The sequence below is a fragment of the Henckelia pumila genome, chromosome 3 (assembly GCF_033568475.1).
Source record: "Henckelia pumila isolate YLH828 chromosome 3, ASM3356847v2, whole genome shotgun sequence".
Taxonomy (NCBI): Eukaryota; Viridiplantae; Streptophyta; class Magnoliopsida; order Lamiales; family Gesneriaceae; genus Henckelia; species Henckelia pumila.
Genome location: NC_133122.1, coordinates 127,483,502 through 127,555,590, shown reverse-complemented (window position 1 = coordinate 127,555,590; position 72,089 = coordinate 127,483,502). Strand labels below are relative to the sequence as shown.

The 72,089-nt window shown below is 39.1% G+C and overlaps 4 protein-coding genes and 1 long non-coding RNA gene across 10 annotated transcripts; 1 reads left to right on the top strand and 4 right to left on the bottom strand.

Annotated features, from left to right (window-relative positions):
• Nucleotides 1-39,934: 39,934 nt before the first annotated feature.
• Nucleotides 39,935-43,056, bottom strand: LOC140892767 (membrane-anchored ubiquitin-fold protein 3-like). 5 transcript variants are annotated; one of them, XM_073301755.1, is made up of 6 exons: nt 42,836-43,056; nt 42,041-42,398; nt 41,617-41,842; nt 41,053-41,306; nt 40,582-40,749; nt 39,935-40,059 (listed from the first exon to the last, which is right to left on the bottom strand). In XM_073301755.1, the coding sequence occupies exons 4-6, from the start codon at nt 41,222-41,224 to the stop codon at nt 40,031-40,033; spliced, it is 369 nt and encodes a 122-aa protein (XP_073157856.1). In that variant the 5' UTR covers nt 41,225-41,306; nt 41,617-41,842; nt 42,041-42,398; nt 42,836-43,056; the 3' UTR covers nt 39,935-40,030. The 5 variants fall into 5 exon arrangements, with proteins under 5 accessions (XP_073157856.1, XP_073157857.1, XP_073157859.1 ...); XM_073301756.1 differs by having other exon boundaries at nt 41,617-41,731; XM_073301758.1 differs by having other exon boundaries at nt 41,617-41,702.
• On the bottom strand, nt 42,389-45,984 carry LOC140889470 (uncharacterized). The gene is made up of 2 exons (XM_073297190.1): nt 45,171-45,984; nt 42,389-42,486 (listed from the first exon to the last, which is right to left on the bottom strand). Exons 1-2 carry the CDS (start codon nt 45,982-45,984, stop codon nt 42,389-42,391), a joined length of 912 nt encoding a protein of 303 aa, XP_073153291.1.
• A 105-nt stretch (nt 45,985-46,089) lies between these two features.
• Nucleotides 46,090-46,636, bottom strand: LOC140889469 (uncharacterized). Its single transcript, XM_073297189.1, has 2 exons — nt 46,507-46,636; nt 46,090-46,394 (listed from the first exon to the last, which is right to left on the bottom strand). Exons 1-2 carry the CDS (start codon nt 46,634-46,636, stop codon nt 46,090-46,092), a joined length of 435 nt encoding a protein of 144 aa, XP_073153290.1.
• Nucleotides 46,637-46,645: 9 nt separating this feature from the next.
• LOC140889468 (uncharacterized) lies at nt 46,646-47,653 on the bottom strand. Its single transcript, XM_073297188.1, has 2 exons — nt 47,087-47,653; nt 46,646-47,026 (listed from the first exon to the last, which is right to left on the bottom strand). Exons 1-2 carry the CDS (start codon nt 47,651-47,653, stop codon nt 46,646-46,648), a joined length of 948 nt encoding a protein of 315 aa, XP_073153289.1.
• Nucleotides 47,654-56,830: 9,177 nt separating this feature from the next.
• LOC140893316 (uncharacterized) lies at nt 56,831-58,584 on the top strand. 2 transcript variants are annotated; one of them, XR_012153098.1, is made up of 3 exons: nt 56,831-57,022; nt 57,215-57,258; nt 58,234-58,584. It is a non-coding gene; the product is annotated as an uncharacterized lncRNA (long non-coding RNA). The 2 variants fall into 2 exon arrangements; XR_012153099.1 differs by having other exon boundaries at nt 57,151-57,258.
• Nucleotides 58,585-72,089: the final 13,505 nt, after the last annotated feature.

The window sequence follows — 72,089 nt, the reverse complement described above, 5'->3', positions numbered from 1 at the left end:
GGTGAAGGCCTAGAAGAGGATCCAAGAGGGAAGATCATGTGAAGAATTCCTTTTTGTAACAAGGCTGTCCGGAATCTGGTTCTAAAACAGGGGTTAAACTTGGGTTTTGGTCAAGGGCTCGGGTTGGGAATTAGGCCAGGGTGTTAGGAGTATTTCAGTGAAAGCGGAAATCAATTCGGTCAAGTCTTGGTCGAGTTCTAGATTTTTTGAAGATTAAGGTGCAGAATTTCCAGGCTTTTAAGCCTGCTGTCCGGAAATGGAATTTTTATAAAATTGTTTTTTAGGAAATAAATTACGAGGATTATTTCTCTACTTAGTTCTAAGTGTCATGAAGTTGTGGTTTCAAACGGAATCCTTTTTGATTAAAAATCGAGCATGTTACTAATTTTACGGGCAAACCGCTCAAATTGTCTTAAGCGCTACACTTTGGTTTAAATTTACATCCTCTGGTTTGTCTCCTAAATCCACATCCTGGTCATCCATGTGTGAGTCATTTGCATGATTGTCGATCAAAAATTTACATGTACGTCAAATTTATATATGCATGCTAAGTCTCATATTCAATAAAGAAAAGAAGTATATTTTGAACGAAGTGAGATGGTTGTGACTACATAATTATATTTTCGTGTGGGGCTGAAAGACGTTTTGGCCTCCCTTATCAAATCATTATGGGTTACCTTACCTTAGCATGTGTTCGTGTGGGGCCGGAGCTATTCTGGTCTCCCTTTCCAATATAGGGCAAGATTGGGTTGGGTTTCATCTTGACCTCCTTGCGGCATTGTGCACTATATCCATGATCATGATCGAAATCACAGAGTTATAATTCAAGGATCTGAGTTCAAATATTTATGACTATGTTTCAGTTCAGCTATTCAGTTATTTATGTTCGACTTAGCCATGCATATGTTTCATTCATGTTCACTTCATTATTTAAGAAATCTTTTTTTTAAGTTATGGGGCACAAAACAAAGTATTTTATTATCAAGCTATTTTTAATTTGTGTGTGCTTGTATTTACGTAGTACTCGTTATCTCTCTCTTCCCCCATATTCTTGCTGAGTCTTTTCGACTCACTACACTTATGGTTTTCAGGTGAGGAGTATTTCATTTAGATCGAGGGGCAAGACTATCTAGTGGACTGCGATGCGGGCACGGCACATTCCTCTAACCAATGCTCGTCTTCCGCATATTTACTAGAATTCTTATGATTAAGAAGCATTTATTTTGTTTATTTGTCAGATGTATATGTAATGTTTTGATAGCATTGTTTTTGGACACGTAAACATTAGATTTCTAATCTTGTGGACATTTGATATGCCGAACCTCTCTCTTGGGCCTCGTTCTTGTCTCGGTCTAGTTCTTGTGTCGTCGGTCGTCTATTTCTTTTATTTTACTTTGATTGTTGTCTGAGACAGGTTGGTTGTAATTTAAACAGAGAGGTCATGCCAAAATTTTTATAAAACTTTTTGAAAACCCGTATTTTTATTTAGTTTAATTTAAATTAGAGTCAGGTACATTTCAGTTGGTATCAGAGCATGGTTTTGGTTTGGGTTGTTCCTACTGCCGGTTGCAAGAAACTCGAAAAATCTCACATCAAAGTCTGTAAGTTTTAAAGAATTTTATATGGTAGTCGTAATTGATTTATTACTTTAAATGTTTTGATGTCACCTTCTTTTTAAAAAAATATTTTCAAAACTAGATGATTAATTTGCTTAAGTGTTTGTAGTTTAGAGTTTATGTCTGTTTAAAACTTTTTTTATAATTTAAAGTGTATTATTTGACTGTTTATTTTTATAGCATGCGGTTTCATGTTAAACGGAATAGATGTACCAATATTCCTTCCTGTTTTGGGCAGTACGTGGATGTTAATTGAGTTATTAGGTAGTGTTAACAATTTTGATGAGATTGTAGGAGTTTGATGGGAAATATTAAACTTATGTATTAGGAGATATTAATTGTGAGTTAGTATTGTAAGTTATTTTCTTATATTGGACTTTAGTCGGATTCAACTAAGTGCAAAGTAGTTTAGAAAATTTATAAGACATATGTTTTGGTCTGTTAAGTTAATGAATCGAAGTCATGCGAATACTTGGGATATGTACTCTGTTTATATTATTATGGACAGTTTGAGTTTTTCTTTTGTTATTTGGGCAAATATGATTTTTGGAATTAGTAAGTCGGTTACTATGAGCCTTTCGATTTTATGAACTATTATTCCGATCAGTATTTTCTTTTTCTTTTTTTGTGCTCAAATCCGTTGCAATATATACTTTTGAGTATCCGAAATTTCTTTGCACTTCCTTTGAGCATTTATGGATTCGTATGACATTAATCAGCGTAATTTATATCATAAGTACAAAATATTTAGTTCGAAAATAATACTAAATCTTATAATATTAAGATTCATTAAAGGCGCACAAATATTATTATAGGATCATATTATATGTACAATATGTACATTATGATATCATTTATGTATCATATTATATGTCATGTATGTAAATGACATATTTATATGTTATTACATGTACAGTATGTCATGATATATCATCTTAATAAAAAATGTCATGATATATCTATATCTTTATGTATCATGTTATACGTCATATATGTAAATCACATATTTATATGTTATTATATGTATAATATGTAAATATAAAATATTTATGATAGATCTATGTATGTTATGATATATGGATTTATGATACATCTTAATTTATTGTAATGTATATCATATTTACAAAATATTTAGTTTGAAAAAAATAATGAAATTTATAACATTAAAATTCATTAAATTCAAAAAAAATATTATTATATATACGATATGTTATAATATCATATTCGATGTACAATATGTTATGATATCATTTATGTATCACATTATATGTCATGTATGTGAATGACATATTTATATGTTATTACATGTACATTATGTCATAATATGTCATAGTACAATAAAATATGTGCAAATTGCTCAAAAATTCCTAATGCAAACATCTTTTGCTCTGCACTCTCTAGCCACTTTTTTGTACCACATTTTTTGTTAATTTGTACCACATCTTGTATTATTTTGTACCACATTTTATGACTAGAGACTACAAAGCAAAACATGTTTGCATTTGGGGATTTTTGAGAAAATTGCCCAAAAAATATATCATGATATATATCTATATATATATATCTATATAATGTTATATGTCATGTATGTAAATGACATATTTATATATTATTATATGTAAAATATGTAAATATCAAATATATACGATATATATATATATATATATATATATATATGTATGTTATGATATATTGATTTATGTACATCTTAATTTATCGTAATGCATATCATATGGACAAAAGACTTAGTTTGAAAAAAATAGTAAAATTTATAATATTAAGATTCATTAAATTCAGAAAAATTTATTATATGTACGATATTTTATAATATCATATTAGATGCAATATGTTATAATATTATTTATGTAACATATTATATGTCATGTATGTAAATGACATATTTATATGTTATTACATGTACAATATAACATATAAATATGTCATGATATGTCGTAGTACAATAAAATATGTCATGATATATTTACATCTCTATGTATCATGTTATTGTTGGAACACGTTCTCGGATCAGTCAGATGTGATACCCTTAGCAGCGGAAGTTTAAAATTTTTATTTTTTGACCTGGAACGATTGCAGATCATGGGTATAAAATCCTAACGATTAAAACAAACAAGTAAAATAAAACAGAATTAAATTTTACATCTCAAGTCTCAACTTGAGGTTATGGACTCCAACAGAAAATTCTGCTCTTCTTGTATATCCCAGGAACTGATGACTCGATCGATCAACTCTTGAATCAGGTCCACGAACAGAATTCTTAATCCCTCTGATAGACTGCACTAGAAAGGCTATCAGAAGTTTCTACGAAGAGAATTTAACAGATCTGATCTGTTAAACCAGACTGCAATTTTCAAAAATTGCAGACTGGATTTTCGAACACGTAACAGGAAGGGGGCGGCCGAACCCTAGGGAGATAAAGCTCTCTAGTTTTCGAAAATTATGAGCTGTTATGTCTAATTTTTGTACTGCAATAACTTATTTATAATGTGGGCTGCTAACAGCTTAGGGCCCATTAGTCATAAGTTCAAGCCTGACAAGTAAAGCCCGCATGTTTAAAAATTAATATAAAATTTATCGTGACTCAAATTGATAAACCAATTTCACTAATGTGTACAGAAACCTTTTCTGCATATTTTAAAGTCAAAATAAATTTTCTGAATCCGAATTCAGTGATTTTCAAAAATGGCATCCCTATGTCATTTTAGGAAATCTCACTCCCTCTACTCTTTAATAAGAAGTCCTACTTCTCATTTGCTAAATTTAACTCATTAAATTTAATTATCTCAACGGGGATTAGAAATCTATTACTTGTGTAACCCTCAATGGTTCAGGGATACAGCTAGCCGTGGGCCCACAACTTCTTGTGACTTGGAACAACAATTTCCGACTTACCCATCGAATCATCGTAAGAGCGCCTAGCAACATCGCCCCATGATTCCCTAGGTATCACTGATAGTGCCTACAAGAACCAGTAGGTTTTGGTTAGCGTACAGTACGGTTTCTTCATCCATATATTCCGATCGAATCAACAACCATTGGTATATTGAGAGTCGTTCGATATTCGATAACTATGCAATACATCTTGAAGATCAAATAGTGACATCGCATGTGCAACTAGGAAACCAAGTAACCTAAAACACATCATGTACTCTGGCCAGAGATTTGTCATACTAATATCTCCTCAGATCGCATAGGATATCCACACTCGCAAGCGTGTGGTGAATCCTTGACAACAAAGCATCGACTCCTATATGTGTCGTAACTGTACCCAATCTCGACACCTGTTGACCCTCATAGAGTCGGTAAATGAGTCAAAGTACAGTACTAGAATATATAGTCTCCATGATGTTTCAAGTAGTAAGGACTAATGGTGTACAACCAAAACCGTGGACTTATCCACTCAATTAGTGAAAACCACTTGGAAAGTCCTAATAGGGTAGTTCGATCATCCATCAAATGAATATCCATTTGCATACTTCGAACATCTCTATGTTCCATACCAATGAAACGTGGTACTCGACATCGCTAATGCTAGTCTCAATCTCGAGCGATCCTTATCCTTATTTGCTGACGGCTCAATTGACTAGGAACTCGTTTAGAACATACAATGCTTACATGATGTGTTTCATGATAGTCATCCAAATCTACTATCACATCTTATATGCACTCTAGTACATTCAAGGTCTTTATCTAAACATCGTATAGTACGTCAAAACATAATAATATGATAAAAGATAAAGTAAATGCCAATATAAAAGTGTAAATTATATTAAACAAATATTGTTTACACATAGATTCATAAAGGCCCTTAGCCACAAGTTGGCTAACAGGACACCCACTCTTTCAATCTCCCACTTGCACTAAAGCCAACTAGTCATACTACGTAGTCCCATTGTTTCGCGATGTTTGTCAAATAATGGTCCTGGCAAGGGATTAGTAAGTGGATCAGCGATATTGTCTGCATAGGCCACTCTTTCGGCAGTGATGTCTCCTCTTTCCACGATCTCCCGGATGTGTTATTTCCTTAGTATGTGTTTGGATATTTGATGAGACCTTGGTTCCTTTGCCTGAGCAACGGCATCAGTGTTGTCACGGTACACCGGGACTGGACCAACAGCTTCAAGAATGACCCCCAACTCTTGGACGAAATTCCTCATCCAAACGGCCTCTTTAGCAGCAGCTGATGCTGCAATTTATTCTGCCTCAGTGGTGGAATCCGCTGTGGTGTCCTGCTTGGAACTCTTCCAAGAGACAGCACCGCCATTGAGCATGAATACAAATCCAGAGGTTGATTTCGAGTCATCCACGTCGCTTTGGAAGCTAGAGTCGGTATAGCCTTCCAATTTCAATTCTCTTCCCCCATAAACCATGAATACATTCTTAGTTCTTCTTAAGTACTTAAGAATATCCTTCACAGCTTTTCAATGCATTTGACTAGGATTCGCTTGATATCTGCTCGTGACACTCAGAGCAAAGGCTACATCTGGTCTGGTAGATATCATCCCATACATGATACTCCCTATGGCTGAAGCATATGGTACGTGTGTCATTTTTTCTATTTCTTCGTCAGTCTTTGGAGACATTGACTTGGATAGAGAAACTCCATGTTACCTACTCATCCATAGAAAACCTTTTCAATATGGTGTCGATGTAGGTTGCTTGAGTGAGTCCTATCATTCTCTTAGATCTATCTCTATAGATCTGTATTCCTAGAATATAGGACGCCTCACCCAAGTCCTTCATCAAGAATATACCTGACAACCATATCTTTGTTGACTGCAACATCCCTACATCATTTCCAATGAGTAGGATGTCATCAACATAAAGCACTAAGAATGTCACAGCATCCTTAACCACTTTCTTGTACACGTACGGTTCCTCCGGGTTCTTGATGAAACCAAATTCCTTTATTGTTTCATCAAATTTCTGGTTACAACTTCTTGATGCCTGTTTGAGACCATAAATTGATCGCTGAAGCTTGCATACCTTATGCTCGCTTTCCATGGATGTGAATCCCTGGGGCTGCATCATATAGATCTCTTCCTTAATGTTCCCTTTAAGAAATGCAGTCTTCACATCCATTTGCCATATCTCATAGTCATACCAAGCTGCTATGGCAATTAAGATTCTTATGGACTTGAACATTGCGACTGGTGAAAAGGTTTCATCATAGTCAACACCTTGTCTTTGTGTATAACCTTTTGCGACCAATCGAGCCTTGTAGGTCAGCACCTTACCATCGGGCCCAAGTTTTCTCTTGTAGATCCATTTACACCCTATAGGAACAATTCCATCGGGAGGATCTACTAAAGACCAAACTTGATTTTCATGCATGGAGTCTATTTCAGACTGCATGGCTTCAAGCCATAAATTTGAATCGGCATCAGAAATTGCCTCCTTGAAGTTTCTTGGATCACATCCAATGATGGGGTCACTTTGATCCCCTTCAAGTAGGAGATTAAGTCGATCAGGAGTTCTAGAAGTCCTTTCGGATCTTTTAAGAGGTGGCGTGTCATTTATTGGCTCCTGAGGTATGGGGTTGCCATTTTGTATCCCGGGTGAAAGAGTGGGTGCCCGGTTAGCCAACTTGTGGCTAAGGGCTTTTATGACTCTATGTAAAACAATCTTTTGTTTAATATAATTTACACTTTTATAATGGAATTGACTTTATCTTTCTTCATAATGTTATATTATGATATACTATTGTTGTTTTGATAAAGACCTTGAATATACTATAGTGTATGTAAGATGTGGTAGCACATGGGGATGGCTATCATGAAACACATCTTATAGTCACTGTATATTCTAAACTGTTCCTAGTCAATTGAGCCGTCCGCAAATAAGGATAAGGATCGCTCGAGATTGAGACTAGCATTTGCGATGCCGAGTACCACGTTTCATTGGTATGGAACATAGAGATGTTCAAAGCATGCAAATGGATATTCATATGATGAATGATCGAACTACCCTATTCGGACATTCCAAGTGGTTATCACTTATCGAGTGGATAAAGTCCGCGGTTTTGGTTGTACACCATTAGTCCTTATTACTTGAAACATCATTGAGACTCTATATGCTAGTACTATACTTTGACTCATTTACCGACTCTATTGGGGTCATCAGGTGTTGGGATTGGGTACAGTTACGACACATATAGGAGTCGATGCTTTGTTGTCAAGGATTCACCACATACTCGCGAGTGTGGATATCCTATGCGATCTGAGGAGATATTAGTGTGACGAATCTCTGGCCAGAGTACATGATGTGTTTTAGGTTACTTGGTGTTCCTAGTAACACATGCGATCGGGATATTTGGTTGAAGGGACCGTATTGTACGCTAACCAAAATCTACTGGTTCTTGCAGGCACTATCAGTAATACCTAGGGAATCATGGGGCAATGTTGCTAGGCGCTCTTACCATGATTCGATGGGTAAGTCGGAAATTGTTGTTCTGAGTCACAAGGAGTTGTGAGCCCACGGCTAGCTGTATTCCTGAACCATTGAGGGTTACACAAGTAATGGATTACTAAAACCCCGTAGAGATAGTTAAATTTAAAGAGTTAAATTTAATGAAAGAGAAGTTGGACTTCTTAACTAAATGGAGTGGGATTTCCTAAAATGACATAGGGATGGGCATTTTTCGGAAATCACTGAATTCGGATTCAGAAAAATTATCTTGACTCTAAAAGATGCAGAAATGGTTTCTGTGCACATTGGTAAAATCAGTTTATCAATCGGAGTCACGATGAATTTTATATTAATTTCTATAACAACAGGCTTGGCTTGTTGGGCTTAAGTTATGGATTGTGGGCTTTAAGGAGTTAGAGTCCTGATACAATTATAACTAGAAATTATCTATAAATAGAGGTGTTGGGTTCGAAAATTACACACATTGAATACTACAATTTTCGAAATTCACTCTATACTATTCAAGAGGATTTTTCGAAAATTCCTCTGTCCCTTGGGAGAAATTTCGGCTTGTGATTTTTGTGAAAAATTACAAATCGAATTAACAGATCATATCTGTTTATTCTCTACGTAAAACTTCTGATTGATTTCTAGTGCAGTCAATCAGAGGGTTTCTGTTTTTCATTCGTGGACCTAATTCCGGAGTTAGATCGTGACTATCATCGGTTCCCGGGATTTACAAGAAGTGCAGATTAAATTCTGTTGGAGTCCACGATCAAGCCTTTGATTGACGAGGTAAAAATTTAACTGTGTTTTATTTTTACTTGAACAAATTTAATCGTAAAAGTTTTGATACCCATATATGGAATCGTTCCATATAATAAAATAAAATTTTAAACTTCCGCTGCACCGGGTATCAATTCTTAATTGATCTGAACACCGTTTTCCAAAAGTGGTATCAGAGACAGGTTGCTCAGATCAAACGATTAAATTAATCGATTGTACAAAATTTTTAAGCCTCGATTTTTGAAACAAAACGAAAATTTAAAATTTAATTTTAATGGGAAAATCGGGCAGCGAGTCCATCGCTGCCCAGGGCAGCGCACGGCGCTGCCCAGCCCGGGCCCCTTTTTGGGGCGCGGGCTGCCCGGGATTGTCCCGGGCAGCCCGAAAAAATTATTTTTTAATTTTTAATTAAAATTTTAATTTTTGAAATTCTAGTTTTTGATCCGATCGAAAATTGTTTTTGATTGGTTCACGAGGCATCGGATCGAATTGTTCGAGTCCGAAAATTTTAAAATTGATTTTTGGATAAATTTGAATTTTTGGAAAATTTATAAATTTTATCCGTTAAATTAAATTTTATAAAATTAATTATTTTGGTACAATTGATGATAAGATGTGATCTTATGGATGGATAAGATAAAATATGATTTTATATTTTAAATTATGATGCCTTTGCATGTTTATCCAATTATTTAATTATTGAATTAATTAATGGATAAAGGATGATCGATTGCCATGACCAATGTTTTAGGTGTATGTTAGGTGATTTACATTTGTCTTATTGTTGTTGGTGTTTATTAATGGGCTTGGTTTATAGCCCAATATGATTGTCATATGTAATAAAAGTGGGTCTGGTTTATGGCCCGTTCCTACCCCTAAAAATGTATCTCATATTTGTCATCGAAATTTATTGTAAATTTATTAGACTTAGTGAGAGACAAAGATTTGAAGAAATGGTGGGCCCAGCAGACAATGAAGACCGAAGAAATGTAAATTGAAACTCAATGTAATAGGATTGCATTGCATACTTGCATATTACCTAGGATTGGACTTAGACTTGTGATTGGCAACCACGGGTCGATTAGTTAATGGGATCGATCATCCTTAAATAATATATGATATTATTGATGTATGCATGTTTAGACTAAATTGTATGAATCCCGCAAACATACATAAATTGCATGATGAGACAAATTTTCAAAATTAAAAATCCCTCATTTTAAATATGATTTAAAATTGATATCAAGATTAATAAAAAGGAAATTTAAATATTGTTTAAATGTTCCTACCTTCCATCAACGATCAATGTATGAGATGCTACCCGCGGATACGGTCCGGCTCATATTATTGGGGGGGCCCGTTCGTCGGAAAACTGTACATTGGATCGACACATGTTGTAAGTTGGGTGGAACTCCCATGGGATTGGCTCATATTATTGGGGATCCACATGGCGACCGTCCATCACAACTTAATATTGATGGGTTATCTTGACATGTCACAATAAACGGCGTCATATTATTGGGCCCTTATTGGACATGAGGTAAAAACATGGGGGTTACTTTTGAAGTAATTGGGCTCTACCTTTTGAAAATTATGGTTGGCTGATATTATTCGGGATCATGATTTGTCAATTGGACTCCATGTTCTCACTAAGGAAAACAGTTTCCCGTTTTCACTAGAGGGTAGTGAAATCGTTAAAATAGTGGGAGTGTAATTCATAAAATTAAAATTCGCCATATTTTATGTCTTAGTAAATTAATTAAACAATCATTGATTATTGTCTGTTTCCTTTTCAGTATACTATTACAATGACTTCTCGCAATCCACTGTTTTCAATTTTCGAACAAAACAAATTGACTGGCGCAAACTATACGGAATGGTTCCGTAAGTTGAAAATTATTCTTACTTCGGAAAAAGATTTCTACGTGTTAGAGAAGCCGCCTCCGAAGGAAGCCCCGGCTAATACAAGTCCGGAAAAGTTGGACAAACTTGATTTATGGTGGGACCATGATATCAAGGCCAAATGCTACATGCAGGCTTCGATGTCTGATGAGCTTCAAAGGAGATTCGAGGATACCGTGAATGCTGCTGACATTCACAAGAACCTCAAGGAACTCTTTGGAGCTCAGTCAAGATCGGAGAGGTATTCCACCGTCAGAGAGATCATGACGAGCCGCATGCGAGATGGGACTTCGTTCCGTGAGCATGGGGTGCGCATGATTGGGCTCATTGAAAAGTTGGTAACACTCGACTTGACTTTGGAGCATGAACTTAGCGCGGACTTGTTGCTACTATAACTTCCTTCATCGTTTGATGGTTTTGTGATGAACTTCAATATGAACAAGATAGAGGCCACCCTTGAAGAGATGGTCAATATGCTTGTCACATATGAAGCCACACTAAAGAAGGATAAACCGGTACTCTTGGTTGGCTCCTCTTCTAACTCTAAGAAAGGACCAAGTGGAAAGGGTAAGAAACATTCTGCCCCGCCCAAGAAGATTGTACCAAATAAGAAGGGAAAGGTCAAGGCTTCAATTGGGATAAAAGATGAAAACATTTGCCATTACTGCAAGAAACCCGGTCATTGGAAACGTAACTGCAAGGAATACCTCGAACAGTTGCGAACTGCAAAGGGTATGTTTTACATTCAAATAAATGTTTCGCTTAATACTTCTTCTTGGGTATTGGATACCGGATGTGGATCTCACATTTGCAATGATTTGCAAGTGATGACAAGAAGTCGTAAGCTAAGGATGGGTGAGACCCAGCTAAGGCTCGGGAATGGTTCTAGAGTCGAAGCCAAAGCTATAGGAGACAATTATTTAGTTTTGCAAAACAATTTTAAGTTATTTTGAGAGATGTTTTATATGTTCCAGATTTGGTCAAAAACATTATATCTATTTCTATGCTTGATAGAGATGGTTTTTCTTGCAATTTTGTGAATGGGATTTGCAATATTTACAAGAATTAATGTTTGATTGGAAATGGACAACTTGAAAACGATCTATATAGCTTAAAATTAAAAGACGTTCCAATTAATTATGTTGATAAACCGGTAACAACAATTAAAAGGAAAAACGATAGTCAAAACCCGGCAAACCTTTGGCATGCTAGGCTAGGTCATATTTCCTCAAGGAGGATGAACAAGCTAGTGGGAGAGGGCATGTTTGATATGTCTGATATTAACTCTCTACCTACTTGTGAGTCCTGCCTAAAGGGAAAAATGACTAAATCTCCTTTCAAAGGGAAACCTGAGCGTAGTCAAAATCTGTTGGATTTGATCCATACAGATGTTTGCGGTTCATTTAGGATTGGTACTAAATGTGGCAACACCTACTTCATTACCTTTACCGATGATCATTCTAGGTATGGGTATTTATATTTAATGAAATATAAGTCTGAAGCATTTGAAAGGTTCAAAGAATTCAAGGCTGAAGTAGAAAACAAACTAGGTAAAAGTATTAAGGCACTTCGATCGGATCGAGGTGGAGAATACTTAAGTACCGAGTTTTTGGACTATCTAAAAGAGAATGAGATTCTCTCTCAGTGGACTCCTCCGATGACACCTCAGATGAATGGTGTTTCGGAGCATCGCAATCGAACTTTGTTGGACATGGTTTGATCTATGCTGAGCTTCACTGAGCTCCCACCTTCGTTTTGGGGCTACGCGCTTGAAACGGCGGTATTGTTGTTAAACAACGTCCACACTAAAGCAGTAGATAAAACACCATACGAGTTATGGAATGGCAAAGCTCCTAAGTATTCGTACTTGAGGATTTGGGGATATCCTGCTTACGTGAAGCAGACAGTGGGAGATAAGTTGGATAGTCGATCCACCTTATGTTATTTTGTAGGGTATCCGAAGAATTCAATCGGATATTATTTCTATCATCCTGCTGAAACAAAAGTGTTTGTTTCAAGGAATGCCACCTTCTTGGAGAAGGAGTTCTTATTGGATAAGAAAGGCAAGATGATGGAACTCGAAGAAATTCGAGAAGAACCCGAGATACAAAATAGAGATCCTACACCTCAAGAATCGTCACAATACACGCCTATTACTAGGAGATCCGAGAGGACTTCTAGGCCTCCTATTAGATATGGTCTTCTTCTTGAAGGGGATCAAAGTGAACTCGACATTGGATGTGATCCAAGAAACTTCAAGGAAGCAATTTCTAATGCGAATTCGAATTTATGGCTTGAAGCTATGCAATCGGAAATAGACTCGATGCATTCTAACCAAGTTTGGTCTTTAGTAGATCCTCCCGATGGAATTGTTCCAATTGGGTGCAAATGGATCTACAAGAGAAAGCTTGGGCCTGATGGAAAGGTATTGACCTACAAGGCACGATTGGTGGCAAAAGGTTATACTCAAAGACAAGGAGTTGACTATGATGAAACCTTTTCACCAGTCGCAATGTTCAAGTCCATAAGAATCCTTATTGCCATAGCAGCATGGTATGACTATGAGATATGGTAAATGGATGTAAAGACTGCATTTCTTAATGGAAACATTAAGGAAGAGATCTATATGATGCAGCCTGAGGGATACACATCCATGGGAAGCGAGCATAAGGTATGCAAGCTTCAGAGATCAATCTATGGTCTCAAACAAGCATCAAGAAGTTGAAACCAGAAATTTGATGAAACGATAAAGGATTTTGGTTTTATCAAGAACCCGGAGGAACCATGCGTGTACAAGAAAGTAGTTAAGAATGCGGTAACATTCTTAGTACTTTATGTTGATGACATCCTACTCATGGGGAATGATGTAGGGATGTTGCAGTCAACAAAGATATGGTTATCAGGTAGATTCTCGATGAAGGATTTAAGTGAGGCATCCTATATTCTAGGAATTCAGATCTATAGAGATAGATCTAAAGGAATGATAGGAATCACTCAATCAACCTACATCGACACCATATTGAAAAGGTTTTCAATGGATGGGTCCAAGAGAGGACATCTACCTATGTGTTATGGAGTTTCTCTATCCAAGTCTATGTGTCCCAAGACTGACGAAGAGATAGAAAAGATGACACATGTGCCATATGCGTCAGCCATAGGTAGTATCATGTATGAGATGATATCTACCAGACCGGATGTGGCCTATGCTCTGAGCGTCACGAGCAGATACCAAGCCAATCCCGGTCAAATGCATTGGAAAGCCGTGAAGGATATTCTTAAGTACTTGCGAAGGACTAAGAATTTATTCATGGTTTATGGAGGGAGAGAATTGAATTTGGAAGGCTATACCGACTCTAGTTTCCAATGTGATGTGGATGACTCGAAATCAACCTCTGGATTTGTATAGGTGCTCAATGGCGGTGCTGTCTCTTGGAAGAGTTCCAAGCAGGACACCACAGCGGATTCCACCACTGAGGCAGAATACATTGCAGCATCAGCTGCTGCTAAAGAGGCGGTTTGGATAAGGAAATTCATCCAAGAGTTGGGTGTAATTCCTGAAGCTGTTGGTCCAGTCTCGATGTACTGTGACAACACGGGTGTCGTTGCTCAGGCAAAGGAACCAAGGTCTTATCAGAAGTCCAAACACATACTGAGGAAATACCACATCATCCGGGAGATCGTGGAAAGAGGAGACATCAGTGTCGAGAGAGTGGCCTCTACAGACAATATCGCTGATCCGCTTACTAAGCCCTTGCCAGGACCATTGTTTGACAAACATCGCGAAGCAATGGGATTACGTAGTATGACTAGTTGGCTTTAGGGCAAGTGGGAGATTGAAAGAGTGGGTGCCCAGTTAGCCAACTTGTGGCTAAGGGCTTTTATGACTCTATGTAAAACAATCTTTTGTTTAATATAATTTACACTTTTATAATGGCATTGACTTTATCTTTCTTCATAATGTTATATTATGATATACTATTGTTGTTTTGATAAAGACCTTGAATATACTATAGTGTATGTAAGATGTGGTAGCACATGGGGATGGCTATCATGAAACACATCTTATAGTCACTGTATATTCTAAACTGTTCCTAGTCAATTGAGCCGTCCGCAAATAAGGATAAGGATCGCTCGAGATTGAGACTAGCATTTGCGATTCCGAGTACCACGTTTCATTGGTATGGAACATAGAGATGTTCAAAGCATGCAAATGGATATTCATATGATGAATGATCGAACTACCCTATTCGGACTTTCCAAGTGGTTATCACTTATCGAGTGGATAAAGTCCGCGGTTTTGGTTGTACACCATTAGTCCTTATTACTTGAAACATCATTGAGACTCTATATGCTAGTACTATACTTTGACTCATTTACCGACTCTATTGGGGTCATCAGGTGTCGGGATTGGGTACAGTTACGACACATATAGGAGTCGATGCTTTGTTGTCAAGGATTCACCACATACTCGCGAGTGTGGATATCCTATGCGATCTGAGGAGATATTAGTGTGACAAATCTCTGGCCAGAGTACATGATGTGTTTTAGGTTACTTGGTGTTCCTAGTAACACATGCGATGTCACTAATAGATCTCCAAGATGTTATGCATAGTTATCGAATCTCGAACGACTCTCGATGCACCAATGGTTGTTGATTCGATTGGGATATTTGGTTGAAGGGACCGTACTGTACGCTAACCAAAATCTACTGGTTCTTGCAGGCACTATCAGTAATACCTAGGAAATCATGGGGCGATGTTGCTAGGCGCTCTTACCATGATTCGATGGGTAAGTCGGAAATTGTTGTTCCGAGTCACAAGGAGTTGTGAGCCCATGGCTAGCTGTATTCCTGAACCATTGAGGGTTACACAAGTAATGGATTACTAAAACCCCATAGAGATAGTTAAATTTAAAGAGTTAAATTTAATGAAAGAGAAGTTGGACTTCTTAACTAAAGGGAGTGGGATTTCCTAAAATGACATAGGGATGAGCACTTTTTTGGAAATCACTGAATTCGGATTCAGAAAAATTATCTTGACTCTAAAAGATGCAGAAATGGTTTCTGTGCACATTGGTGAAATCAGTTTATCAATCGGAGTCACGATGAATTTTATATTAATTTCTATAACAGCAGGCTTGGCTTGTTGGGCTTAAGTTATGGATTGTGGGCTTTAAGGAGTTAGAGTCCTGATACAATTATAACTAGAAATTATCTATAAATAGAGGTGTTGGGTTCGAAAATTACACACATTGAATACTGCAATTTTCGAAATTCACTCTATACTATTCAAGAGGATTTTTCGAAAATTCCTCTGTCCCTTTGGAGAAAATTCGGCTTGTGATTTTTGTGAAAAATTACAAATCGAATTAACAGATCATATCTGTTTATTCTCTACGTAAAACTTCTGATTGATTTCTAGTGCAGTCAATCAGAGGGTTTCTGTTTTTCATTCGTGGACCTAATTCCGGAGTTAGATCGTGACTCTCATCGGTTCCCGGGATTTACAAGAAGAGCAGCTTAAATTCTGTTGGAGTCCACGATCAAGCCTTTGCTTGACGAGGTAAAAATTTAACTGTGTTTTATTTTTACTTGAACAAATTTAATCGTAAAAGTTTTGATACCCATATATGGAATCGTTCCATATAATAAAATAAAATTTTAAACTTCCGCTGCACCGGGTATCAATTCTTAATTGATTTGAACACCGTTTTCCAACACCGGGTTCTTCTCGAACTTCTTCGAGTTCCATCATTTTGCCTTTTCTATCAAGTAAGAATTCCTTCTCAAGGAAGATGGACTTCCTAGAAACAAACACTTTTGTTTCAGTAGGATGATAGAAATAATATCCGATCGAATTCTTCGGATACCCTACAAAATAATATAAAGTGGATCGACTATCCAACTTATCTCCCACTGTCTGCTTCACATAAGCAGGACATCCCCTAATCCTCAAGTATGAATACTTAGGAGTTTTTCCAGTCCATTACTCATATGGAGTTTTGTTCACTGCTTTAGTTTGGACATTGTTCAACAACAATACCGCTGTTTCAAATGCATAGCCCCAAAACGAAGGTGGGAGCTCAGTGAAGCTCATCATAGATCGAACCATGTCCAACAGAGTTCGATTACGACGCACTGCTACACCATTAAGCTGAGGTGTGGCGGGAGGAGTCCACTAAGAAAGAATTCCATTTTCTTTCAGATAGTCCAAAAAATCGGTACTCAAGTATTCACTGCCTCGATCTGATCGAAGCGCTTTAATACTTTTACCTAGCTGGTTTTCTACTTCATTCTTGAATTCTTTGAACCTTTCAAACGATTCAGATTTATATTTCATTAAATATAAATACCATACCTAGAATAATCATCAGTAAAGGTAATGAAGTAGGTGTGACCATATTTAGTACCAATACTAAATGGGCCACAAACATCTGTATGGATCAAATCCAATAGATTTTGACTACGCTCAGGTTTTCCCTTAAAAGGTGTTTTAGTCATTTTTCTTTTCAGATAGGACTCACAAGTAGGTAGAGAGTTTATATCTGACAAATCAAACATTCCCTCTCCCACTAGCTTGTTCATCCTTCGTGAGGAAATATGACCTAGCCTAGCAAGCCAAAGGTTTGCCGGGTTTTGACTATCATTTTTTCTTTTAATTTTTGTTGCCGGTTTATCAACATAATTAACTGGTACGTCTTTAAATTTTAAGTTATATAGATCATTTTCAAGTTTTCCACATCAATTAAACATTCATTCTTGTAAATATTGCAAATCCCATTCACAAAATTGCAAGAAAAACCATCTCTATCAAGCATAGAAACAGAAATAATGTTTTTAACCAAATCTGAAACAAATAAAACATCTCTCAAAAATAACTTAAAATTGTTCTGGAGAATTAAATAAACGTCTCCCACGGCTTTGGCTTCAACTCTAGAACCATTTCCGAGCCTCAACTAGGTCTCACCCATCCTCAGCTTACGACTTCTTGTCATCACCTGCAAGTCATTGCAAATGTGAGATCCACATCCGGTATCCAATACCCAAGAAGTAGTATTAAGTGAAACATTTATTTCAATATAAAACATACCCTTTCAGTTCGCAACTGCTCGAGATATTCTTTGCAGTTACGTTTCCAATGACCGGGTTTCTTGCAGTGATGGCAAACATCTTCAGATTTGTTCATGTTTGAAGCCTTTGTCTTGTTCTTCTTCTTGGGCCCAGTTTTCTTGGGTGGAGCAGAACGTTTCTTACCCTTTGCATTTGGCCCCTTCTTCGCAGAAGAAGAGGAGCCCACCAAGAGAACCGGTTTATCCTTCTTTATTGTGGCCTCATAGTTGACAAGGATATTGACCATCTCTTCAAGGGTGGCCTCTATGTAGTAGCCCGTACCCAAAATCAGTGATTTAGCGTTAATCAAATCATTAATCCTATTAAGTAAGAGTAAACGTGATTAAGGGAACTCTTAATGGATTATCGGAGTCCGAAATTGGATTCAGAACACTTGAAAATGGTTTGAGGGTTGTCGAGTTCGGAGGCTCCGAAGTTAAGGATCGGACGGTCCGAAGTCAGGGTTCGGACATTTCGAAGAGTGGTTCGGACGCTCCGATCTTGCTGCCGACAGTCATCATGGATGACATCATCATGCTGACGTAAGCAATGATGTAATATTGGGATCGGACGATCCGAAGTCTAGATCGGACGCTCCGATCGTGTTCGGATGCTCCGAAGTCCAGTTCGGACGATCCGAACTCCGTCTATAAATAGGAGGGCCGAGATTCAGATTTAGACACACCAATCACCTCTTTTCTCTCAATTCCTTAGCCTTCAAGCTCATATCTAGGGAATTCTAGGCGTCCCGTGGGGAATCCGGAAGTGGCATAGCGATCCAGGCGTCGTAGCAGAGCTGTGGCCTAGTTTGAGGCACTCGACAGCAAAGGGCTAACGACGGACGAAGGTATAGCTTTTGCTTCCTAAAAATATTTAGGAGTATGCTTTAGCTTAGTTAAGGCTTTTAGAGCGCTATAATGATAGTAGTATCATTTGGCAGTGTAGAGCAGACTATAGGCGTGGACCTATAGTTGGTAGAGCTTGCACTGATTTTAGGTACGGAAGTACTGTTCGAGATATCCTGACTGAGTATGCATGTATTATGTGATTGCATGGTTTATATGTCATTGATTCATGTTGCATTCATTTGCATACTGAGCTATCTCCTTCGAGATGTCTGTTAGTAGGGTTTTTCCCTATCCTGTTAGTGGTTGGACTTCCATCGATTTGGGTCCGACATATCTACTGGTATTATGGTATGGGAGCCACCTCCTGAAACAACGACACAGCGTGCTACATACCAGGGCCCGGTCTGTCTCTGTTATCTGATCCTTGACCTCGAGTTTATAGGGAGTTCACTTTGCATGCATGTATACTCATACTCTCATACTGCTCATTTTATGCTCACGTCTCATACTCTGTGTTTTTGGACACCCTATTTCATGGGGCAGGTTTGCGATTGGACGAGGCAGGTGGATCCAAGAGGGGCTAGGCAGTGGTAGGCCAGCTGGAGCTTCGTCTAGGTTTTATTTCTGTTGTTTTGGGTTGATATAGCTATTCGATTTGGTTGTATAATATTTGGATAAATTACAGATTCCTTTCCTTGGGATTGTATTTGTTTATGGTTTTTGCAAGATTATTCTGATATCTATTTAATTAAGTTAATTGCATGCCTAATTTCTGTTTAGTAGGTGATCCAGGTAAGGGTCACTACATTTATGGTATCAGAGCATGCAAAAGTATTCTTGGGATTTAGTCTCATCATGAGGTATTTTGTAGATGGCAAACTACGATGATGAGAGTATCCACGGAAGTGGAGGCGGTCGTTGGGGCGATGCCGACCGAGAGCGTCGTCGAGAATGGCGCCATCATCATCATGACGACGAGCGTTTCACTGTGCGTCGATTCTTAGCTATGGGTCCTAAGCCCTTAGTTGGAGGTGAGTCTCCGGAGGATGCGGAGAATTGGTTAGACCGTATGGAGACGACTTTTCAGACTTTCCAATGCACCGAGGAGCAGAAGATGGAGACCCTGGGTTATCTTCTAGATGGACGTGCGCGCAGGTGGTGGAGGATTACTTCTGCACCTTTGGTTTCGGCTAGAGGAGTGGCCACCTGGGCCGAGTTTTGTACAGCTTTCTATAAGATGTATTTCCCTCCTGCTCTCTGACAGGCAAAGGCAGGTGAACTTCTGAGTCTGCGTCAGGGAGCCATGAACATCGAGGAATATCAGCAGAAGTTTCTCGATCTGTTATCTTATTGTCCGGAGATTGCTGACAGCTCCCATATGAAGTATAACATGTTCATTCAGGGCCTTAACCCTGAGATCCATGACCGTGTGGTGGTTGGCGACGACATGTCCTACGAGGGTTTGGTGAGCCGTTGTCACCAGGCGGAGGACAGTATTCGGCGGAACAAGTCTTTCTCTCAGTCGAGACCTGCTAGTTCTTTGGGTCCCCGTGCCCAATCTTTCAAGAAGTCTGGATCTACTTCTTCTTCCTCTGGCTCTGCTGGTGTTTTCCGTTTTGGTAGGAAGGACAAGTGTGATCACTGTGGGAATAACCATCCATCTGATAAGTGTCGTAGAGCTTCTGGAGCTTGTTTTCGTTGCAGCGAGGTGGGTCACATCCGAAGGGATTGTCCACTATCTGGGGGAGGCGGTTTTGGTTCTGGTTCAGGATCTGGTTCTTAGGCCACCGTTCAGCAGAGGCCGCAGGGACAGCCTGCTGGGAGTTCTCATTTGAGGCCACGAGCTTCTGGCCAGGTGTTTGCCTTGAGGCATGATCAGGCAGTGGAGGAGAATGAGAAAGTCATCGCAGGTACATTTCTGCTTTATGGTATACCTGCTCTTGTACTTATTGACACTGTTGCATCTCATTCCTTCATTTCTGCACGTTTTGTTAAGAGGCATAAATTACCATGCATGCACTAGATGTAGTGATGTCTGTTTCTACTCCGACGGGCCAATCTGCTTTGGCTAAGCATCTAGTGATGGGTTCCCCTTTAGAGTTCGAAGGGAACATTCTATTAGCAAATCTCATGGTCCTGGCGATGGATGACTTTGATTGCATTCTGGGAATAGATATGTTGACTACCTATCGAGCTTCAATGGACTGCTATCAGAGATTAGTACGCTTTCATCCGGAGGGGAGTGAGAGCTGGTTTTTCTATGGAGAGGGAGCGCGACCCCCGATGCCTTTGGTATCAGCTTTGAGAGCCTGTCAAGCTCTAGAGTCTGGCGGGGAAGGATACCTTATCTATGCAGTTGATTTGTCAGCTGAGAGCATTGGGATAGAGAGCATTCCGATCGTGGATGAATTTCCAGATGTTTTTCCTGATGAGATTCCGGGTTTTCCTCCTGCTAGGGAAGTCGAGTTTGGCATAGAGTTGATTCCGGGTACTTCGCCTATTTCTCGAGCACCGTATCGTCTGGCTCCGTCAGAGATGCGTGAGTTGAAGAATCAGCTACAAGATCTTTTGGACAAGGGGTACATTCATCCTAGTGTATCTCCTTGGGGAGCTCTTGTTCGTTTTGTAAAGAAGAAGGATGGGTCGATGCAGCTGTGCATTGACTATCGGCAGCTGAATCGAGTCACTGTGAATAACAAGTATCTGTTGCCTCGTATTGATGACTTGTTTGATCATCTGCAGGGCACGTCAGTTTACTCCAAGATTGACTTGAGATCTGGTTATCATTAGTTGAGAGTCCGTGATCAGGACGTAGGCAAGACTGCATTCCGTACTCGCTATGGGCATTACGAATTCCTAGTGATGCCATTTGGTTTGACTAATGCGCCGGCTATGTTCATGGATCTGATGAACCGTGTCTTCAGGGAGTATTTGGACAAGTTTGTCATGGTCTTCATTGACGATATCTTAGTGTATTCGCGTAATACGGAAGAGCATGTTTCTCACTTGCGGTTGGTACTGCAGACTCTTCGGGATGAGCAGTTGTACGCCAAGCTGAGCAAGTGTGAGTTATGGATGGATCGAGTGGTCTTTCTTGGCCATATCATATCCAGTGAGGGGATTTCTGTTGATCCAAACAAGATTGAAGCGGTACTTAATTGGTCGCATCCGATGACAGTTGCTGAGATCCGTAGTTTTCTGGGTCTAGCAGGGTATTATCGTCGCTTCATTCTGAACTTCTCACAGTTAGCTCGACCTTTGATGCAGCTTACCCGCAAGGGTGTGGACTTCGAGTGTGAGGAGAATTTCTGTGAGCTTCGACGGCGGTTGACTTCTGCGCCGGTGTTGGCATTACCTTCAAGATCTGGAGGGTATGTGGCATACACTGATGCTTCTCTTCAGGGGTTAGGTTGTGTTCTGACTCAGAATGGGCATGTGATCGCATACGCTTCTAGACATATGAAGCTTCACGAGGAGAACTACCCAGTCCATGATTTGGAGTTAGCAGCCATTGTGTTCGCTTTGAAGATCTGGCGTCATTTGAGATCTTCACAGACCATAAAAGTCTCAAGTATTTGTTCACTCAGGCAGAGTTGAACATGAGGCAGAGACGTTGGATGGACTTGCTTAAAGACTATGATTGCGAGATTAAGTACCATCCGGGAGCTGCTAATCTCACTTCTGATGCTTTGAGTCACAAGGTGCGACTATCCGCGCTTCAGACTTGTTCGATGTCTAGTACGATCAGTGATTGTTGTACTTCAGGATATACCTTCAAGCATAAGAAAGGTATGCAGAGTATCCAGATGTTTGCGATACTATCTGAGCCAGCTTTGTATTCGCGGATTCGAGATGCTCAGATGTCTGATTCGAAGACCCAGCATTTAGCTCGTCTAGCTAAAGAGGGTAGCTCGTCTGGATTTCATTATTAGACAGATGGCTTTTTGTGTTTGTTTGGTAGGCTTGTGATTCCACAGGATGAAGAGTTGCAAGAGAAGATTTTGTCTCATGCACATCGCACTAAGTTGAGTATTCATCCTGGGAGCAACAAGATGTACAAGGATCTACGTACTCATTTCTGGTGGAAGGGAATGAAACGCAGTGTTTATCAATTTGTTTCGAGATGTTTGGTGTGTCAACAGGTCAAGGCAGAGCACCAACGACCTGGAGGATTGCTTCACAGTCTGCCTATTCCTGAATGGAAATGGGAGTTTATCACAATGGACTTTGTGAACCATTTGTCGGTATCCCCGAGGAACTGTAATGCTATCTGGGTTGTGGTGGACCGACTCACCAAGTCTGCCCATTTCATTGCCTATATCCGGGAGTACAATGTGGATCGTGTGGCTCGATTGTACATTCAGGAGATCGTTCGACTTCATGGAGTGCCTGTGAGCATTGTCAGCAAGCGAGACCCCAGGTTCACTTCTAGATTCTGGGGGAGTGTTCAGCGTGCGATGGGTACTACTCTCAGTTTGAGTACTGCCTATCATCCGGAGACTGATGGTCAGTCAGAGCGCACTATCCATACTTTGGAGGATATTCTTAGAGCGTGCGTCATGGATTTTGGTTCAGCCTGGCAGGATCATTTGCCATTGATCGAGTTCGCGTACAACAACAGCTATCATACTAGCATTGGGATGGCACCTTTTGAGGCGTTGTACGGGCGACGTTGTCGTACTCTACTCTTCTGGGAAGAAGTGGGGGAGAGACAGGCTAAGGGACAGGAGTTTATCCAGCAGGCGATAGACATTGTTGATCAGATCAAGAAACGGATTAAGACTGCACAGGATCCTCAGGCCAGCTATGCTAATACCAAGCGTAGGCCTTTGCAGTTCGATGTCGGGAAGAAAGTGCTTCTGAGAGTGTCACCTTTCCGCAAGATTCTCAGATTTGGCCTTAAGGGCAAGTTGTCTCCCAGGTTTATCGGTCCGTTTGAGATCTTGGAGAGCATTGACGATTTGGCTTATCGACTAGCTTTGCCACCGCATCTATCCAGTATTCACGACGTGTTCCACGTATCTCTGTTGCGACGGTATGTGGCAGATGAATCTCATATTCTGCAACGGTCTGAGGTTCAGGTGAACAAGAATTTGACCTATGTTGAGAAACCTATTCGTATCCTGGATTATAAGGATAAGGTTTTGCGGAACAAAGTCATCCCTTTGGTTTTAGTTCAGTGGCAGCGCCGAGGCACTGAGGAAGCTACTTGGGAGCTTGAGGACAGGATGCGTGAAACCATCCTAAGTTGTTTTGATTTCATTCTTAAGATGTATTCAGCTGCAAAATTTTGTAAACGTTTGATTTGAATAAAGAATGTTTCGGATTTCTGTTTTACATTCAGTACATAAGATCTGTCTTCGAGGACAAAACATCTTAAGTGGGGGAGAATGTAGTAGCCCGTACCCAAAATCAGTGATTTAGCGTTAATAAAATCATTAATCCTATTAAATAAGAGTAAATGTAGTAGCCCGTACCCTAATTGAGTAATTAAGGGATTAATCATAAATACTTAGGTAGAGTTCGGAAGCTCCGTAGGTGAGATCGGAAGCTCCGATCAGGATCGGAAGCTCCGAACAGGATCGGAAGCTCCGATCGGTATTACGTCAGGAATGACGTGTGGTTGGATCGGAAGCTCCGATCAGGACCGGAGGCTCCGATCACCCCTATCCGGAGTCAACAAGTGATATTTTGACATGTGGCAGATCAGGATCTTCGAAAGCTCCGATGGCAGGATCGGACGTTCCGATCGAGGTTCGGACGTTCCGATCAGGGATCGGAAGTTCCGATCGTTGTCTATAAATAGAAGGCCGAGGCTTCACTTTCAATTGTCAATTCCGAGTTCTCCTTTCTATTCTAGTCCTTCTGGAGCTGTTCTAGTCTTCTTAGGCTTGGTCCGGAGGTCGGCGAGGCGTTCGGTAGTCGTAGCGGAGTTGTGCCCAAGTTCTGGAGGCATCGACATCAAAGGGCTAACGACGGACGAAGGTATAGCTTTTGCTTCCTATAAATATTTAGGAGTATGCAATAGCTTAGTTAAGGCTTTTAGAGCACTTTAATGATAGTAGTATCATTTGGCAGTGTAGAGCAGACTATAGGCGTGGACCTAGAGTTGGTAGAGCTTGCACTGTATTGAGGTACGAAAGTACTGTTCGAGATATCCTGACTGAGTATGCATGTATTATGTGACTGCATGATTTATATGCCATGATATTATGCTGCATCCATTTGCATCTTGCTGTATCTCTTTCGAGATGTCTGTTAGTAGGGTTGTACCCTATCTTGTTAGTGGATGGACTTCCATCGATTTGGGTCCGGCGTTTCCACGGTTATCTCGGTATGGGAGCCACCTCCTGAAGCGACGGCACAGCGTGCTACATACCAGGGCCCGGTCTGTCTCTGTTATCTGATCCTTGACCTCGAGTCTATAGGGAGTTCACTTTGCATGCATGTATACTCATACTCTCGCACTGAGCGTTTTATGCTCACGTCTCGTACTCTGTATTTTCTGGACACCCTATTCCATGGGGCAGGTTTGCGATTGGACGAGGAGGGTGGATCCAGGAGGGGCTAGTCAGTGGTTGGCCAGCTGGAGCTTCGCTTAGGTTTTATTACTGTTGTTTGGGTTTATACAGCTATTCGATTTGGTTGTATATTATTGGATAAATTACAGATTCCTTTACTTGGGATTGTATAATGTTTATGGTTTCCGCAGTTTTATTCTGATATCTGTTTTATTAAGTTAATTGCATGCCTAAGTTCTGTTTAGTAGGTGATCCGGGTAAGGGTCACTACATTTATGGTATCAGAGCATGCAAAAGATTTCTTGGGATTTAGTCTCATCTTGAGGTATTTTTGTAGATGTCAAATCGTGACGACCAGAGTTCTCATGGCAGTGCTGGTGTTCGTTGGGGTGATGCCGACCGGGAGCCTCGTCGAGAACGGCGTCATCGTCACCATGACGACGAGTGTTTCACTGTGCGTCGATTCTTAGCTATGGGTCCTAAGCCCTTAGTTGGAGGTGAGTCTCCGAAGGATGCGAAGAACTGGTTAGACCGCTTGGAGACGACTTTTCAGACTTTCCAATGCACCGATGAGCAGAAGGTGGAGACCCTTGGCTATCTTCTGTATGGGCGTGCGCGCAGGTGGTGGAGGTTTACTTCTGCACCTTTTGTTACGGCGAGAGGAGTGGCCACCTGGGCCGAGTTCCGCACAGCTTTCCAAAAGCGGTATTTTCCTCCTGCACTCCGTCAGTCGAAGGCAGGTGAGCTACTGAGTCTGCGACAGGGAGCCATGTCTATCGATGAGTATCAGCAGAGGTTCTTTGATCTGCTATCCTATTGCCCCGAGATTGCTGATAGCTCAGAGATGAAGTATAATCTGTTCCTTCAGGGCCTTAACCCTGAGATCCATGACCGTGTGGCGGTTGGCGACGACATGTCCTACGAGGGTTTGGTGAGCCGTTGTCACCAGGCGGAGGACAGCATTCGGCGGAACAAGTCTTTCTCTCAGTCGAGACCTGCTAGTTCTTTGGGTCCCCGTGCCCAAACTTTCAAGAAGTCTGGATCTTCTTCTTCCTCTGGTTCTGGAGGTGTTGTTCGTTTCGGTAAGAAGGACAAGTGTGATCACTGTGGGAAGAACCATCCATCCGACAAGTACCGTAGGGCTTCTGGAGCTTGTTTCCGTTGTGGAGAGACTGTTCATATCCGGAGGGATTGTCCACAGTCTGGGGGAGGCGGTTCTGGTTCTGGTTCAGGATCTGGGTCTCAGGCTACCGTACAGTAGAGGTCGCAGGGACAGTCTGCTGAGAGTTCTCATTTGAAGCCACGAGCTTCTGGCCAGGTGTTTGCTCTGAGACATGATCAGGCTGTGGAAGAGAATGAGAAAGTCATCGCAGGTACATTTCTGCTTTATGGTATACCTGCTCTTGTACTTATTGACACTGGTGCATCTCATTCCTTCATTTCTGCACGTTTTGTTAAGAGGCATAAGTTACCATGCATTGCACTAGACGTAGTGATGTCTATTTTTACTCCGACGGGCCAATCTGCTTTGGCTAAGCGTCTAGTGATGGGTTGCCCTTTAGAGTTCGAAGGGAACATTCTGTTAGCGAATCTCATGGTCCTGGCGATGGACGACTTTGATTGCATTCTGGGAATAGATATGTTGACTACCTTTCGAGCTTCAGTGGACTGCTATCAGAGATTAGTACGCTTTCATCCGGAAGGGAGTGAGAGTTGGTTTTTCTATGGTGAGGGAGCGCGACCCCCGATGCCTTTGGTATCAGCTTTGAGAGCCTGTCGAGCTCTAGAGTCTGGCGGGAAATGCTACCTTATCTATGCAGTTGATTCATCCGCTGAGAGTATTGGGATAGAGAGCATTCCTGTTGTGGATGAATTTCCAGATGTGTTTCCTGATGAGATTCCGGGTTTTCCTCCTGCTAGGGAAGTCGAGTTTGGCATAGAGTTGATGCCGGGTACTTCGCCTATATCTAGGGGTACATTCGTCCTAGTGTGTCTCCTTGGGGAGCTCCTGTTCTCTTCGTGAAGAAGAAGGATGGGTCGATGCGGCTATGCATTGACTATCGGCAGCTGAATCGAGTCACTGTGAAGAACAAGTATCCGTTGCCCCGTATTGATGACTTGTTCGATCAGCTGCAGGACACGTCAGTTTACTCCAAGATTGACTTGAGATCTGGGTATCATCAGTTGAGAGTCCGTAAACAGGATGTAGCCAAGACTGCATTCCGTACTCGCTATGGGCATTACGAGTTTCTAGTGATGCCATTTGGTTTGACTAATGCGCCGGCTATATACATGGATTTGATGAACCGTGTCTTCAGGGAGTATTTGGACAAGTTTTTCGTGGTCTTCATTGACGATATCTTGGTGTATTTGCGTAATACGGAAGAGCATGTTTCTCACTTGCGGTTGGTACTACAGACTCTTCGGGATGAGCAGTTGTACGCCAAGCTGAGCAAGTGTGAGTTCTGGATGGTAGAGTGGTCTTTCTTGGCCATATCATATCCAGGGAGGGTATTTCTGTTGATCCAAGCAAGATTGAAGCGGTACTTAATTGGTCGCGTCCGAAGACAGTTGCTGAGATCCGTAGTTTTCTGGGTCTAGCAGGATATTATCGTCACTTTATTCTGAACTTCTCTCAGTTAGCTCGACCGTTGACGCAGCTTACCCGCAAGGGTGTGGATTTTGAGTGGTCCTCCGAGTGTGAGGAGAATTTCCGTGAGCTTCGACGGCGGTTGACTTCTGCGCCGGTGTTGGCATTACCGTCCGGATCTGTAGGGTATGTGGTTTACACGGATGCTTCTCTTCAAGGGTTGGGTTGTGTCCTGACTCAGAATGGGCATGTAATCGCATACGCTTCTAGACAGCTGAAGCTTCACGAGGACAACTACCCAGTCCATGATTTGGAGTTAGCAGCCATTGTGTTCGCTTTGAAGATCTGGCGTCATTATCTGTATGGCGAGAAATTTGAGATCTTCACCGACCATAAGAGTCTCAAGTATTTGTTCACTCAGGCAGAGTTGAACATGAGGCAGAGACGTTGGATGGACTTGCTTAAGGATTATGATTGCGAGATTAAGTACCATCCGGGAGCTGCTAATCTCACCGCTGATGCTTTGAGTCGCAAGGTGCGATTATCCGCACTTCAGACTTGTTCGATGTCTAATGCGATCAGTGACTGTTGTACTTCAGGTTATACCTTCAAGCATAAGAAAGGTATGCAGAGTATCCAGATGTTTGCGATATTATCTGAGCCAGCCTTGTACTCGCGGATCCGAGATGCTCAGATGTCTGATTCAAAGACCTAGCGTTTAGCTCGTCTAGCTAACGAGGGTAGCTCGTCTGGATTTCATTATCAGTCAGATGGTTTTCTGTGTTTGTCTGGTAGGCTTGTGATTCCACAGGATGAAGAGTTGCGAGAGGAGATTTTGTCTCAGGCGCATCGCACTAAGTTGAGTATTCATCCTGGGAGCAACAAGATGTACAAGGATCTACGTACTCGTTTCTGGTGGAAGGGAATGAAACGCAGTGTTTATCAGTTTGTTTCGAGATGTTTGGTGTGCCAACAGGTCAAGGCAGAGCACCGACGACCTGGAGGATTGCTTCACAGTCTGCCTATTCCTGAATGGAAATGGGAGTTTATCACTATGGACTTTGTGACCCATTTGCCGGTATCCCCGAAGAACTGTGATGCTATCTGGGTTGTGGTGGATTGACTCACCAAGTCAGCGCATTTCATTGCCTATAGCCGAGAGTACTCTGTGGATCGCATGGCACGGATGTACATTCAGGAGATTGTCCGACTTCATGGAGTGCCTGTGAGCATTGTCAGCGATCGGGACCCCAGGTTTACTTCTAGATTTTGGGGGAGTGTTCAGCGTGCGATGGGTACTACTCTCAGTTTGAGTACTGCCTATCATCCGGAGACTGATGGTCAGTCAGAGCGCACTATCCGTACATTAGAGGATATGCTTAGAGCGTGCGTCTTGGATTTTGGTTCAGCCTGACAGGATCATTTGCCGTTGATCGAGTTCGCTTACAACAACAGCTATCATACTAGTATTGGGATGGCACCTTTTGAGGCGTTGTATGGGCGACGTTGTCGTACTCCACTCTTCTGGGAAGAAGTGGGGGAGAGACAGGCTGAGGGACCGGAGTTTATCCAGCAGGCGTTAAACATTGTTGATCAAATCAAGAAACGGATTAAGACTGCACAGGATCGTCAGGCCAGTTATGCTAATATCAAGCGTAGGCCTTTGCAGTTCGAGGTCGGGGAGAAAGTGTTTCTGAGAGTGTCACCTTTCCGCAAGATTCTCAGATTTGGCCTTAAGGGCAAGTTGTCTCCCAGATTTATCGGTCCGTTTGAGATCTTGGAGAGCATTGGCGATTTGGCTTATCGATTAGCTTTGCCACCGCATCTATCCAGTATTCACGACGTGTTCCACGTATCTCTGTTACGACGGTATGTGGCAGATGAATCTCATATTCTGCAGCGGTCTGAGGTTCAGGTAGACAAGGATTTGACTTATGTTGAGAAACCTCTTCGTATCCTGGATTATAAGGATAAGGTTTTACGGAACAAAGTCATTTCTTTAGTTTTAGTTCAGTGGCAGCGCCGAGGCACTGAGGAAGCTACTTGGGAGCTTGAGGACAGGATGCGTAAAGACCATCCTGAGTTGTTTTGATTTCATTCTTTAAGTTGTATTCAGTTGCAAACTCTGTAAACGTTTGATTTGAATAAAAGAATGTTTTCGATTTCTGTATTTGCATTCGGTAATTAAGATCTGTTTTCGAGGACGAAATATCTTAAGTGGGGGAGAATGTAGTAGCCCGTACCCTAATTGAGTAATTAAGGGATTAATCATAAATACTTGGGTAGAGTTCGGAAGCTCCGTAGGTGAGATCGGAAGCTCCGATCAGGATCGGAAGCTCCGAACAGGATCGGAAGCTCCGATCGGTATTACGTCAGGCATGACGTGTGGTTGGATCGGAAGCTCCGATCAGGACCGGAGGCTCCGATCACCCCTATCCGGAGTCAACAAGTGATATTTTGACACGTGGCAAATCAGGATCTTTGGAAGCTCCGATGGCAAGATCGGATGTTCTGATCGAGGTTCGGACGTTCCGATCAGGGATCGGAAGTTCCGATCGTTGTCTATAAATAGAAGGCCGAGGCTTCACTTTCAATTGCCAATTCCGAGTTCTCCTTTATATTCTAATCCTTCTGGAGCTGTTCTAGTCTTCTTAGGCTTGGTCCGGAGGTCGGCGAGGCGTTCGGTAGTCGTAGCGGAGTTGTGCCCAAGTTTTGGAGGCATCGACATCAAAGGGCTAACGACGGACGAAGGTATAGCATTTGCTTCCTATAAATATTTAGGAGTATGCAATAGCTTAGTTAAGGCTTTTAGAGCACTTTAATGATAGTAGTATCATTTGGCAGTGTATAGCAAACTATAGGCATGGACCTAGAGTTGGTAGAGCTTGCACTGTATTGATGTACGAAAGTACTGTTCGAGATATCCTGACTGAGTATGCATGTATTATGTGACTGCATGATTTATATGCAATGATATTATGCTGCATCCATTTGCATCTTGCTGTATCTCTTTCGAGATGTCTGTTAGTAGGGTTGTACCCTATCCTGTTAGTGGATGGACTTCCATCGATTTGGGTCCGGCGTTTCCATGGTTATCTCGGTATGGGAGCCACCTCCTGAAGCGACGGCACAGCGTGCTACATACTAGGGCCCGATCTGTCTCTGTTATCTGATCCTTGACCTCGAGTCTATAGGGAGTTCACTTTGCATGCATGTATACTCATACTCTCGCACTGAGCGTTTTATGCTCACGTCTCGTACTCTGTATTTTCTGGACACCCTATTCCATGGGGCAGGTTTGCGATTGGACGAGGAGGGTGGATCCAAGAGGGGCTAGTCAGTGGTTGGCCAGCTGGAGCTTCGCTTAGGTTTTATTACTGTTGTTTGGGTTTATACAGCTATTCGATTTGGTTGTATATTATTGGATAAATTACAGATTCCTTTACTTGGGATTGTATAATATTTATGGTTTCCGCAGTTTTATTCTGATATCTGTTTTATTAAGTTAATTGCATGCCTAAGTTCTATTTAGTAGGTGATCCGGGTAAGGGTCACTACAGTAAACGTGATTAAGGGAACTCTTAATGGATTATCGGAGTCCGGAATTGGATTCAGAACACTTGAAAATGGTTTGAAGGTTGTCGAGTTCGGAGGCTCCAAAGTTAAGGATCGGACGGTCCGAAGTCAGGGTTCGGACGTTCCGAAGAGTGGTTCGGACGCTCCGATCTTGCTGCCGACAGTCGTCATGGATGACATCATCATGCTGACGTAAGCAATGACGTAATATTGGGATCGGACGATCCGAAGTCGAGATCGGACGCTCCGATCGTGTTCGAACGCTCCAAAGTCCAGTTCGGACGATCCGAACTCCGTCTATAAATAGGAGGGCCGAGATTCAGATATAGACGCACCAATCACCTCTTCTCTCTCAATTCCTTAGCCTTCCAGCTCATATCTAGGGAATTCTATGCGTCCCGTGGGGAATCCGGAAGTGGCATAGCGATCCAGGCATCGTAGCGGAGCTGTGGCCTAGTTTGAGGCACTCGACAGCAAAGGGCTAACGACGGACGAAGGTATAGCTTTTGCTTCCTAAAAATATTTAGGAGTACGCTTTAGCTTAGTTAAGGCTTTTAGAGCGCTATAATGATAGTAGTATCATTTGGCAGTGTAGAGCAGACTATAGGCGTGGAACTAGAGTTGGTAGAGCTTGCACTGATTTGAGGTACGGAAGTACTGTTTGAGATATCCTGACTGAGTATGCATGTATTATGTGATTGTATGGTTTATATGTCATTGATTCATGCTGCATTCATTTGCATACTGAGCTATCTCCTTCGAGATGTCTGTTAGTAGGGTTTTTCCCTATCCTGTTAGTGGTTGGACTTCCATCGATTTGGGTCCGGCATATCCACTGGTATTATGGTATGGGAGCCACCTCCTAAAGCGACGGCACAGCGTGCTACATAACAGGGCCCGGTCTGTCTCTGTTATCTGATCCTTGACCTCGAGTTTATAGGAAGTTCACTTTGCATGCATGTATACTCATACTCTCGTACTGAGTGTTTTATGCTCACGTCTCGTACTCTGTGTTTTTGAACACCCTATTCCATGGGGCAGGTTTGCGATTGGACGAGGCAGGTGGATCCAAGAGGGGCTAGGCAATGGTTGGCTAGCTGGAGCTTCGTCTAGGTTTTATTTCTGTTGTTTTGGGTTGATACAACTATTCGATTTGGTTGTATAATATTTGGATAAATTACAGATTCCTTTCCTTGGGATTGTATTTGTTTATGGTTTCCGCAAGATTATTCTGATATCTGTTTAATTAAGTTAATTGCATGCCTAAGTTTTGTTTAGTAGGTGATCCAGGTAAGGGTCACTACACTCTAGCTTGTTCATATTGAAGTTCACCACAAAACCGTCAAACGACGAAGGAAGATAAAGAAGCAGTATGTCCGCACACAGTTCATGCTCCAACGTCAACTCGAGAGTCACTAACTTTTCAATGAGCCAAATCATGCGTACCCCATGCTCACGGACCGAAGTCTCGCATACGGCATGTCATCAACTCTTTGACAGTAGAGTACCTCTCAGCTCTCGATTGAGCCCCAAAAAGCTCCTTGAGGTGCATGTGTATGTCAGCAGCATTCACGGCATCCTCAAATCGCCTCTGGAGTTCATCGGACATTGAAGCTTGCATGTAGCATTTGGCCTTGATGTAATGGTCCCACCATTTATCAAATTTTTCCAATTCTTTCGGACTTATATTAGCCGGTGCTTCCTTCGGAGGAGCCTTTTCTAACACGTAGAAAATCTTCTCCGAGGACAAGACAATCTTCAACTTACGGAACCATTCCATATAGTTTGCGCCAGTCAGTTTTTGTTGTTCGAGAATTGAAAACAGTGGATTACGCGAATTCATCATAATGAAATACTGAAAAGAAACAGACAATAATCAGTGATTGTTTAATTAATTTACTAAGACATAAAATAAGGCGAGATTAATTTTATGAATTACTTTCCCATTATTTTAACGTTTTCACCACCCTCTAGTGAAAACAAAAAATGGTTTTCTTAGTGGGAACATGGAGTCCAATTGACAAATCATAGTCCCGAATAATATCAGCCAACCATAATTTTCAAAAGGTATAGCCCAATTGCTTCCAAAGCAATCCCCATGTTTTTACCTCATGTCCAATAAGAGCCCAATAATATGACGCCGTTTATTGTGACATGTCAAGATTACCCATCAATATTAAGTTGTGATGGACAGTCGCCGCGTGGATCCCCAATAATATGAGCCAATCCCATGGGAGTTCCACCCAACTTACAACATGTGTCGATCCAATGTACAGCTTTCCGACGAGCAGGCCCCCTCAATAATATGAGTCGGACCATGCCTGCGGGTAGCATCTCATACATTGATCGTTGATGGAAGGTATGAACATTTAAACAATATTTAAATTTCCTTTTTATTAATCTTGATATCAATTTTAAATCATATTTAAAATGAGGAATTTTAATTTTTGAAAAATTTGTCTCATCATTTAATAAATTTTTATGCTTGCAGGATTCATGCAATTTAGTCTAAACATGCATACAACAATAATATCAAATATTAAAAGATGATCGATGCCTTGATCTAATCGACCCGTGGTTGCCAATCACGAGTCTAGGTCCAATCCTAGGTAATATGCAAGTATGCAATGCAATCTTATTACGTTGAGCTTCCTATTTACATTTCTTCGGTCTTTATTGTCTGCTGGGCCCACCATTGTCTTCAAATCTTTATCTCCCACTAAGTCTAATAAATTTACAATAAATTTCGATGACAAGTAGGGGATACATATTTAAGGGTGGGAACGGGCCGTAAACCAGGCCCACTTTTATTACAAATGAAAAATCAAATTGAGCCATAAACCAAGCTCATTAATAAAACCCAACAGTAATAATAAAAACCAAATGTAAACAACCTAACATACACCTAAAAAATTGGTCATGACAATCGATCATCCTTTTATCCCATTATTTAATTCAATTAAATGATTGGATAACATGCAATTCAAAGTGGCAATAATTGTAAATAGATAAAATCATATTTCATACATAAAATCTTATTTTATATATAAAATTATATTTTATCTAGTTTATCCATAAAATCATATTTTATATATAGAATCTAATTTCATATATAAAATCATATTTTATAATCAATTGTACCAAAATAATTAATTTTAAAAATTTTAATTTATTGGATTAAATTTATAAATTTCCAAAATTCAAAATTTATCCAAAAATTAATTTTTTTAAAATTTTGGGCTCAAACAATTTTGACCCATTGCCTCGTGGACCAATTGAAACAATTTTCAACCGGGCCAAAAACTGGGCCCAACAACAATTAACGGGCCGAAATACAAAATTTCAAAAAAATCAAATTTTAATTTTTCTGTGCTGCCCAGGACAATCCCGGGTTGTCCCCGACTGTCGGGCTGGGGGCCCAGCCCTGTCGCTGGGCCGCCGAGCGCGGCCCAGCTGCGCGTCAGGCTAAGGCAACGTTTGCTCGCGGCCCAGCTGCACGCAGGGCAGCCTCCCGGAAAAATATATATTTTTTTTTGTTTTATTTTTCAGAAAAATCGAGGCTTTGTACAATCGATAAATTTTAATCGTTTGATCCGAGAGCAACCTGGCTTTGATACCACTGTTCGAACGCGTTCTCGGATCAGTCAGATTTGATACCCGTAGCAGCGAAAGTTTAAAATTTTTATTTTCTGACCTGGAAGGATTCTAGATCATGGGTATCAAATCCTAACGATTAAAACAAACAAGTAAAATAAAACAGAATTATATTTTACCTCTCAAGTCTCAACTTGAGGTTATGGACTCCAACAGAAAATTTTGCTCTTCTTAAATATCCCAGGAACTGATGACTCGATCGATCAACTCCTGAATCAGGTCCACGAACAGAATTCTTAATCCCTCTGATAAACTGCACTAGAAAGTCTATCAGAAGTTTCTACGAAGAGAATTTAACAGATCTGATCTGTTAAACCAGACTGCAATTTTCGAAAATTGCAGACTGGATTTTAGAACACAGAAGAGGAAGGGGGCGGCCGAACCCTAGGGAGAGAAAGCTCTCTAGGTTTCGAAAATTATGAGCTGTTATGTCTAATTTCTGTACTATAATAACTTATTTATAATGTGGGCTGCTAACAACTTAGGGCCCATTAGTCATAAGTTCAAGCCTGACAAGCAAAGCTCGCATGTTCAAAAATTAATATAAAATTCATCGTGACTCAAATTGATAAACCAATTTTACCAATGTGTACAGAAACCTTTTCTGCATATTTTAAAGTCAAGATAAATTTTCTGAATCCGAATTCAGTGATTTCCAAAAATGGCATCCCTATGTCATTTTAGGAAATCTCACTTCCTCTACCCTTTAATAAGAAGTCCTACTTCTCATTTGCTAAATTTAACTTATTAAATTTAATTATCTCAACGGGGATTAGAAATCTATTACTTGTGTAACCCTCAATGGTTCAGAGATACAGCTAGCCGTGGGCCCACAACTCCTTGTGACTCGGAACAACAATTTCCGACTTACCCATTGAATCATAGTAAGAGCTCCTAGCAACATCGCCCCATGATTCCCTAGGTATCACTGATAGTGCCTGCAAGAACCAGTAGGTTTTGGTTAGCGTACAGTACGGTCTCTTCATCCATATATCCCGATCGAATCAACAACCATTGGTATATTGAGAGTCGTTCGAGATTCGATAACTATGCAATACATCTTGAAGATCAAATAGTGGCATCGCATGTGCAACTAGGAAACAAAGTAACTTAAAGCACATCATGTACTCTGGCCAGAGATTTGTTATACTAATATCTCCTCAGATCACATAGGATATCCACACTCGCAAGCGTGTGGTGAATCCTTGACAACAAAGCATCAACTCCTATATGTGTCGTAACTGTACCCAATCTCGACACCTATTGACCCTCATAGAGTCGGTAAATGAGTCAAAGTACAGTACTAGCATATATAGTCTCCATGATGTTTCAAGTAGTAAGAACTAATGGTGTACAACCAAAACCGCGGACTTATCCACTCAATTAGTGAAAACCACTTGGAAAGTCCTAATAGGGTAGTTTGATCATCCATCAAATGAATATCCATTTGCATGCTTCGAACATCTCTATATTTCATACCAATAAAACGTGGTACTCGGCATCGCAAATGCTATTCTCAATCTCGAGCGATCCTTATCCTTATTTGCGGATGGCTCAATTGACTAGGAACTCGTTTTGAACATATAGTGCTTACATGATGTGTTTCATGATAGTCATCCAAATCTACTATCACATCTTATATGCACTCTAGTACATTCAAGGTCTTTATCTAAACATCGTATAGTACGTCACAATATAATAATATGATAAAAGATAAAGTAAATGCCAATATAAAAGTGTAAATTATATTAAACAAAGATTTTTTACACATAGAGTTCTCGGATCAGTCAGATGTGATACCCGTAGCAGCGAAAGTTTAAATTTTTTATTTTTTGATCTGGAACGATTCCAGATCATGGGTATCAAATCCTAACGATTAAAACAAACAAGTAAAATAAAACAGAATTAAATTTCTGCTGCTACGGGTATCACATCTGACTGATCCGAGAACATGTTCCAACAGTGGTATCAGAGTCAATCCTTATTCTTTTTTGCGGACGGCTCAATTGACTAGAAACTCGTTTAGAAAATACAGTACTTACATGATGTGTTTCATGATATTCATCCAAATCTACTATCACATCTTATATGCACTCTAGTACATTCAAGGTCTTTCTCTAAACATCGTAGTACGTCACAACATAATAATATGATAAAAGATAAAGTAAATGCCAATATAAAAGTGTAAATTATATTAAACAAAGATTGTTTACACATAGAGTCATAAAGGCCCTTAGCCACAAGTTGGCTAACAGGGCACCCACTCTTTCAGTTATATGTCATGTATGTAAATGACATATTTATATGTTCTTATATGTATAATATGTAAATATCAAATATATACCATATATCTATGTATGTTTTGATATATTGATTTATGTACATCATAATTTATCGTAATGTATATCATATGGACAAAAGATTTAGTATGAAAAAAATAATAAAATTTATAATATTAAGATTCATTAAATTCAGACAAATATTATTTTACTAGCGACCGAGGCACACGCGCTGCGTGTGCGAGATGATATGTTAATGTTAAATAAAACAAAAAGTCTACTTAATTTTTGGACCTCTTAAATGGTACGTTTGTACATGAATATTAAGCATAACATGTGCAATAAAAAGTCTGCTATGATATAAAAGTATTATGAGATTGATTTTCATAAATAATATTTAATACTTATTAAAGCATAATAATTTTTGGTTTCATAAATTTGATCCACTTGAAAAAATCAAAGCATATAATTCGTTGGGAACATATTTGAGCTAAAACTGAAAAATTTTATCATATATCTAAATTGCAACTCCTTGTAATAAACTTTTTAATTATCACTACTCTTCAGAACATTGATATTGAAAGTTTTTTTAAAAGCCTCTCATGATCCTTGTTAGACTCAAGCATTGACATACTCACTCATACATGTGAAGCATTGATATACTCACACATAAAATTTACTTTTGAAACCACCTCGGACGTAGACGCACACGCCACCTCAAGCCTCCCAACTTTAATTCAAGTGGGTGGTCCTCCACCCCCACCTGAGCTTTAACGCTTCCTAGACAACGAAGCATTTTTTAGCTGAGACTGAAAAATTTTATCGTAAATTTAAGTTACAATTCCTTGTAATAAACTTTTTAATATCACTACTCTTCAGAACATTGATATTGAAAGTTTTTTCACAGACTCTCATGATCCTTGTGATACTCATGCATTGACATACTTTCTGTCCAAACAGAAACAACCTTAAATAGAATGAGTGCAGAAAAATAGGATTCAATAAACACTTATGACTTCAGTTAACAAAAGAAATATACATAAAAGAAAAAAACATATATATGATAAAAAAAATTTCTTGTGTATGTAGAAGTAAAATTCTATTATATACAATAATTTTGATATATACCTCAAATCGATAATCTAAATTTCCACCGTTTACGACCATATTCTGTGCAATGTTGACAAAATCCTATTAAAATCGCGGCATGTACCTGTAAAATGAAAATGACTTTAATATTTATTCCTTTTGAATAAAAATAAAATGATGCTAATGTAACCAATTCTAGTACAACGTTTTCAAGCTTTAATGAATTTAGTCTTAGTTTTACATAAAAATAAAAGTTTAATTTAATGGAGTTTAACTATATACACATGTTTGTATAATTCCTAGATCCACCGAACTTGACGATGGATCAAGAAATGATTACTAAAGAAACATAAAGCTTGTGTTGGTGATTTACCTGCTTTGTAACATCCAAATTTCACGCATGAAGGAGCGAAGGTAGTGGTGATTACCTACAAAAGTGATGCACATACAACCCAATAAAAAGGTCATGAAGGAAAGATTTGTACAGCATAATTGCAGTTATTGTTTAAATGGAAGTATAAACCAATTCCAATAATTTAATCTTAAGAATTATTAGCAACCAACGTGCATGAATGAAAGAGTATAACAGACTGGAAATAGTTACTTATATTATAACGCATTTAAATTTTATCTGACACAGAAGCAAAAAAAAAAAAATTTAAATGACTCTATATTTGTAAGCATTGAAATATGATATTGTAGAATACTACTAATATATCATGGTAACAAATTCAAAGCACGACAACATACATTATGATGACCAAAGGATAACATTTTCTTAAGTAATACAACTTGGACGCACATAAGGATCACTCGTGATGTAAGTTATGTATCCAGCACAAATCAACATATATAAATTTCTTAAACTGATTCTAAACCAGCAATAATGAAAACAAAAAATTGCGATCACTACAACACCTTTATTAAATTAACATACCGCATTAGCATAGACACCAAAGCTGTAGAAGATAAATTGGAAACATATTTTTATGGAGTATGATTAAAAATCACGGTATGCATAATATGCATTATATCGCCTCATTCCATCTTAATTCTTAATCATCCAAATTTAAAATGACCGAAAACATATCTAAATATCATATTTAGAAATGCCTAAAACCAAGTCAATTTTATAATATACACTACAAAAAAAATGGCAAACGACAACGGATATTATCCGTTGTCGTAGGGGTCAAAAACCGTTGTAACTATGAGTGTTGTAAAAATTTTGATCTACGACAATGGTTTTAAAACCGTCGTCGTTTCCTTCAACGACAACGGTTTTATCTTCAACAACAACGGTTTTTATCCGTTGTTGTTTTCTTCAAAGACAACGGATTTTATCCGTTGTAACTATTTGTGTTGTAAGAATTTTGATCTACGACAACGGTTTAAAGAGAAAAGACAACGGATAAAATCCGTTGTCGTTTTTCAAATAAAAAACAAAAAAAAAATTAAAATACAAATTTTCGATATTATAAATAATTCAAAATTTAAAATTTCAAAAATAAAATTTAATATACAATTTCAATATTACAACACACTCAAAATTCTAATTCTAATTCAATGCACACTAGAAAATAGAAAATAAAGCTATATTGAACTAATTTTTATAAATAAACTGGAACTCTCGTTTCATCGTTGATTAACATCCACCGGTGAATCTGAAACAAAAAAAAAAGAGTTTATTATTTCTGTCTTCTATATATCCATAGGAGAAACATAGCCGAACAAACAAAGAATAACAGTAAATACGGAACGAACAAAGATGTCGCAAAGACAAGGGCAACCAGTACTGTGAGCGAGCGAGCAAGCAATGGAAACTTATATACACTTAAACAACACATATACATATCAACACAGTAAGGCGCAAGACAAGAAAAGTTGCATCCAACATTTATAATGCAACATGCTAATATGCTCAGATATAAATATACAAATTTATACAACATTTATAATATTTACGGATAAACACCAATTCAGCTACTAGAATAACATTTCATCGACCACCAAACCATGAAATTAAAAGATGAACATGGAAGATATATGTGTGTGTGCGTGTGTATATATATATATATATATATATATATACATATATATATTAACATACATAGATGCAATAGTGACACAATTATATTTTTTGCATCACAACTTTTGTTATTTAATGGAGGGAACGAAGCACATACCACCAGTCCTCTGTCTGGCTTCAGGAGGTTGCACAATTGCAAGAATTGTAACAACTTGACCGGGAACGATACGTAATCTAGATTCACCAAGTGTCCTTCCGCCCACGAGATAACGCCCAGCATGCATCAATTTTATTTCGTCCACGGAAGTTGGTATGCTCGATTTACCTAAAAGAAACATAAATTTCGAACTTAGCTGGAGCAGTCAAATACAAGTGCCAAGCTCGAAAACAAACTGAAAGCCAAGAAAAGTTTTAGATATTGTTTAGCACAGTGCACACAACACAAGCCATATATGATATTTCCATGACACATCGATCTGTTACAAGTTCATTCACTTTCTTCGGCGTAAGAAATTTTATACGCCACGTAACACTGTTAGCACATAACTAGACACTACAGCATGAGTACTACGATTGTTTTTTGTTGCAAGAAAGAATTCACAGAAACTTAGAGCAGAAGAATCACAACCTTGAGGCCACTCTGCCAGAAGCCTTTCTTTTATAGTATCAATGGTAGTTGAAAGTGGGTAGACCCCATGACATATATCCGTTCCATCAAAAATTCTGAACCTAATTTGTTGAGTTTGCGGCGGTTGCGGTTCCGTTTGCGGTTGCGGTTGTGGTTTTGGTTTTCCAGCCATAGTAGCACTCCCTTGATATAATTTCCAAATGCCAATGCGACGACTGATCTTCCAGTAAAGAAATCGAACTTACAAAACGTACCTGCCAACAAGAACTTCAGATTGATGGCATTGTTTTATACAACACACACAGATATAAATATACAAATTTATACAACATTTATACAACATTTATAATGCAACATGCGAACAGCAACAAGAAAGTTACAAAGACATATATATTTTTTTTTTTCAAAACACAAAAACATATATTAAATTTGTTTACTAGATAAATCAAACGAATAAGCAATAAAGTTTCTTTAAACTGGATGAAGATCTAAGCTCTAAAAATAATGCAACATGCTAATATGCTCAGATACAGAGGAAACTATATAATAACTAGTTGCACTCACTGGACTCGGAAGACAAAGTTTAGCTGCTCAAAAAATGTTTGTAAGACCCTGTCCATTGCCCCGAGGAAATCCTGTGGTATATGTCTCTAAAGGAACGAGATAAAATACTAAGAAGCTGCAAAAGGTAATAAGAAAAATTATAATATACACAACATATTGAACATAGCCAGCATGGGTATGGATGCCACTGATGGCTACATTGTTCTCGTTATAGAGACCTTCGTACCTGGAATAGCAAAAATGAACATCTTTCACATCAAATAGCACAAAATTAACGAAACTACTATTACACCCCATAAAAAACTACATAGCAAGGTTATAACCCTTTTCAAAATATGCTAGTGATCTCATCTTCACCACGACTTGGGTTCCGCTATATATAGCAAACATAGAAGAGACCAGTTGTTTAAGAAGAAATAACTACCTCGTCTTCAATCTCTCGAGGACTTTTATTGTCACTAGTTGGGATTCCATACAAGCATCAAGATTTACAAAAGCAATCATGTTCCCCTGTGGCTCTGCCACAATAAAAGCACGAGCTCACAACCTGAAGTGAACACCAGATGCAGTCTTGTCCATGTTAGCATATCCCATCACGTTAACATCAGCTGCTGGTCTAGTTATGTCATAGCTTCCAAGCCTGAGTAAATAGCTAGAAACAGATTCTACGGATATCCCATTCTCTACCAAGAGTAAAAACAATACTGGCAACAAAATCAGTCCCGTCATGGTAAGTCAAACAAGAGCACTGATTCGCTTGCTCAATAGCTTCTCAGCATTTCCTGACCACAGACGAAACAATTGAAACATGAACATAAACACAGGCTAGAAGGTACCGAGGTGGCAAAATATTTGTATTCGCAGCACAACCTGGAACACAATATCAATAAACCAAGAAGAAAGAATAAGAACACAAAACCCAAATTTTACGGCATCTTTCCTAATCAGTATCGAAAATACTCAAATTAGTTCGTCAATAATCTATGCAGCAGAAAAGACAAAATTTATTCGGTTTCACCATCACGATTAAGCAAGCAGCAACCTGAAATTATCGGACAAAAACAATCATTTCGAGACGTGCACGCTCCACTTAAATGATTTTTAACCCTTTTCTCCACATTCATTGAAAGCCCAAACAACAATAAATCTAGACCTCAACATCTACTAAAATACCACGAAGCTTGAGAACGAAGCAAGAGAAGAAAGCAACGAAACTTACACAGTGATAGTTGCGACACTGAAGTTCCGATCCAAGCATTAAACTCATGATTAAAGTCACGATTGGCATTGCTAAGGCTTGGGCTAGATGCAAGGAGGTCGGACGACCATTTTCCAACGACCAATTGGCGCCGGAGGTGAGCTGGGTTGAAGGGGGCGACGGGAGGTGAGCTGGGTTGAAGGGGGAGACGGGTTTGGCTAGGGATTGGGGGTTTATTTCGTTTCTTCACTTAAGCCTGAATTCGTGTGGTATATAGGTTATTATATGTATTATATTGTGTATAATTTTTAAAATAATAAAAATAAATAAAAAAATAACAACCACAACGGATTATAAAACGTGTTGTCTTAAACCTCAAAAAAAACGCACATAGACAACGGTTTTTAAAAACCGTTGTTGTTTTTCATTAAAACAGGGCCAACCACAACGGTTTTCGTAAAACCCGTTGTCAAAGGTCAAAATACAACAGTTTGTGTATAAAACCGTTGTCTTTTTAGTGTGGTTAATTAGGATATTTGTTGTAGTGATAGTCACGAGTAATTACATATTCTAGACTTCCAATGCTTAATCCCACAGTATGCATTAGATTCCTTTAATTCCATCTTACTTCGTAACTCCAATTAGTCAGATGTAAAATGACCGAAAACATACATAAATATCATTTTTTCAGAAAGGCCTAGAATCAAGCCAATTTGATAATACAGTCACGAATATATACATATTTTAGAAATTAAATGCTAAATCCATATAAAATTTCATATCATTGGGTTTGAACTCATGAACTACAGTTTATCTCGAACCTACTTATATTACTGTTGCATGGACTTATAGTACTCGTAAAAACAAAATCTTTAAAACTCACAAAATTTAACATATGAAAATCATATGTTAAAAAACATTTTTTTATAGATTTTTTTAACAAAAATTGATTAATTGACACTAATTTTAAGAAGTAACTTAGAAATTAGAATGAATTATGTTTTTTTTTAAAACGGTGCCAAACATATAGACCGAAAAAATGTTGTGCAAGTTTGTGAAAAATTTGATGAAATATGTACGAAAAAAAAAATCAATTTGTCCTCTATTCAAATATATCAACTTTGAATTTTTAAATAAAGTATATTTAACCTATTGTTAATAACACCCTACATCAAAAAATAAAAATAAAAAAACCTTACATGATGGTGTTCATGTGGATGTTGTCTCCGTTGATATGTAGTGGTGGTAGAACTGCAAAATAAATCGAATTTGTTTTATGATGATGTGTAATTTATTGAAATATTTGATAATAACATAGGTGTAGTATGAATGATGTTTTTTACCACTTCAATATCATGATCGTTAGCGCGTCTAATTTTTTTCCTATCACCATAAGAAACATGCCAATTAAATTATGTATGTAGATAATTCATAATGATCTCAATTGTTGTTTGTATTGAGTAATAGGTGTACCTAAATAATGTTTTCTCTACTATATGTCTTCTAGTTGATATGCCTTTCTGCTCCATTATCAAGTGATTGTAAATAAGAAAATAGGAATAGATTTGGCAAAGAACGCATATTGAAGAATACGATAAGTATTTGATAGCATACCTCAGTTAAATCACAGTCTTCTATCCACGCAATTCGCTTGTTGTTGTAAGAAATGAACATAAATATACAAAAATTATAAAGGGAAAAGTTATGTTACATATTATAAATATATATATATATATATATATGAAGACGAAGAATTGTGTTGTATGTCCTGGATTGACTTACACATTTTTTTTTTAATTTCTGAACAATTCTTAAAATCACTCTCCCGAAGTCGTATGTAAAATTCATCATATATATCTATGAATGTTGCAGTATTGAAATAAAAATTTTATCCTATAAGATTGAGAAGGAGTTGTATGTCGACATGTAGTAGTATCAATATCTTTCATGTCCTCAATGCCAGTTTTTTCATGGCAACCAGAGCTCTGAGAAAATGAATTTGGTCACCTTCATAGCAGAATAAATTGATTGATTTTGTAAACATTTGTAGATAAAACTTATTTCATCTTTTTGTAAGGAAAGTTCACTAACTCTAAATTGTTGAATCAAGAAATGTTAGGTAATAAAACATCTTTGTAAACGATATTTCTTCTATAAACACTATTGTGAGACAGTAGATTTCCATCTTTGACCAAAATTTTTGTAGATTGTTGAGAAACTTCTCTTGAAAGAGCGACATATAGCTGCCCATGACTGAACACGTGATTCCGAAGAAAGATCCTAACATTAGGGATTGTTTGTCCTTGTGATTTGTTTATTGTAAGAGCAAAACTCAATCTCAATAGAAATTGTCTACGTGTCAACTCAAACGGCAATCCAGAATTTTCTTCACTTTTCAATGGCATTCTATGAAGAAAGTATCTGGTACCCTTATGTGGACCTGTTATGATCTCTGCATCAATAAAGTTTCTTCCAAGAGTGCGGCATATCAATCTTGTCCCGTTACACAGGCCTAATTCAGGAGCAACATTTCGTAGTAACATGATTGGGCAACCTACTTTTAATGAGATTCTATAAGGTGGCAAACCACTTGGACTTAGAGAATTCAAGAACTCTTCTTGAAAAAGATTGTTGTTGTCATCTTCAGCGGAGTCCCAAGATGTATACACTCTTTCTTTGCTTGGAAATTTTGAGATGAGCATTTCATTGATTTTATCAACATCACAATTCTTAGGGGTAATAATGGCTCTGCCAACCATGTAGTTCGCATCGTTGACATGATTGATCATATTTGGAAAAACAAAATGAATCAACTTTTCAATTGATTCTTCATTCTCCCATTGTATGACCATGGAATCAGGCAATTTTATGAAGTCTCCATTGATTGTATGTTGCAAACCGTTGCCTATCCTCAACAGAAACTTAGAAAACTCAATATCTTGTGCAGATCTAATATTTTGTTGAAGATGTAATACATTGACACAATGCCAGAATGTTGAACTCGAAATGTTTGTAGCAATTTGTTCTCTCATAGTTCCTCGTTTAACAACTGGCAGCACTTGCCGAAAATCTCCACCAAAAACCATAATTTTTCCTCCAAATGGCAACTGATTTTCCATTATATCTTGAAAAGTTTTGTTGACAGATTCGAAAGCATAACAGTTTGCCATTGGAGCCTCATCCCATATTACTGTTGCTGCACGTCTAATTAACTCGGCAAGATCTGTCTGTTTTTTTATCGTACAAAGTGTTGATGGTGTTGGTTTAAGTGGACTTTATAGACGTGAATGTGCGGTCCTTCCCCCAGGCAACAATGTTTTAGCTATTCCAGAAGTTGCTACGGCAATTACAATTTTTCCACTCTTTCTGAGATGAGCCAAAATTGTATGGTAAAGAAAAGTTTTTCCAGTCCCTCCTGGACCATCAATAAAGAATAGTTTTGGTTGGTTGCACATAATGCTTTGTATGACAGAGTCAAATGTCATCTTTTGTTGAGCATTCAAATGTTCAATAGATCTCAAATCGTCATCTGGAATTTGAATTGAAAGCTCATCTTCAATTATTCTTGGAAGTGGGTGGTCTGATAAAAACGCTACATTTATTGATGGCAAATCAAAATCATCGAGCGTTTTTTTTGTACTGATGCAACAATCTTCGGATCTCAAGAAGCAATTTATTTGTGATGAATGCACTATTTGCTGAATTTGATCTTCCATAATCTTCAGACATATATGTGTGGAACTCATCCCAAAGTTCTCGAACCTTTGTTGGTTGGCAAAACACCAAAATGGAGACAAATAATCTTCTCAATGACGAAGGCATTTTAACTGATCAAGCTTCGAGGAGACAGTGGTGCACATAATCATCATGTTGAACAAGTCCCCTAACTTCAGCTGCTTCTTTAAAGGTTGTGTATATATTTCCATTCACAGTCATCAAGTATTCAAAAGATTTCGAACCTGGAACATGATTGTGAAGTATGCAAAGATAGAATCTCTCACCTTCTGATGGGGACACAACATATACCCTTCCAACTACTTTATTTCGGCTTTTTCGAGGAACCCACTCTTTTCGAGATTGCATCCAAGTGAAATATTGTGGAAATTTCCTGTATAAGTACTTTCCAGTCAATTCGGGAGCACAATTCATTTGAAAAAATTCTGTGAGCATGGTCTTTGTGTTTCCATCATGTGCAAGTACATCACTTATGTGCTGGTTTGATTGAAATCAAATGGAATGTTGGTTTGGTAAATGTAATTGCAACCTAATTACAGCAGGATACATCCTACTAAATTCAAATGAGAAAATTCGCCACAGAGCTTCAGGTGCTGAGATCCATCTTCCATCAACATATTGTTGTATTTCATCATAATTTTGTCCATTACGTAGATCTAATGCAACTCGGTCAGGTCCTTTATGAATGTATTTGTATATGTACTTAACACATTTGATACCACCACAAACTTCAACATTTATTTGACAATCATATTTCAACAAAAGCCACGGATTATAAGGAACGACCCAGCCATTGTCAACTATGATTTGATTATTCTCATATATTTGTACTTGTGTACCTTCACGTCTTCGATACAAAGGATATGAATCAATTCCTCTGGAAGTATGTGACACAAATGGTTTTGTAAATTTTTTCTTACATTTACCATCTGTCATACATGGAGAATTAGGATTGAGTGCTCCACATGGTCCGTGTATCATATGATGGATAACAACTTCATATAGATTGGGTTCCTCTGTCTGTGAAGGTATTTCAGCACGTACTACTGAGTCGAAGTCATCGGGTGTTTGCAGTTTGTCAGTATGTTGAAAAATGATCAGCATATGTGTAGTGGCCCGTATCCAAAACTAATGAGTAATGAGTAATTAAATCGTATAATCATGTCAGGATTAAGTGAAACATGATTAAGGAAATTCCAGAAGGGTTAACGGATTTCAGAAATGGATCCAGGACACTCGAAAATGTCTTAGAGGGTTTCATGACTCGAGTGGGATCGGAACCACCGGTCCAGGATCGGAGCCTCCGATCTTGGTGAGTTCGGAACCACATCGGAAGCAGGGAGATCGGAACGTCTGATCAGGATCGGAGCTTCCGATGGCTGTCGATGACAGGTGTGTGGTTGCATGTGGACCGAATTAACACGTAGCGAACGGAACTTCCGATCGGGGAACGGAGCTTCCGATCTAAATGAACGGAACTTCCGATCGAGGAACGGAGCTTCCGATCGATGCCTATAAATATGAGGTCCGAGCTCCTCATTTCTTGCCAGTTCCGAGTTTCCTCTCCTTCGCCTAGTAGCTCTATTTTAGGGCTTTGGGTACTCTTATTTTAGAGTTGGAGTAGGAAATATATTTTAGTATAGTCAGACAGTGTTTGACATAGTAGCGGAGCGGTGCTCGAGTAGCGGAGCAGCGCTCGTGTAGCGGAGTAGTGCTCGAGGCTGTGGAGCTGCAGCAGGGGTGTGCCCCTAGTTGCGGGATAGTCGCCATCAGTGGGCTAACGACGGACGCAGGTATAGCTATGGTCTCCTTAAATTATTTAGGAGTATGCAATAGCTTAGTTAAGGCTTTTAGAGCTTATTGAATGATGCATGGGTATTTGCATTGTAGACTTGATGATAGGCTTGGAACCTAGAGTGGGACTACTAGGACTGCCTTAGAAAGGTACGTAAGTACTGACTGAGATTGCCAGCGGATATGCATGCTTATATGTTGCATTTATGTGTTTGCATGTTATTATTGTTATGCGGCATGTGCATATCATCTTGTGCCTGTACATCTGTATACCTTTCGAGATGAGCCAGTTAGGGTTGCTCAGCCCTGTTAGGATGTTTGATATCGAGTACCCCTAGGTACTGATACCGGAAGGACTCCGTGGTCCGCGTCCGTGATTCGGGAATGAGTGGTCGCACACAGTGTTTAGCTACCCCGATGTGACGAGCTTATATCCCAGGCGCCAGTCTGAGTAGTTTGTATACAGTTATCCCAGATATGGATACCCTGTCATTTGCATGCATCATATTTGTATGTTTATCCGTGCTTTCGTATTGAACTTAGAGCTCATTTCCAGTATTTTCTGTATATTTGGATACCCTATTCGATGGGGCAGGTGTAGGTGCAGGATTAAGCACCAGGAGTCTGGAGTAGCCAGTGACCTTGAAGACAGCAGGATTAGCTGTAGGTTTTATTTAAATTCGATTGGGTTGTATAATCGAGTTTGTTTAGCCGGTTGTATTCCGCCGGTCTTTTTGTATTTAAGACTTCCGCAGCGATTTATTTAATGCATGCTTAATTATGCTCTTAACTCTGATTAGATAGTGGATCCGGGATGGGTCACTACATTTATTGGTATCAGAGCAATGCATGCAAGGGACTTAGGAAATTTATATTAAGACTTCTTGATTATCCTTGTAGGATTGATTGAGGCCCAGCGAAAGAAGATTTGGTTCTTCATTGCCGAGGTTTGCGGCATAAGTCTTTACTATAAGGAATGCAACAGTGATGAGAACACCAGTAGTAGCACATCAATAGATAGACTGACTGCTGTGGACAGTTCATCATTCGATGCATTGGGATATTGATCGAAGAATATATGGATTCCAGCCAAGGAAGACTGGAAGAGAAGATCGAGTATATCGCGTCAGATACCTCTGAGGGCTTTTTGGAACGAATGGTGTTTAATAATCCATGTGGTTCCAGTCCTCGAATATTCTCCACTCGTAGTTGGAGAGATTGTCAGATAGACCTTTACCAGGGAATATTTCGAGTGCCTAAGGCATGGCAGGTTCCTAGCGTAAGGTCTGTAAACTCATGCAGAACATGGTTTTGCCGGTATTCTTGCATTGATGCTTTTGTTAGGCATACGGGAAACTTCATGTTCAAAAGCATGATTCGGATACAAGAAGAACGCTGATGGTAGATCGCGAGCAAAAGAAGTCGACCGACATGCACTGACGCAGAGCATAGTTGGTTAGCTATTTACGTGCCATTTCTCCGGAGTACTTCGCGGGAGGACATATAGAGAGACTTGGACGGGAGTATGCTTATATCGATGCGTGTGTCGATGGGAAGCTTCATGCTCAAGGAACGAAGACAAGATTTGATGATTTTAAATACTGTATTGTTGTAGTTGTAAACAGTATTTCAGTTGTAATGAATCATCAGAATTTGGTTGTATCAGTTCAAGTTATTGGATGTACATTTGTTGTATTTTGAATACTGTATGTATTACATGGGATTGTAATAAAGGAAATTTTACATAACTTGAAGTAATGATACATGTTTTATTTATTCAGCAATTCGTGATTGATTGCAAGTAATTTTATAAAGTTTGGCTTGGAATTAGTTGATTGGTAATCAACTAGGTTAGCTCATGGATTTTGGGTAAGCCAGCGGTAACGAATTGAAGTGTGGTTAGTCTAGGTGTTTTCCTAGGATTGACCTATTTAGTCATTTGACTGGATTAGTGCCATTGATGAGGTGATTCATCTGGGGGCATGGGATTATTGATCTTGTTTTGGAATTGAGTTTCGTTCTAGGTGATTTCCGTAGATCAATAGCTTGATTACCCTTCATAGGTTGAGACTTCGTGATGATGGGATTTCATCGGGATACCAAGTCGAGTATATATATACCGAGAGTTGTGGACTATGACCATGACTAGACATGATGGAGCGCGACCCTATGCCAATGTTACTCTGGGAGTATTTCGTACTTTAGAGAATGTCTGGAAGCCTTCGTGCTTCAGGATTGGCGGTGGGAAGGCTACTAGTCTAGAGTTGTGGTAACAGTCACAACGGGGTATGAATTTGGATTAGTTGCCTTGGTAGGTATCAGTGGTTTAGATATCGTCTGACTGTCGTCAGAGATATTGGCTGGTTAAGTATCTGTGGTTTAGATATCGTCTGACTGTCGTCAGAGATATTGCTTTGGATTTTGTCATAAGGACCAGTCTTGGAGGGATTTCCTTGACAAGTGCGTACTCTGAGCAGATAGTTTTAGACTATTGGTTACTGCTAGACTAGTGGATCTAGTCGGTGTTTGGATGCTCTGGTGATAGGGGCTAACTAGGAGTTTGGTTTGTGAACTTCCTATAACGTTTGACTCGAGGATTAGTATTTCTTTCAGCATTGATGGTTTCCTTCAGTGATAGATTATATCCGATGCTAAGGATTGTACATGACGATTTGAGGCGTGAGGATAGCGTGATTTATGCCAGTGTACACTTGGTGGTGATTTCAGGTGGGACACCGCGGCAAGTAACCTCAGTCTCGATTTGTTGCAGTCTTAGCAAGAGATATAATTATCAGGAGTATGTTCAACGATAGTTGAAATCATTCGGACTTGTATTGCGGCTTGAGTTGAACAAATCCTTATGATCATCTTGGATGAAGATAGACAGTGGATAGTATGTCTAGACTGGTGCAGGTTTAGCACTAGTGACTAATTGTAACTGTTGTCTGACTCTGTCAAAGATGAGCGATTGAATCAGCTGTGATTCTTTTGATTTCAAGTATTTGGGATCTGCGGACGTGTGGCATTGAGATCATTGATAGTGATCGGCCATGGGATTTTTCATTGATCTGTGATTGTCTGATTAGAATTTGTATCGTCAGGCATAGCAAAAGCTACAGTAGATCAACTTGATTGATCAGAATATTCCAATTGGTACTGATTGGGATATAGTGAATCAAGAAGTGCTGGAATAGTACTTAAAAATGGTATGCTATGATATAGCGATTCAAGTGCATTTAGGAAATTCTTTAGTCGCTAAGGAATCTCCAGGGATGCGGGAATCGAGACTTTTGGATTCTGCGGATCACGAAAGTGGTCATTAGTTTTCTTTTGCGATCGTAGTTGTGGTAACGTTGCTTTGGTTACCAGTGACGGATTTTGATCTGAACATTGCTTGGTTTTAGCAATGATTTATTCAGTTTGCGGAAAAAGGATTCAGTGATTGTTCCAGGGTTGTTAGTGAACGAATTTTGGAGACTGTTAGTCGGAATGATCAGCTTGAGTGCTTCCAGCAGATTTCTCAAGAGTTGATCTTGAGCGGTAATTCGACAAGTGCTTTTGGATTTCAATGAGCATTAGCATGATAGCATTAGTTGTTTCATGGGATGAGACAACAGCTGAGACTTGTGTTCCTGAGTCTGGCAGGATTGTTGTCACCGATATCCCAGTGCGTTCTGATATGCTGTGTCATTGAAAGGATTTGATAACGTAATTGACATCCGTATTGATAGATTCTGTGCGGGATCGCGGTGAATCAGTTTGGTTATCCCCGCTAGAGAGCCAAGGGTTTGGTTATCTGGAACAGGATTAACCGGAATCGTTTTCATTGATACTATCTCTAGTTCTGATATGGAAGTAAACATCTGATTGAGACTACTGCTGAGGATGGTGTGGTCCATCTGGGAGTTTCAGCATGATTTTAGTAAATTTCGAGACGACGACCTCGAAGAATGCTTTTAGACAAAAAATTGTGTATAAGGATCTTATCACAATTGGGGTTAGTAATCTTTGTTTGCTAGTTGTTGTTCTTTGGGAACATTTGTTGGACAATGGCAGGGTGAGTACTGAAAGTACATACTATGACGCTAGGAATTGTCAGGATTTTGTTGTTACCCATGGCAGAATGACTAATGTAATCGAGTAGATGCTATCTACGATGGCGAGATTCGGATCAAGGTTTATCGCAATTATTCTAAGGATTTCAAATGGTTAGAGTCGCGTGCAGTGGTGCGATTGCTCTGCGAGCGGGTGGCCGGTGGCTGCCATTTCTATTCGCATAAGGTACTGTTTTGGAAAATATATTTTATCCTTCTTGATAAAAAGTAACTCACACGAGTTCTTGGAAAAAGGATATCTAGGATTTGACCGAGAGTTGAATCTAGGTCGATTGTTTAGGGCTTTTCGATAACATCAAGAGATGAGATGTTACCGTTAGACCAGTGAGATAAAATGTGTTGTATCTTGTTCTCTAGTTGGACTGCGATGGAGTTCGTACATATCTATAGATAACTGCTGATTAATTACTATCTTAGCAAGGGTGTCATCGCTAAGATTTGTAGGCAGTGTGACTGATTCAATGGGCAATTTGGACCGAAGGTGCCGTGTTGTTGAGGTTATCGATGGATAACTGACGGTAGTCAATAGTGTTACACTATTTTATCAAGGATTGGGTCTGTCGAAGTTTATTCGGCCCAATATTTGGAACCGGAACTATTGCTGAATTGGACAAGTGGTTTGTACTATGTTCCGAGGTTTACCTTAGATTTCGAGGACGAAATCCTTTTAAGGTGGTGGGAATGTAGTGGCCCGTATCCAAAACTAATGAGTAATGAGTAATTAAATCGTATAATCATGTCAGGATTAAGTGAAACATGATTAAGGAAATTCCAGAAGGGTTAACGGATTCCAGAAATGGATCCAGGACACTCGAAAATGGCTTAGAGGGTTTCATGACTCGAGTGGGATCGGAACCACCGATCCAGGATCGGAGCCTCCGATCTTGGTGAGTTCGGAACCACATCGGAAGCAGGGAGATCGGAACGTCCGATCAGGATCGGAGCTTCCGATGGCTGTCGATGACAGGTGTGTGGTTGCATGTGGACCGAATTGACACGTAGCGAACGGAACTTCCGATCGGGGAACGGAGCTTCCGATCTAAATGAACGGAACTTCCGATCGAGGAACGGAGCTTCCGATCGATGCCTATAAATATGAGGTCCGAGCTCCTCATTTCTTGTCAGTTCCGAGTTTCCTCTCCTTCGCCTAGTAGCTCTATTTTAGGGCTTTGGGTACTCTTATTTTAGAGTTGGAGTAGGAAATATATTTTATTATAGTCAGACAGTGTTTGACATAGTAGCGGAGCGGTGCTCGAGTAGCGGAGCAGCGCTCGTGTAGCGGAGTAGTGCTCGAGGCTGTGGAGCTGCAGCAGGGGTGTGCCCCTAGTTGCGGGATAGTCGCCATCAGTGGGCTAACGACGGACGCAGGTATAGCTATGGTCTCCTTAAATTATTTAGGAGTATGCAATAGCTTAGTTAAGGCTTTTAGAGCTTATTGAATGATGCATGGGTATTTGCATTGTAGACTTGATGATAGGCTTGGAACCTAGAGTGAGACTACTAGGACTGCCTTAGAAAGGTACGTAAGTACTGACTGAGATTGCCAGCGGATATGCATGCTTATATGTTGCATTTATGTGTTTGCATGTTATTATTGTTATGCGGCATGTGCATATCATCTTGTGCCTGTACATCTGTATACCTTTCGAGATGAGCCAGTTAGGGTTGCTCAGCCCTGTTAGGACATTTGATATCGAGTACCCCTAGGTACTGATACCGGAAGGACTCCGTGGTCCGCGTCCGTGATTCGGGAATGAGTGGTCGCACACAGTGGTTAGCTACCCCGATGTGACGAGCTTATATCCCAGGCGCCAGTCTGAGTAGTTTGTATACAGTTATCCCAGATATGGATACCCTGTCATTTGCATGCATCATATTTGTATGTTTATCCGTGCTTTCGTATTGAGCTTAGAGCTCATGTCCAGTATTTTCTGTATATTTGGATACCCTATTCGATGGGGCAGGTGTAGGTGCAGGATTAAGCACCAGGAGTCTGGAGTAGCCAGTGACCTTGAAGACAGCAGGATTAGCTGTAGGTTTTATTTAAATTCGATTGGGTTGTATAATCGAGTTTGTTTAGCCGGTTGTATTCCGCCGGTCTTTTTGTATTTAAGACTTCCGCAGCGATTTATTTAATGCATGCTTAATTATGCTCTTAACTCTGATTAGATAGTGGATCCGGGATGGGTCACTACAATATGCACATGAGGCAATCCCTTTTTTTGGTACTCAATGACATATGAATAAGACTGAACTTTTTCCAGCACTCCTCTATCCACAATGTATTTCTTAAATTCCTCAAATTTGGATCTGAATATCCTTGTAATTAAATCAGGACGGTCTTGAGGAGATTGACCAGGATATAATTGATTTTTTATCTCGCTCCAATTTGGATTTCATGTCATGGTAATCATTAGATCTGGTTTTCCATATGTTTGTACCAAAGTCATTGCATCTTGATATCGTTGGTACATATCACGTGGACTTCCACTAAAAGATTATGGAAGTACAATTCTATGACCGACATTTCCTGTATATTATAGGTGTTAGTTATATTAAATTAAATAATATACACGAAAAAATAATATTATGTTTATGAAGGTACCATACCTGCATTATTCTCTCCCCCATCTAAACAATCTTGTAGTCCTTGGTAAAGTTCAGACTGAATGTTACGTTGATTAGAACGTATCTACCTCAGTCTTTGTGCTTCAATCTTGACATAGTTTTCGACTACATATTGTTGCAATAGACGTGCTTCGCGAAGCAATAATGTCGGAGAATTTTCACGTATCTATTCTTAAAGTTTATATTAACATGAATTGAATAGTAAAATTAAGTTATCTATAGTTGGCTAAGAACTATAGAAAACGCAGGATGTATTGCTAACCTGTAGCATATATGCATAGTAGTTTAAGCATGTTAATCAGGTACCATCCATATTTCGGCTGTTAATATCCCAGCCATATGTTCCGTAGGGCAAAAGAAGTGGGTATTGTAAGGGGTCATAATATCCAACTATATCTTGAATATTCATAAGATATCCGTTGATTCCTTGTATGACAATATCTCTGCTGCCAAAGTTGTATATGGATTCGTTGTCGACAATAACAGCCGCAAATTGAGAAGAAGTTTGTAGACTGTATTGGTGTTGATTGGGCGCTTGTTGCTTAATGATGAGCTTGCATTTAGGTATGTCTTGACGTTGGCCTAATTGTCGAAAGACATTCATGAATGGATTATGTTGATCAAGAATGTTTTGTATCTTGATCAACAAATCCTGTCTTAGCTCGCGATTTTCTTGAAGTCTATTGTCTACCTCGTGGTCTGTGTCAACAATCCACATCTGCAGATATCTTGGTCTACAATTTTCATAAGGTAGAAGACTTCCGATCGAGTGATATATTTCCCCATGTGCACGAAATGTGTAAATCCCATTTGCACCAGTTGCCAAGGTTTGGTCTATGTTGACCCCCATTGACGTGAATGAGAAAACATGATTATATGCTCTTATCCACTGCAAAAAGTGTTTGCTTTGTTCATTGTCTCCAGCAAACAGTTGTTGAAATTCATTTGGTGAAGGAATAGATTCTAGATTTGTCCGTCCATTTCTACAACATAGTTGTGATGTTTCGCCATGGAATAGCAAAGCTTGACAATGTTGACAATTTGTTGGGTCCGGCAGTCGCCATCGATTATGTTGTAGACATTCATTGAAATTTCTCGCTAGATTAGAAAACCGACGTGAACGTCGACATTGTTGAACACTAATATCAATGTTGTTTTCTGTATAGCTATTTTCTGTGGTAATATAAAAAATAAATATTAGATTATTGAAATTGAAATACTTATAGTTTTAGTTTTCAATTTCAGATTAAGGGGTCTATTTACTCCTCTATGTACATTGCCCATATATTTAATTTTAAACAAATGTTTAAAAAAAATTAAAATGTATCTAAATGGGTGACAATCGATGAGATCATGAAGTGAAATGAGTTTTCTCCCCTCAAACTAAACATCAACATCTTCTCTATGAAGAATATGAATATAAATAAATACAGCAAATGAAGATCCAATCAATGCATCCAATAGATAGATAAATTAAATTAATTTCTACTTATTTGGTTATTACTTATATATACATGTCTTACCAAATCGTCCTTTACTTATCTTATTTACTCATTCATTTTTTTTTATTTCGTGTTGGTTTAACTATTTTACGGCTTTAATGCTATAATTTTCATTCCATGTTTGTTTTTTTATCTTTGTGTAGATTAATTTTGTTTTTATGGAATTAATTATCTATTTGTGTTTATTAAAGATGAGAGTCATTGACTGTAATTCTATGGCCACTCATCAACCTCTCCTTCTCCTGACTCTCACACTTCAAAATTCTATGGCCACTCATCAACCTCCCAAAAATTTTCAAAAAAACTTGGGTAAAATGGAGGAAGTTAGTACAGTTTTCTTCCACCACTGTCACAATATTCAGTTTCGAATATTCAACGTATCTTCCAATCTCACAACTGCACTCATCTTATCGGTTCGAATGAAACAAACAAAGGTTTGATTTCCCCCCTTTTTCAATTATGTCCGTGTCTTTCTAAATTTTCATTGCCTTTCGGTTTCTTATCTATTTTTTCGGTGTATCTTTCTTGATGGTTTCACTATTTTGCCGTTTTAATTCCACAGATTTCGTCCCGTGTTTTTTCTTTCGTCTTCCGATTTAAATTCATGGTTTAATCTTCTTCTACAGTCTCGGAAATTAAAAAAACGCAACTTCGACAGACTTCCAATCAGGTAATTTTTTACATATTGATATTTCCATAATTTAATGAACTTTCCCATTTTCCTTGTTATCCAATCTCAAAATTTGATGTTTCAGTATATTAATGATTTTTTATATTTCTCTAACGTTTGTTTTTTTTTAACTAAATTTATAATTTTCGTTTCACTTTTATCTTTTGGATTATGAAAATCATCTTTATTATTCGGTTTTCTTACCTTCATTTTCTTAACAGTTTGGATTCTACATTTTCTCATTCATTTAAACTTCAAAGTCGACCCTCACAAATTCAACGATGAATTTATTTCCCATTCTATTAGACTTTAACACTTTCATAGCAACTTTTTTCGTTTTTTCCACAATCTCAAAAAATAGCACAAAGTTTTTTTTTTGAGAGAATTAATTTTTACGTTATTATATGAATTATTTTGGACTGTTTGGTTTCAAAGATTTTGTTTTCACTTATGACTTTGTTTCCTTTACATGACACTGCCGAAAAAAAATAAAATAAAATTAAGAATTGGATATCATCGGCTTGATTCATTTCAAACAATGAGTTTTCTAAACCTAGGTATATTTGTTAATTAAAGGTTGGTTTTTTATATATGTTTTTTAGATTAGATTAGATAGAAAAGGTCATTGGTTTTTGAGAATCAAGTTTGGATTAAGAATTTTTAGTTATTTTGTTTTTGCCTAATATGGATTGTGTATATTTGATTTTTTGGTTTGTTGAAATTCTATTTGATAGGGAAATTTTATGTATATTTCTTTTGTTAACTGAAGTCATAAGTGTTTATTGAATCCTATTTTTCTGCACTCATTCTATTTAAGGTTGTTTCTATTTGGACAGAAAGTATGTCAATGCATGAGTATCACAAGGATCATGAGAGTCTGTGAAAAAACTTTCAATATCAATGTTCTGAAGAGTAGTGATATTAAAAAGTTTATTAGAAGGAGTTGTAACTTAGATTTACGATAAAATTTTTCAGTCTTAGCTCAAAAATGCTTCGTTGACTAGGAAGCGTTAAAGCTCAGGTGGGGTGGATGACCACCCACTTGAATTAAAGTTGGGAGGCTTGAGGTGGCGTGTGCGTCTACGTCCAAGGTGGTTTCAAAAGTAAATTTTATGTGTGAGTATGTCAATGCTTCACATGCATGAGTGAGTATGTCAATGCTTGAGTCTAACAAGGATCATGAGAGGCTTTTAAAAAACTTTCAATATCAATGTTATGAAGAGTAGTGATAATTAAAAAGTTTATTACAAGGAGTTGCAACTTAGATATATGATAAAAGTTTTCAGTCTTAGCTCAAATATGTTCCCAACGAATTATATGCTTTGATTTTTTCAAGTGGATCAAATTTATGAAACCAAAAATTATTATGCTTTAATAAGTATTAAATATTATTTATGACAATCAATCTCATAATACTTTTATATCATAGCAGACTTTTTATTATACATGTTATGCTTAATATTCATGTACAAACGTACCATTTAAGAGGTCCAAAAATTAAATAGACTTTTTGTTTTATTTAACATTAACATATCATCTCGCACACGCAGCGCCTGTGGCTCGATCGCTAGTATAATAATATTTGTCTGAATTTAATGAATCTTAATATTATAAATTTTATTATTTTTTCATACAAAATCTTTTGTCCATATGATATACATTACGATAAATTATGGATGTACATAAATCAATATATCAAAACATACATAGATATATGGTATATATTTGATATTTACATATTATACATATAAGAACATATAAATATGTCATTTACATACATGACATATAACATGATACATAGAGATGTAAATATATCATGACATATTTTATTGTACTACGACATATATATCATGAAATATTGTACATGTAATAACATATAAATATGTCATTTACATACATGACATATAATATGATACATAAATGATATCATAACATATTGCATCTAATATGATATTATAAAATATCGTACATATAATAAATTTGTCTGAATTTAATGAATCTTAATATTATAAATTTTACTATTTTTTTCAAACTAAGTCTTTTGTCCATATGATATACATTACGATAAATTAAGATGTACATAAATCAATATATCATAACATACATAGATATATATATATATCGTATATATTTGATATTTACATATTTTACATATAATAATAACAATATATAAATATGTCATTTACATACATGACATATAGCATTATATAGATATATATATATATGTAGTGACCCTTACCCGGATCACCTACTAACAGAACTTAGGCATGCAATTAACTTAATTAAACAGATATCAGAATAAAACTGCGGAAACCATAAACATTATACAATCCCAAGTAAAGGAATCTGTAATTTATCCAAATAATATACAATCACATTGAATAGCTGTATCAACCTCAAAACAACAGAAAATAAAACCTAGACGAAGCTCCAGCTGGTCAACCACTGACTAGCCCCTCTTGGATCCACCCACCTCGTCCAATCGCAAACCTGCCACATGGAATAGGGTGTCCAGAAACACAGAGTACGAGACGTGAGCATAAAATTCTCAGTACGAGAGTATGAGTATACATGCATGCAAAGTGAACTCCCTATAAACTCGAGGTCAAGGATCAGATAACAGAGACAGACCGGGCCCTGGTATGTAGCACGCTGTGCCGTCGCTTCTGGAGGTGGCTCCCATACCATAATATCAGTGGATATGCCGGACTCAAATCGATGGAAGTCCAACCACTAACAGGATAGGGAAAAACCCTACTAACAGACATCTCGAAGGAGATAGCTCAGTATGCAAATGAATGCATCATAAATCAATGACATATAAATCATGCAGTCACATAATACATGCATACTCAGTCAGGATATCTCGAACAGTACTTCCGTACCTCAAAACAGTGCAAGCTCTACCAACTCTAGGTCCACGCCTATAGTCTGCTCTACACTGCCAAATGATACTACTATCATTAAAGCGCTCTAAAATCCTTAACTAAGCTATTGCATACTCCTAAATATTTATAGGAAGCAAAAGCTATACCTTCGTCCGTCATTAGCCCTTTGATGTCGATGCCTCCAGAACTTGGGCACAACTCTGCTACGACTTCCGAACGCCTCGCCGACCGCCGGGTCAACCCTAGGAAGGCTAGAACAACTCGAATAGACTAGAAAGGAGAGGAAAATACTCGGAATTGGCAATTGGAAATGAAGCCTCGGCCCTCTATTTATAGACAACGATCGGAACTTCCGATCCTCGATCGGAACGTCCGAACCTCGATCGGAACGTCCGAACCTCGATCGGAACGTCCGATCCTGCCATCGGAGCTTCCGAAGATCCTGATATGCCACGTGTCAAAATATCACTTGTTGACTTCGGATAGGGGTGATCGGAGCTTTCGATCCTGATTGGAGCTTCCGATCCAACCACACGTCATGCCTGACGTAATACCATCGGAGCTTCCGAACTCACCTTCGGAGCTTCCGAACTCTACCCAAGTAATTATGATTAATTCCTTAATTACTGATTTTGGGTTACGGGCTACTACATTCTCCCCCACTTAAGATATTTCGTCCTCGAAATCAGATCTTAAGTACCGAATGCAATGCAGAAATCAGAAATATTTTTTATTCAAATCAAACATTTACAGAGTTTGCAACTGAATACAACTTAATAATGAAATCAAAACAACTCAGGATGGTCTTCACGCATCCTGTCCTCAAGCTCCCAAGTAGCTTCCTCAGTTCCTCGGCGCTGCCACTGAACTAAAACCAGAGGAATGACTTTGTTCCGTAAAACCTTATCCTTATAATCCAGGATACAAATAGGTTTCTCAACATAGGTCAAATCCTTGTTCACCTGAACCTCAGTTGCTGCAGAATATGAGATTCATCCACCACATACCGTCGCAACAGAGATACATGAAACACGTCGTGAATACTGGATAGATGCGGTGGTAAAGCTAGTCGATAAGCCAAATCGCCAATTCTCTCCAAGATCTCAAACGGACCGATAAACCTGGGAGACAACTTGCCCTTAAGGCCAAATCTGAGAATCTTGCGGAAAGGTGACACTCTCAGAAACACTTTCTCCCCGACATCGAACTGCAATGGCCTACGCTTGGTGTTAGCATAGCTGGCCTAACGATCCTGTGCAGTCTTAATCCGTTTCTTGATCTGATCAACAATGTCTATCGCCTGCTGGATAAACTCCGGTCCCTCAGGCTGTCTCTCCCCCACTTCTTCCCAGAAGAGTGGAGTACGACAATGTCGCCCATACAACGCCTCAAAAGGTGTCATCCCAATACTAGTATGATAGCTGTTGTTGTACGCGAACTCGATCAACGGCAAATGATCCTTCCAGGCTGAACCAAAATCCATGACGCACGCTCTAAGCATATCCTCCAAAGTATGGATAGTGTGCTCTGACTGACCATCAGTCTCTGGATGATAGGCAGTACTCAAACTGAGAGTATTACCCATCGCACGCCTCACACTCCCCCAGAATCTAGAAGTAAACCTGGGGTCCCGATCGCTGACAATGCTCACAGGCACTCCATGAAGTCGAACAATCTCCTGAATGTACAACCGAGCCATACGATCCACATTGTCCTCTCGACTACAGGCAATGAAATGCGCTGACTTGGTGAGTCGGTCCACCACAACCCAGATAGCATCACAGTTCCTCGGGGATACCGGCAAATGGGTCACAAAGTCCATTGTGATAAACTCCCATTTCCATTCAGGAATAGGCAGACTGTGAAGCAAACCTCCAGGTCGTCGGTGCTCTGCCTTGACCTGTTGACACACCAAACATCTCGAAACAAACTGATAAACACTACGTTTCATTCCCTTTCACCAGAAACAAGTACGTAGATCCTTGTACATCTTGTTGCTCCCAGGATGAATACTCAACTTAGTGCGATGCACCTGAGACAAAATCTCCTCTCGCAACTCTTCATCCTGCGAAATCACAAGCCTACCAGACAAACACAGAAAGCCATCTGACTGATAATGAAATCCAAACGAGCTACCCTTGTTAGCTAGACGAGCTAAACGCTGGGTCTTCGAATCAGATATCTGAGCATCTCGAATCCGCGAATACAATGTTGGCTCAGATAATATCGCAAACATCTGGATACTCTGCATGCCTTTCTTATGCTTGAAGGTATATCCTGAAGTACAACAATCACTGATCGCACTATATATCGAACATGTCTGAAGTGCGGATAGTCGCACCTTGCGACTCAAAGCATCAGCAGTGAGATTAGCAGCTCCCGGATGGTACTTAATCTCGCAATCATAGTCCTTAAGCAAGTCCATCCAACGTCTCTGCCTCATGTTCAACTCCGCCCGAGTGAACAAATACTTGAGACTCTTATGGTCGGTGAAGATCTCAAATTTCTCGCCATACAGATAATGACGCCAGATCTTCAAAGCGAACACAATGGCTGCTAACTCCAAATCGTGGACCGGATAGTTGTCCTCGTGAAGCTTCAGCTGTCTAGAAGCGTATGCGATCACATGCCCATTCTGAGTCAGGATACAACCTAACCCCTGAAGAGAAGCATCTGTGTATACCACATACCCTCCAGATCCTGACGGTAATGCCAACACCGGCGCAGAAGTCAACCGCCGTCGAAGCTCACAGAAATTCTCCTCACACTCGGAGGACCACTCGAAATCCACACCCTTGCGGGTAAGCTGCGTCAAAGGTCGAGCTAGTTGAGAGAAGTTCAGAATGAAGCGACGATAATACCCTGCTAGACCCATAAAACTACGGATCTCAGCAACTGTCGTCGGATGCGACCAATTAAGTACCTCTTCAATCTTGCTTGGATGAACAAAAATCCCTTCCCTGGATATGATATGGCCAAGAAAGACCACTCGATCCATCCAGAACTCACACTTGCTCAGCTTGGCGTACAACTGCTCATCTCGAAGAGTCTGTAGTACCAACCGCAAGTGAGAAATATGCTCTTCCGTATTACGCGAATACACCAAGATGTTGTCAATGAAGACCACGACAAACTTATCCAAATACTCCCTGAAAACACGGTTCATCAGATCCATGAATATAGCCGGCGAATTAGTCAAACCAAATGGCATCACTAGGAACTCGTAATGCCCATAGCGAGTACGAAATGCAGTCTTGGCTACGTCCCGATCACGGACTCTCAACTGATGATACCCAGATCTCAAGTCAATCTTGGAGTAAACTGACGTGCCCTGCAACTGATCAAACAAGTCATCAATACGAGGCAACGGATACTTGTTCTTCACAGTGACTCGATTCAGCTGCCGATAGTCAATGCACAGCCGCATCGACCCATCTTTTTTCTTTACAAAAAAAACAGGAGCTCCCCAAGGAGATACACTAGGACGAATGTACCCCTTGTCCAAAAGATCTTGTAGCTGATTCTTCAACTCACGCATCTCTGACGGAGCCAGACGATATGGTGCTCGAGAAATAGGCGAAGTACCCGGCATCAACTCTATGCCAAACTCGACTTCCCTAACAGGAGGAAAACCCGGAATCTCATCAGGAAATACATCTGGAAATTCATCCACAACAGGAATGCTTTCTATCCCAATACTCTCAGCGGACAAATCAACTGCATAGATGAGGTAGCCTTCACCACCAGACTCTAGAGTTCGACAGGCTCTCAAAGCTGATACCAAAGGCATCGGGGGTCGCGCTCCCTCACCATAGAAAAACCAGCTCTCACTCCCCTCCGGATGAAAGCGTACTAATCTCTGATAGCAGTCCACTGAAGCTCGATAGGTAGTCAACATATCTATTCCCATAATGCAATCAAAGTCGTCCATCGCTAGGACCATGAGATTCGCTAACAGAATGTTCCCTTTGAACTCTAAAGGGCAACCCATCACTAGACGCTTAGCCAAAGCAGATTGGCCCATCGGAGTAGAAACAGACATCACTACGTCTAGTGCAATGCATGGTAACTTATGCCTCTTAACAAAACGTGCAGAAATGAAGGAATGAGATGCACCAGTGTCAATAAGTACAAGAGCAGGTATACCATAAAGCAGAATTGTACCTGCGATGACTTTTTCATTCTCCTCCACTTCCTGATCATGTCTCAGGGCAAACACCTGGCCAGAAGCTCGTGGCCTCAAATGAGAACTCCCAGCAGGCTCTCCCTGCGACCTCTGCTGAATGGTGGCCTGAGAACCAGATCCTGAACCAGAACCAGAACCGCCTCCCCCAGATAGTAGACAATCTCTCCGGATATGACCAGTCTCTCCACAACAGAAACAAGCTCCAGAAGCTCTACGGTACTTGTCGGATGGATGGTTCTTCCCACAGTGATCACACTTGTCCTTCTTACCGAAACGGACAACACCTCCAGAACCAGAGGAAGAAGTAGATCCAGACTTCTTGAAAGATTGGGCACGGGGACCCAAAGAACTAGCAGGTCTCTATTGAGAGAAAGACTTGTTTCGTCGAATGCTGTCCTCCGCCTGGTGACAACGGCTCATCAAACCCTCGTAGGACATGTCGTCGCCAACCGCCACACGGTCATGGATCTCAGGGTTAAGGCCCTGAAGGAACAGATTATACTTCATCTCTGAGCTATCAGCAATCTCGGGGCAATAGGATAGCAGATCAAAGAACCTCTGCTGATACTCATCGATAGACATGACTCCCTGTCGCAGACTCAATAGCTCGCCTGCCTTCTACTGACGGAGTGCAGGAGGAAAATTCCGCTTTTGGAAAGCTGTGCAAAACTCGGCCCAGGTGGCCACTCCTCTCGCCGCAACAAAAGGTGCAGAAGTAAACCTCCACCACCTGCACGCACGTCCATCCAGAAGATAACCTAGGGTCTCCATCTTCTGCTCCTCGGTGCATTGGAAAGTCTGAAAAGTCGTCTCCATGCGGTCTAACCAATTCTCCGCATCCTCCGGATACTCACCTCCAACTAAGGGCTTAGGACCCATAGCTAAGAATCGACGCACAGTGAAACGCTCGTCGTCATGATGACGATGACGCCGTTCTCGACGAGGCTCCCGGTCGGCATCACCCCAACGCCCACCAATACTGCCATGAGAACTCCGGTCGTCACGATCTGCCATCTACAAAAGTACCTCACGATAAGACTAAATCCCAAGAATACTTTTGCATGCTCTGATACCATAAATGTAGTGACCCTTACCCGGATCACCTACTAACAGAACTTAGGCATGCAATTAACTTAATTAAACAGATATCAGAATAAAACCGCGGAAACCATAAACATTACACAATCCCAAGTAAAGGAATCTGTAATTTATCCAAATAATATACAACCACATCGAATAGCTGTATCAACCTCAAAACAACAGAAAATAAAACCTAGACGAAGCTCCAGCTGGTCAACCACTTACTAGCCCCTCTTGGATCCACCCGCCTCGTCCAATCGCAAACCTGCCCCATGGAATAAGGTGTCCAGAAACACAGAGTACGAGACGTGAGCATAAAACGCTCAGTACGAGAGTATGAGTATACATGCATGCAAAGTGAACTCCCTATAAACTCGAGGTCAAGGATCAGATAACAGAGACAGACCGGGCCCTGGTATGTAGCACGCTGTGACGTCGCTTCAGGAGGTGGCTCCCATACCATAATACCAGTGGATATGCCGGACCCAAATCGATGGAAGTCCAACCACTAACAGGATAGGGAAAAACTCTACTAACAGACATCTCGAAGGAGATAGCTCAGTATGCAAATGAATGCAGCATAAATCAATGACATATAAATCATGCAGTCACATAATACATGCATACTCAGTCAGGATATCTCGAACAGTACTTCCGTACTTCAAAACAGTGCAAGCTCTACCAACTCTAGGTCCACGCCTATAGTCTGCTCTACACTGCCAAATGATACTACTATCATTAAAGCGCTCTAAAAGCCTTAACTAAGCTATTGCATACTCCTAAATATTTATAGGAAGCAAAAGCTATACCTTCGTCCGTCGTTAGTCCTTTGATGTCGATGCCTCCAGAACTTGGGCACAACTCTGCTACAACTTCCGAACGCCTTGCCGACCGCCGGGTCAACTCTAGGAAGGCTAGAACAACTCGAATAGACTAGAAAGGAGAGGGAAATACTCGGAATTGGCAATTGGAAATGAAGCCTCGGCCCTCTATTTATAAACAACGATCGGAGCTTCCGATCCTCGATCGTAACTTCCGATCCTCGATCGGAACGTCCGAACCTCGATCGGAACGTCCGATCCTGCCATCGGAGCTTCCGAAGATCCTGATCTGCCACATGTCAAAATATCACTTGTTGACTTCGGATAGGGGTGATCGGAGCTTCCGATCCTGATCGGAGCTTTCGATCCAACCACACATCATGTCTGACGTAATACCATCGGAGCTTTCGATCCTGTTCGGAGCTTCCGATCCTGTTCGAAGCTTCCGAACTCACCTTCGGAGCTTCCGAACTCTACCCAAGTAATTATGATTAATTTCTTAATTACTGATTTTGGGTTACGGGCTACTACAATATATATATAGATATATATCATGATATATTTTTTGGGCAATTTGCTCAAAAATCCCCAAATACAAACATGTTTTTCTTTGGGGTCTCTAGTCATAAAATGTGTTACAAAACAATACAAGATGTGGTACAAAACCATACAAGATGTGGTACAAATTAACAAAAAATATGGTACAAAAAAATGGCTAGGGAGTGCAGAGCAAAACATGTTTGCATTGGGGATTTTTGAGCAATTTGCACATATTTTATTGTACTATGATATATTATGACATAATGTACATGTAATAACATATAAATATGTCATTCACATACATGACATATAATGTGATACATAAATGATATCATAACATATTGTACATCGAATATGATATTATAACATATCGTATATATAATAATATTTTTTTTGAATTTAATGAATTTTAATGTTATAAATTTCATTATTTTTTTCAAACTAAATCTTTTGTAAATATGATATACATTACAATAAATTAAGATGTATCATAAATCCATATATCATAACATACATAGATCTATCATAAATATTTTATATTTACATATTATACATATAATAACATATAAATATGTGATTTACATACATGCCGTATAACATGATACATAAAGATATAGATATATCATGACATATTTTTTATTACGATGATATATCATGACATACTGTACATGTAATAACATATAAATATATCATACATATAATATGATACATAAATGATATCATAATGTACATATTGTACATATAATATGATCCTATAATAATATTTGTGCGCCTTTAATGAATCTTAATATTATAAATTTTAGTATTATTTTCAACTAAATATTTTGTACTTATGATATAAATTACGATAAATTAAGATTTACATAAATCAATATATCAATATATCATAACATACATAGATATATCATATATATTTGATATTTAAATATTGTAAATATAATAACATACTAGTTACCGACACACATGAGTTGCGTGTGTATAATAATAAATGAATGAAGACATTAAACTATTTATTTAATTCTTTTTTTTTGTGAGATTTCAGCCGTGATGAAACCTTTGTAAGACATAGTGATATGATTATTGTTGCACGAATAGAAAACATGATTATAAGACCAATCGCACTCTCAGTTACATAACAAAAAGAAATCAAAAATATTTTCCCGATCTTTGAAACAAGTAAAAGTTTAGGATATTCGTTTCTAGTTTACCTTAAACTAGCAATAAATAATCACGATAAAACAATTGTGATTCAAGAAAACCTTCAAAGAATTTGTCTTTGATAATTCACGATGAAGAACAATCGACAAACGTCACAAAGTTGTTAAACTTTGATAAGTTTGATTTTTGGAAAAACAAAAGCTTCAATAAAATTCTAGAGTTGGGTTGATAAAATAAATAATCTGAATAATTGTTCTTGAATAATGAATGTATCTAGTTGTTTTATATTACAACTTGAAAAGTTAAAAAATAATGCAACATAAGCTAAAAGATAGTTTCCTATTGGTCGGCTCTCAAACACTCAAAAATAGAAAAATATTAAAAAAATAACAAAAATCCCTGAAACACACACAAACATGCCACACTGTGTGTTTCGTACGTCAGGCGCGCTCGACCGGCAGAAATTGCTCGCTAGGGCGAATAAGTTTCTGCCCCGAGTATTCACAATGCACTAGGCTCACTCGAGCGGTAAAACGTTTCTACTCGAGCGGGAAAAGTTTTGTTTGAGACCTTCATCTCCACATAAACGTGCTCGAGTGGGTATTTTGTCTGTCGGGGTGCGAATATTTCTGCCTCCACACTCGAGATTTTCATCTCTTGATCACTTAACACCTCATTGACATTTATGTGTCCTCCAAATTGATCTTCATGCAACGCAAACCCCTCATGAGAGTTTATCATCAATCCTTGAATCGCTTCTTGAACTTCTTGCTACACCTTCTCGTAATTGGTTCTCGCGGCATATCTAGTGGATCTTTAACATGCTTGGCAACTTGATCAACATGCAAGCCATCCATGATCGCATCATCCTCCCCTTCTTGAAAAGGATTTGTCCTCAAATCAAGATCATCACCTATCTCAAACAAACAAAGGTCAGAAACATTAAAAGTAGTATTCACATTATGCTCACCTAAAAAATCTAATTTGTAGGCATTGTCATTAATCCTCTCAAGCACTTGAAATGGTCTGTAACCCCTAGGTAGGAGCATTGAACACCACTTTTCTGGGAATTTTTCTTTCCGAAAATGCAACCACACCCAATCACTGGGTTCAATACAACTTTATTTTTACCTTTATTGGCTTGCTGTGTATTGCATGTTTTTTTTTTCAATATTCGCCTTCACTTTCTCACGCAAACTTCTAACAAACTCTTCTTTCTTCTTACCATCCATATTCACCCTTTCATTTATAGGCAAATACATTAAATCCAAAGGAGTTAATGGGTTAAATTCATAAACAATATCAAACAGAGAAAAATTCTTAGTAATGCACACTACTATTATTAGCAAACTCAAATAAAGACAAAAATTTCTCGCAACTTTTTAAATTCTTCTTAATTATAGTATGTAAAAATGTTTCTAAAGTCCTATTAACAACTTTAGTTTGACCATCCATTTGAGGATGACATGTAGTAGAAAATAGTAATTATTTACCAAATTTGCACCATAATTTTTTTCCAAAATTAGCTCAACAAACGAGTATCTTTATCAGAAACAATACTCTTAGACATGACATGCAATCTAACAATTTCACCAAAGAATAAATCAGCAGCATGCGAAGCATCATCAGATTTATGACACGCAATAAAGTGAGCTATCTTTGAAAACCTATCAACGACTGCAAACATAGAATGAAACGACCCTAACCTCTACTTTAATTAATTAAATGAGAAAAAGAAATTTCGGGATATTATTAATATTATAATAGAATTATTATAGAAAATTTTACAAAATTTTTTCCATGACCTATCTGTAAATATCTATTCCGACCTGTCTCAACACAGCAGTTCAAACTATAAAAAAAGACTCCCCGGAGAGAGAAACGTAACACGATAACATAAACACCTGAAAGAGAATAATCTCACCTACAAGGGGAGAAAAACGGATAACGAGTTTTCATGTCAAGTAATAAAGCAGGGAATCTCATCCTGCTAAAACATCTGGAAAATAAACAAGTGTAAATAATTCTTTATTACAGACAACTCAGTACTGAAAAGAAAAAGGGAAGCGACGGTCATGGGTGTAGTGACCTCACCGAGATCACCTACTAAACAGAACTTAGGCATGCAATTAACTTAATCAAACAGTAAACCAGAATTAAGCTGCGAAAACAATAATCAAAATACAATCCCAAGGAAAGGAATCTGCAAATATCCAAATAGTTATACAACCAAATCGAACGCTGTATCAACCCAATACAAACAAGAATAACAACCCTAGGCAAAGCTCCAGCTAGCCAACCACTGCCTAGCTCCTCTTGGATCCACCCGCCTCATCCAATTGCAAACCTGCCCCATGGAATATGTAACACCCGGTATTTTAATACGTAAATTCGCATGCATAATTAGGAAATTTATTTATTTAAAATTTTAGATTTATGGGTTAAATTATGATGTGAATTATTGTGCATGTTTTAAGATTTATTTTCAAGCATTTAACCCATAATTTGAGATTTTTATGATTTTTAGTATTTAAATTAATTTATCGCGTAGATGGGACCGTGGACGGACGAGATGACAACTTTCTATCCAATTTATTTCATGAGCATTTTTAGAGCCCGAAAATATTATTTTGAGTTTTATTTCCTCAAAATTATCAGTATTTAATTTTATATAATTTTAGGAGTCCATTTTTACCCAAATTAAGCCAAAATAATGACTTTTAATTATCTTTAAAATTCCCTTAATATAATATTTCGGGATTTATTTAAGTTATCAGATTTTTAACTTTTAGTTGGAGTTTTAAAGTTGTATATTTCATATATATAACATCTTCTATTTAATTTAATTATCCTACACATTATTTTAAATCAATATTACCCTAACAACCTACCCAATCTCACGTAATCTTCAACCTAGCTGCCTCCATCAGTTTTGTCCTCCACTCTTCTCCTTCTCCATTCATCGATCAGCAAGCCTAAGGCTCCATAGACGTTTTCTTTTTCGAAGCTTCAAGGTTGTTCGTCGTCCCGTCGTCCCGGATTCGTTCTACACGCTCCTACCTCTTCTTTTAACGGTGCAAGGCATGTCTCTTTTCATTTTAATGTTCCATATCAGTGTTTATGCGTGTGTGTGTGTGTGTGTGAGCATCAGTTTCCTTCAAGAATTTTCAGAAAAACGAGATTTGTTATGGTTTTATGCGTTTGTTCTTGTGATTCTTGATCATATTCATGATTTTCTTAGCCATGGTTCGTACCACTGCTGGTCGAAGGGATTTAGGAGGTGTGAGGGTTGCCTAGACTCGAATGGCTCGAGTGTCTCGAGCCAAACGAGCCCAGGAAACCAGCTGTTGCAGGTCGGGTCCCTTGGATGCGCAGAATAGGGCTTCGTGGAAGGAGGCTCGGGTTCGGTTCTGTGGGTTGCATGGGGCTGGGTCAAGGACTAGGTTCGAACCGCCCAGACGTGGGCTACGTCTGGGCGGCGGCGCTCCGGCCAGGGGCGGCCAGAGCAAGCTCCTTGGCTGCTGCTTACGGCCGCAGCAGAATCGGGAATAGGGTGTGATCGGGTTAGGGTTTCAGTGATGGGTCCAGGTCGGGTTGGTGGTCCGGGTCAAGTCAGTGGGTCTTGGGTTATGTTAGTTGGGTCCGGGTCCGGGTTAAGTTAGTTGGGCTTGGGTATTTTATTTTTAAGTTAATTAATAAGTCTAAGTGTTTAATTGGGCTAATTAGTTTAATTAAATTAATGGGCTATATTAAATTTTTCTTAGTGGGCTTAAATAATTAATTTAAGTTAGTCCACTAATTTTTATGGGCTTTAGAGCCCATGGAAATTATTGGGCCAGTCGTTGGGCTTTTGGGCCTATTGGGCCAGAATAGAGTGCTATTGGGCCAGGAAATTTTATTGGGCTTAAAAATGTGTTAATGGGCTTAAGTATGTTAATGGGCCAGTCTCAGTGTTAATGGGCCAGAAATTAAGGAATTGGGCTTGAGTGTTAGGGTCAGCAGTTCAGTACAACCCATGAGAAATTGCATGTGTCTTGAATATATATTTAATTATTTTTATGCATGGAAGTTATTTTTAATATTTATATGTTAGTATGAAATTAAATTAAATATATATGAAGGACACACATTTTATTTAAGTACATGCATTCATGAAAT

Coding starts and splice junctions, on each gene's coding strand:
- LOC140892767 (XM_073301754.1), bottom strand. CDS start 41,224: ATGGCTGGAAAACCAAAACCACAACCGCAACCGCAAACGGAACCGCAA. Junction 40,750..41,052: donor TCTGGCAGAGTGGCCTCAAG/GTTGTGATTCTT, acceptor TGTTTCTTTTAG/GTAAATCGAGCATACCAACT. Junction 40,060..40,581: donor AGCCAGACAGAGGACTGGTG/GTATGTGCTTCG, acceptor TTTTTGTTTCAG/ATTCACCGGTGGATGTTAAT.
- LOC140889470 (XM_073297190.1), bottom strand. CDS start 45,984: ATGGCAAACTGTTATGCTTTCGAATCTGTCAACAAAACTTTTCAAGAT. Junction 42,487..45,170: donor ATTGCCGTTTGAGTTGACAC/GTAGACAATTTC, acceptor ATTGTGTTCCAG/GTTGTGCTGCGAATACAAAT.
- LOC140889469 (XM_073297189.1), bottom strand. CDS start 46,636: ATGCCTTCGTCATTGAGAAGATTATTTGTCTCCATTTTGGTGTTTTGC. Junction 46,395..46,506: donor AAGATCAAATTCAGCAAATA/GTGCATTCATCA, acceptor CGTTTTTATCAG/ACCACCCACTTCCAAGAATA.
- LOC140889468 (XM_073297188.1), bottom strand. CDS start 47,653: ATGCTGATCATTTTTCAACATACTGACAAACTGCAAACACCCGATGAC. Junction 47,027..47,086: donor TTAGTAGGATGTATCCTGCT/GTAATTAGGTTG, acceptor CAATCAAACCAG/CACATAAGTGATGTACTTGC.